Here is a 69,733-nt window from a genome sequence, read left to right as displayed (position 1 = left end):
GTCTTTTCTTGTCGGCGTAGCTCTTCTGCCGGGACTGGGCTGCTTTTAGCTTTTCTCTAATCTCGGCAACTCTTTCTTCTGCTTCCTTTATGAGGGCGGGCCCGACTAGGGCACGTTCTCCAACTTCTGACCACATCAGGGGGGTTCTGCATTTCCTTCCGTAGAGAGCTTCGAATGGCGACATGCCCAAGCTTGCTTGATACCCGTTGTTGTATGAGAACTCGGCATAGGGTAAACTCTGTTCCCAATCTTTGCCGTAAGTGAGGACACAAGCTCTCAACATATCTTCCATAATCTGATTCACCCTTTCTGTCTGTCCATCTGTCTGTGGGTGATAAGCGGAGCTAAAGTCTAGCTTGGTGCCCATGGCTTTATGCAAACTCTTCCAAAATCTAGAGGTGAACTGGGTCCCTCTATCTGAAACAATGCGGCTGGGCACACCATGCAACTTCACAATATTCTCCACATAGAGCTTGGCTAGCTTTTCTCCACCATAGTTGGTCCGTATGGGTATGAAGTGAGCTGCTTTAGTGAGTCGGTCCACTATTACCCATATGGAATCATGTCCTTTCTGGGTTCTGGGCAAACCTACTACAAAATCCATTCCTATTTCATCCCACTTCCAAACCGGGATGGGTAGGGGTTGCAGCAGTCCTGCTGGCTTCTGATGTTCGGCCTTGATCCTTTGACAAGTATCACAACGGGCGACAAACCGTGCAATATCCGCTTTCATCCCATTCCACCAATATTTCTGTTTTAAGTCCATACACATTTTGGTGGATCCTGGGTGAATGGAATATGCCGAGTTGTGAGCTTCATCCATGATTATCTGCCTGAAGTCTCCTTTCTGGGGCACACAAATTCTATCTTTATACCATAGGGTCCCCTTATTATCTACTCTAAAATCTGGTGCCTTATTTTCTCTAGTCTGCCTTCGGATTTCCATTAGCCCCTTATCCGAACTTTGTGCCTTTCGGATTCTGTCTTCTAGCGTGGATTGGACGTACAGCACTTGGCTGGAGCCTCGAGGGACAATGTGCACATTTAATCGTGCCATTTCCTCTCGTAAATGCTCATCTTTGGGCCCATAGGATTTCCGACTTAGGGCATCAGCTACTACATTTGCTTTACCAGGGTGATAATGGATTTCCAAATTATAATCTTTGACTAATTCCAGCCATCTTCTCTGCCTTAAGTTCAAATCCGGCTGGGTGAAAATGTACTTCAGGCTCTTGTGGTCGGTATAGATTTCGCACCTATTTCCAATCAAATAATGCCTCCAAATTTTAAGTGCGTGCACTACGGCTGCAAGTTCCAAATCATGGGTCGGGTAGTTCTGCTCATGAGACCTGAGCTGGCGGGAAGCATATGCAACAACTTTCCCGTCTTGCATCACCACACAACCCAACCCTTGTCGGGATGCATCACAGTAGATGACAAAATCCCGATGAATATCTGGTAGGGTCAGCACTGGGGCGGTCGTCAGTCTTCGCTTTAATTCCTGGAAACTCCTTTCACACGACTCCGTCTAGGTGAATTTCTTCTCCTTCTTGAGTAGCTCTGTCATGGGCCTGGCTATCTTGGAAAATCCCTCAATGAATCTCCGATAATACCCAGCTAATCCGAGAAAACTCCTGATCTCACTGACATTGGTTGGTTGCTGCCAGTTGGAGACTGCTTCGACCTTCTCGGGATCCACTGCTACTCCTTCCGCGGTCAGAATATGACCAATGAAAGCTACTTTCTCCAGCCAGGACTCACACTTGCTGAATTTGGCGTATAGTCTATGCACTCTCAGCTTTTCCAAAACTACTCTCAGGTGCTGCTCGTGCTCCTGAATACTCTTCAAGTAAATAAGTATGTCGTCGATGAAGACTACGAAAAACTTATCTAACTCGTCCATAAACACCTTGTTCATGAGATTCATGAAATACACAGGTGCATTTGTCAGTCCAAAAGACATCACCGTGAACTCAAACTGCCCATATCGGGTGACAAAGGCCGTCTTCGGGATATCGCTTTCCCAAATCTTGAGCTGAAAATACCCGGACCTCAGATCGATTTTGGAGAAGTACTTGGCTCCTTTTAACTGATCAAAAAGATCATCGATCCTGGGAAGGGGGTACTTGTTCTTAATGGTGACTTCGTTTAGGGCCCGGTAATCTACACACAACCTCATACTTCCGTCCTTCTTCTTGACAAATAGAACCGGGGCTCCCCAAGGAAACGAACTTGGTCTGATGAAGCCAATTCGTTGTAGTTCTTCCAGCTGTTTCTTTAATTCTGCTAACTCAGAGGCTGCCATCCTATAGGGTCTCTTGGCTATAGGGGCGGTTCCTGGGACAAGGTCAATAACAAACTCTACATCCCTATCCGGTGGCATACCAGGAAGTTCTTCAGGAAAGACATCTGGGTATTCATTCACTACCGGGACTTCTTCCAAGGACTTGGCTTCCATGCTAAACACCATCGGGTTTGCTCCACTCTCCCGGGTTTGACAGGTCACTCGGACTCCTTCCGGGTTCGTGAGGTGTACCACCTTGTCAGTACATCCTATGAGGCCATTGTGTCGGCTTAGCCAGTCTATTCCAAGGATTACGTCTATTCTCTTGGATTTTAGTACTACTAAGTCTGCTAAAAATTCTACCTCACTTAAATTGATCCTTACCCGTAGACAACCCAGTTGACACCTGATGTCACCTCCAGGCGTCCGGGTCAATAGGGGTGTTTTTAGTAGTACTGTAGGTATTTTGTGCTTTTCCACGAAACTCGAGGATATGAATGAGTGCGATGCTCCAGAATCAAATAATATTGTTGCAAGGGCTGAGCTGACTAGGTACTCACCGAGCACTACGCCCTGAGCGCCTTGAGCCTCCTGTGCGTTGATGTGGTTGACGCGGGCTCATCCAAAGGACTACTAGGGCTGCCTCATCTGCTGACTGTTGTTGTTGGCGTTGCTGTTGTTGCGGATGGGCACTCGGTTGGCACCGGTCAGGACTGGCTTTGGCCCGTTCACCGTGTTGGAGAAGGCTGACGTAGCTGGATTGTTCTTGGCATAGGGGCAGTCGGCGATGAAATGCCCCGTCTCACGGCAGTTGAAGTAGGCCCTCACATTGTTGTTGTTGGTGGTGACCTGGCTTGCATTACTCTGTGGTGCCCTCATGGTGTTCTGGCTTCTGGGCTGGGTGTTAGGGGCCCGTGGTCCTGTCACTTGAGACTGAGTCCTGTACTGCATTGGGGCTTGAAACCTTGGTGCGTTGTAGCTGAAGCTTCTGGGCTTCTGGAAACGATCCTGCTGGCGAGACTTGCTCTCCAGGAACTTGCGCTTGTTATCCTTTCTTTCATCAACCTTGGCCTTCTCTGTGAGGATTGCCTTGTTCATCAAAGTGTTGAAATCAGGATAGATCTGAGGGGTGAGTAGGGTCCTGAGCTCCGGGTTTAGTCCCTTCTTGAACATATCCTGCTTGTTCTCGTCGTCGTTCACTTCTTCTGGTGCATAGCGAGCCAGCTCCATAAACTGATGGGTGTACTCTTCCACTGACATGCTTCCTTGCTGCAGAGTGCGGAACTCATCTGCCTTGCACTTCATGGTGGCTGAGGGGATATGATATCGGTGGAATTCCCTCACAAATTCCCCCCAAGTGATGGTGGAGGCATCCTTGGCAGCAGCGCAGTAATTCTCCCACCAGGCTAAGGTAGACCCGGTGAGTTGGTGGGCTGCTAGAAGAAACTTGTCCCGATCCTGGCACTGGAATGGCTCGAGCTTTCTCTGAATCACACGAAGCCAGTCGTCTGTATCCAAGGGGTTGCTGGATCCAGCAAAGGTGGGCGGCTTGGTCCTCAGAAAAGCTGTCAGCTTGTCATTCAGGGTTTGCTCTCGGGGCTGCCTGTTGACAAGGGCATTGGCCAGTGTCTCTAGGATGAGGGTCTGATTGTGGATTATTTGTGCCAGGTCTCCGAGTGGTGGAGGTGGTGGCAGTGGCATTTCTTGATTTTCTCCTCGGTTCTGGCTCACTTCTTGTTCATCCTGAGGAGGGTTCTGTCCATTCGGCTGCACTCCCACATCAGCGACCGGAGGGTTCCGAATGCGGGAGGCCCTCGTAACGCTTCAGGAAGCCATCTGTAAATTGGGTAGAGTTTTTGTGGGATTTGGGATTAAGTGATGTTTAAGTTGTTTAAATCGTATTTTTGAAAAGGCAGAACCTAACTTCTGCCGAAACACACAACCAACAAGCACACAATCATAGCAAACAACAAGCACACACAACTTCATTGCTGCAAGGGGGTACAACATGGGGCAAGACTAAACAGGTACTACACGTCCGGGTACAGGTTTACACTGAGGGTAAAACATAAGCCAGTAGGGCTGGGAGGTACAACACTAGGGGGCATCGGGCATTCTTCTCGCGGGGCGAGCCTTCTTCTGGGGTGGAGTGTGTGAGCAATCCTTGCTCGCCGTCCTCTAAGTTCCTGTTCTCCTGGGGTTACGTAGCAGCTTCTCCTTCACCGTCGGCAGTAGACCCTTCGGGGTTCTCTGTTGGTGCTGGTGGGGTTATCACGAGTGGCCCCCATCCTATGACGGGTGTCCCGAGTAGAACATGGTCTTCCCCAATTGCCGGGACTGGGGTTCCACTTCTGGTCCATTCTTGCATACGCCAGTCTCGGGCTTGCCGGAGACTCTCCTGAGCAACTGCTTCGCTGCTGACCGCGGCTGCGGCTCTTGCCTCGGCTTGGGCTGCTCGCACCTGTTGCAGTCTCACAGCGAGTTCGGCTTGCTCTGCTCGATGGGTCTGCTCCCTCAGAATGTTGGCTTGCTCATCAAAGAGCTGATCCAAGGCGGCCAGGTAGGTAGCCACTTGGTACAGAGGGTCCACTTCATGGCGGCGCCATTCCAGACTTCTCATGCGTGCTTCCCAAACCGGGGTTCTGATGGCCGGCGGAAAGAATCTCATTGGCGTGAGGGCTAGGTGTTCTTCGAAAATCCGGCTCAGGTAGCGGAGTGTCTTTCTGATGGCCAAGGGATAGGTGTCTTGGTGCCTAAATCCCGTAGCGGTCACTCGCCATGACTGGATGTCGGGGTAGCGGTCACTTCTGGCGATGACTATGATCACCCTACAGCGGAGAGTGCCATGATGCTCGTACTCTCTGCTGTAGTACCTTGGGCATTCCGTGACGCCAAGGTTTTCCAGGGCGTTGATCAACAGGCTGGGGAAACCAGGTGCAGCTTGGCAGTCGCCCTGGGTCCATCCTTCCTCAGCCATCTGAAAACAAAGATAAGGTGAAAAAATTTGCACAATTATTTGGGGTACACAAAGGGGGTAGATGATATTTATTATTGCAACATGGTGGGGTACAACTACATGGTTACACGATTATTAGGGCAGAGGTTCTAGCTTAGGGGGGCTACTCCTATTATGGGGACTCTTCCTCGATCCTAAGAGAGCGCTTTTTCAGTGGAAGGTACTGATCCTTCTCGTCATCTTCGGTCTGAGTACCTTTATCCCAGTGGGTTTCTTCGGGTTCTTCTTCTTCGGTCAGAGTACCAACATCCCAATGGGTTTCCATGGGTTCTTCTTCTTCTTCCTCTATCCATCCACCTATTCCTCTGCGAGCCTCGTACTCTCGCATTCGAGCTTGGAGGGCGGCTAGGGAATTCTCAGCGCGTGTGGCTCTTGCCTGTTGTTCTTCCAGTTCTGCCTCTCTTTCTTGCATTTGGACTTGGAGAGCGGCTAGAGAATATTCGGCGTGCACTGCTCTTGCCCATTGTTCATCCAGCTCTTGGGTTGCCTTCTCTGCTCTGTGGACTTGTTGCTTCAGTTGTGCCGCTTGTTCATGGTAGAGCTCATCCAGGCCGGTGAGATAGATGGATAGGTGAGAGACCGTGTCTTCGAGGTCTTCTTCAACTCTTCCAAGTCCTCTCATCCGGGCAATCCATGTGCGTCCTCTTCCTTCAGTCGGCGGGAAAAATCCCATAGGAGTCCGCTGAAGGTGGTGCCTGTAGATCACGCGTAGACGTCGGAGGGCTTTACGGGCGGCTTTCCGGTAGGTGTCCGGAAAGCGAAAACCAGTCGTGGAGATGAACCCAGGGTCCACATCTGGGTAGCGGGTGCTCCTTGCCACAAAGATCATCAGGTCGCAACGAAGAGTGCCCTTGGAATGGTACTCCCGGTAGAGAAATTCTGGTGGGTCCACAACTCCGATGCGTTCCAGGCTGAGTATAGGGTTTAGGGTTTAGGGTTTAGGGTGTTCCGATGGACGAAGAGGGGACGCTTCAACTCCGATGCGTTCCGGGCTCTGCGTGACAGATTCCGCCAATCCATCCATTGTTAGCCATCTAGAACAGGGCAAGAACCAGTGGTGAGTGTTTGTGTGAAAAAATGATTAAAGAAAGAAAAGTCCTAATGTGAAATGGCCAGAAAAAGGGGCTCGCTCCTAGGGTCACGTCCTACGGCCAACCTACGGCTCTGATACCACTTGAAGCGTCCCCTCATAAGAGAGAACTTAAATGTGATACAAACATCAGTCCCAGGAGGCTGATGCCACATTTATTACATCAGATGGTTCATTACCGTACAAACCTCCGAGGAGGACACTCGATACAGATAATAATAAAAAGTAACCATGCTACGACATAACACCAGACCGCAACCCACATGGGGTCTAGATCGGGCTCAGAGTACTGCGTCAGCGAAAACATCTCGAACAGGGACGGTTCCACACGCAAGGTTGGGTGTAGAATGATAACCCTACTCAGCGTCGTCTGGTACGAAGTCTGGGTCTTCCTCTGTAAATCGTAAGAATGGGGTGAGTACAAACGTACTCAGCAAGTCCAACCACACCCACGGAGGGGGTTATATCAGAATAATATGCACAGGTAAATCAAGGGTAAGGTTACGATTTAATTTGCAGAAAGCTAAATTTTTATGCAGGGGTTTATTTAGCAGAAAACATTTCAGAAGCCAGTTTTTGTATTGAGTAACACAGAGTTCAAGTTTTAAACTGCTACCGGACTCCCCGTCCGTCGTAGCACACGGCACAACTACCGGACACCACTCCAAAACAACTCACGCTAACCCATCCCCAAAGAAACACTAGTTGTGAGACCACACCGTAACTCGCCCAATACCGTGGGCACAGACTATTCGAATAGATTCTTAACTCTGCAGAGGTGTGCACCTTTACCCACAAGTGGGGTACCGCAACTCGATCACCTTAGTGTCGGTGCAGATCCCAACAAAGCCATTACCCACCTTAGCTAAACCTGACTAGCCATCACGGGATGCACCAAGGGGTCATCGACCGTTTACTTAGGTATAACCGGGCATAAGTCACTCGGGGCTTATCCCTTCTCCTTAGTCACCCGTTGCTCTCAGCTCTCCTGATGGCTATCAAATTAACTAGTGGGATTTATGCTAAGCCGTTGCCCATTCAACGGTCGAGTGGTTTGCACGAAAGTGGAGTTAGGTGAGATGTAACACCAACTCGGTCCTTAGTTGTGACAGGATGGATATCTCCCTTCCTTGCCCTGCCACATTGGCACGAGCACACCAAATGGCAAATCCGTAGAAATGCCATCCATCCCATCTAAATTTTCTTTACAAAAACACCACATTTATCCCATCCCACATACGCACGCATTTTCTTTATAACATGAATAGTATTATGAGTAAAATCCTTAAGCGTTCTAATATCGATTAACGTCCAAACAAAATCAGACATTAATCTAGGTGGTCAAGGAATGGTCATCACAAATCAAGGGGTGGCTATCCAACCGTGTTTTCATGCAAGCAAAACATATGCAGTTTTTATAAAGCAGGTCATTGGGTTGTGTTTATAAAAACTAGGACAGAAACATGCATCAAAGGATGGGATTGAACTTGCCGTCTTCGAAGCCTTCGGGGAGATCCTGGTCGAAGCACTGTCCTTCGGGCTTGGGGTCGCGAAGCTGGTCCTCGTTCATGGGCTCGCAGTACTGCTCGATAGCGGGCTCTCCTTCGTTCACACCGTGGTCTACGACGCAAACAAACAAGCACACAATCATGACACAGAAAATAAAGATTTATCGTTGAGCTAGAATCGGAAACACATAAGATATGGAGTACAGAGTAATATTTTCGAGTGGTTTCCTAATGGCATGACCAAAACTTGGTTATGAGAGGCGTGGTAAAGTTTCGGGTTGATCAGAGGTCGTTTGGTACATGAAATGATAGGTTTTGTAAAGGTTCGTGGGTCGGATAAGGGGTTAGGGGCCTAGTTGTAATTAATCTGGAGGAGGTAGGGGCCTTATTGTAATTTTTTTTGGAGATATATGAAGGGTCAAGGATATATTTAGAATTATGTTTGTATGTGGAAGGGGTTTATTTTGAAATAGGGTAAAGGGCAGGGTGTCTTTTGCAAAATAGCAAAGAGTGGGGGGTTTCTTTACTAAATAAAGGGAAGGGGAGGGGCCTTTGGGCTAAATGCCCTGTCCTCTTCCTCCACCCCCGCGCTGGGAAACAGGGGAGTGGGGAGGGCTCGCCGGCGGCGGCCCGACCGGCGGCTCAGGGCGCGGGCCTGGCCTCGGGGTGAGGGGAAAAGGAGGAGTGAGGCGGGAGGACCCGGTCCCCTGTTGCGGCTCGACCCGAGGCGGCCCGGGGTGGCCTAGCCACGGTGGCCGGCGGCAACGGGCGGCGATGGTGCTTGGCTGGTGGCCCTGGGCCATGATAGCGGATGGAGGGAGGGGGAAAACGGAATGGGGAGGTGCGGGGTCCGATCCCCGGCCTCACCTTGAGCTGAGGCGGCGCGCGGAGGCGGGGCGTCGAGAGCGGCGGTGGCGGTCGGAGGGGCTGCTGCGGCGGCGCTGGAGCTTGGGAGGAGGCGCGGCTCGAGGCGGTTGCGGAGCTCGAGGGCGGGGCTGGGTTCTATTTATAGCGGCGGGAAGGCGGTGGGGAGGTCGAGCGCGGTGGTGGCGGGTAGGTGTGGCCAGTGGGCGTCCGGCGAGCGGTGCGGGGCGGAGTTATGGTGCTCCGGCCGCTTGCTGGCGTCGGGACGCGGCGGCGCGGCCGGCGAGGTGGCACAGCGGCGATTTGACCGCTCAGGCAGGTGGCGAGCGGGGCCAGTGGCGCTGTGCAGCATAGGAAGGCGGCAGCAATGGTGGAGGGGCGGCGCACGTGGCTCGGCGGAGCTCGCGTCGCTGCGGCTCGGCGCGCAGCGTGGCCACGCGGAGGTGGCAGCGGCGGGGGTGCGGGCACGCGGTGCATGCCCAAGCGGGGATAGGCGGTGTCGCGGCTCGGTGTACAGCGGCGCGGCGAGCGCGTGCGCACACGCGCGCATGCACGGCCGGGCCGGTGCGGCGCGGTGCTCGGCCTGGGAGGGAGTGGGGCGCGCGTGAGGGGAACGGGGTGGCGTGCGAGTCAGGTGAGCAGAGGGCCGGGGCGTGCGGAGCGGGGTGGGGGTGAGCGGCGTCCGGGGCGCACGCGTGGGAGCGGAGCAGAGAGCGGCCGGGGCGACGCGCGGGAGAGAGAGGGAAGGAAGGAAGGGGAGGGAGAGAAAAGAAAAAGAGAAAGAAGAATAGGAGGAAAAGGAAAAAGGAGGAGGGAAAAAAGAAATGGATAAAAGAGGAGAGAAAAAAAATGGAAAAAGAGGGAAAAGGGAAAGAAATGGAGGGGCGAGTGCGCATCGGCGGCGACCGCGGCCGCGGTCGGCCACGCGCGGCGTCGGTCACGTGTGCGTGGGCCAGGGGGAGGTGAGGATCGCACGGCGCTAGCGGTCAAGCGGCGCCCGGGTGCACGCGGCAGGGAGGGGGAAAGAGAGAAAGAGAAGAGAGATTCGCGGCGACAACCGCGACGAGCGGCGAGGAAAAAGAGAGGGCTCGGTCAGCGTTTGGATGACAGGTCGGCGGAAAAACTGGGTGGGGAATTAGGGTTTAAGATTAAATGAGCTCAACGATGAAATAATTTTGGAAATAAATAAATTAGCGCACGATTTAATTTTTGACGGATTTTCGGGATGTCACACCGCCTGGGGGGTCCGGAGCCGCCGCGTGTCCGCAGACGAAGATACGCGCGCGGCTGCCAAGCTTCCTCGGGAAGACTTGGCCACCTACCGCATTCAATACGGTAGGCGTTAAGAGCGCTCTGACACAGCAGAGCCCGAGGAGACTTTCGCCAGGCTGTACTGTTGACCGTGCGTTACCAAGGTCCACTGTACAGCCGCTGGCGCCACTCACGCCACGCACGTCAGTCTGCTACATCAGTTAGACACGACAACTCGGCGACGGAGTATCATAACGCCTACACGGTAGACCCAACAGTCTACGCCGCAACCTACACTGCCTCAACGGGCGCCTCGCCGATGAGACAGTAGAAGACCCCCCTCGGCCAGAGAGTCTACAGGACGATGAAGTGTATCCGGCAAGAGATTCTCCATCACTGTAGCACCACTACTGTCTAGTAAAATATACATCCTTGTTGGGCCCACCTGTCGGGGTCTGACGCCTGTGTACGCGTCCTCCTTGCTCTATAAAAGGGAGACGCCCGTTAGAGGAAGGCTCAAGTCCAAAGAGAGACTTGGGGGCGGAGGATAGACTCATTCATTCCTAGTGCAATACACCACACAGTGGATGTAGGGTATTACGCTCTGGCGGCCCGAACCACTCTAAATCCGTGTGTTCTTGCGTTCTTGCCCCGAAGCTAGATCGGCCTAATAGCTTAGCACTTCCCCGGGTACTCCCCCTCGGGGAAAAGGCGGGTGCGTTCCACCACCCGGCTGTGGGTACCCCCAAAAGCCCACGACATTTGGCGTCGTCCGTGGGGAAGATGCAGGCGTTGGCTAGATCTCCAGGCTTCTGAGGCTGAGCTCATCCTCTGCAACAACGACGAGAAGATGAAGAGAGGCATGGCGTCACCCACGCCGCACGCCACGGCACCGAGACGACGATGCCCTCGGTGCGGCGGCGCGCGGCAGCGGCGCCTGCTATGCGTCGCCACTGCAACACCTCAAGGCCGGTGCGGCGGCACACAGCAGAGATACCCGCTGTGCGTCACCCTACAACACCTCTGCGTCGGCTCAAGATTTTCTCTCAAGCAACCGCCAGGGTTCCCCCGCGGCGGCATGATGTCGGCTCAAGGCTTTCTCTCAACACGAAGCCTGGAGCCAACCACTGTCACCCGGGGGAAGTTGACCGTCGACTCCTCCCTCCCCAGGACCGAGTCTCTCTCGGTGCTGCTGCAGACAGGACTCCACCACCAGGCGCGGGGGCCCAACGCCAGCACCAAGGTCGAGCTGTCTCCTTGCTCCGGCGAACGACCGCCCTAACTCCGGTGACCTTCTCCCTTCTAATCGTTCTCGTGTCTCCCCCTGCTGGCCGGCGATCCTCCCTTTCTCTCTGCCTTGACTTCCTTGGTTACTTTCTCCTCTGCTCCTTGCTGATGGCTATCCTTTCTTTTTCTTCCCCTGGCTTCCTTTTCACTGCCGACATCCCTGCTTTTCCAAGGCTCGATCTTGCCCTCTCCTCCCCTTCGTCTCGCCCTGGCATTCTTTTCCGTGATTTTGTGCTTTCCAATTTCCTCTCCACTGTCGCCTTCTCCGGCCGAAATGTGGTCTCTCCACCTCCGTCTCTGGTGGTCTGGATCACGGTTCAGCCTCGCCCTCCTAGATCCAGGATCGTCTCTGACTACCTGGACTTCTGGTTGGGTAATCCAGATGATTCCCTCTCCGTTTCGTCTATTTTACCTAGTGTTTTCTGTACTGCTTTCTACTGCTCCTCGGTCCGGAATCTTGTCATTCGAATGCAGGGCATCAATCATCAAGGCTTCCTCTTCCTCTTCCATGACTCGCCTGATGCTGCTTCCGCTGCCGCCATGGCCGATGAATCTTGCTCCTCGACACCTCTGCTTTCCTCGGTTCAAAATTCAAACCCCCCGATAGTTGCTCCGGCCGAGATCAATGCGCCCCGGCCCCACACCCCTCCTCCTATCACGCCTTTGGCTTGTGCCAACGCTTCGGCCTCTGTTCTCCCTGCCGTTAAGGTCTTTACAACCTCTTCTCCCATTAGGCCGCCGCGTCGCCCTTATTGCATTTCCCTGGGAAATCAACCAGGTTTACTCCCCTTGCCTACCTCTCCCCCTCTCATCCACCAGCCATCTGTCCCGCTCCCGCCCCCAATGTTGCCCCCGTCTTCGTTTTCTTCCCCCTGCGCCCATCCCGATGCTGCCCCCCAGGCGTGCGCATCCCCCCTCCCCACCTTAAAACCATACCATCCTTTGCGATAGTGGCGGCTTCTCCCTCCAAACCACCTGTACTCCCATAGAAAACCCTCCCTCCACCGCTTGATCTCTCGGAGAGGTGCTTTCGCTGCTTTGCTCGTGATCACCGGCGCTCTTCCTGCAGGGACCCTGTCCGTTGCTTGAAGTATTGGGGTTCCGGTCACGTCTTGCAGCAGTGTAAGTCCTCTTTGCCTCCGCACTAGAGTTCTAAATAGCCAGCTATAGCTTCCGCTAAAGACGGCTATAGCCTCTAGGAAGGACAACCGCTATGGCATTTAGCCCGCTAAAGCCAGCTATAGCCCGCTAAATGCCGGCTATAGCCCGCTAAACACCGTAACGGTGACCTTGCCGCTAAATGCCTTAGCCGGCGATTTAAAACCACGCCTGCACCCCTCAGCTTCAAACTTTGCGTTTCGACCTAAAACCTTTGTCTCGTCCTCCTCCAGTCGCATGGCGCACTCCGAGTCTCCTTCGACCTTCAACTTGCATGGGGCGTCGGCTGCGAGTTCCGCTACCCCTGGGGCCACTGTGACGCCTGCCCAGGGGCCTGATGCTGCTCCCACTCCCCAGGCTACTTCGTCGACCCGTTCCTTCCTGGAAATCGCTGGGGCTGCTGCTGGTGTTCGTCCCTCCGATCCTGCCGACCCGAACGTGCCTGAACATCATGAGGTCGAGCCATATATTCCCCCAGACGTGGAGGATCTCCAGCAACCTGTTCCCCCCGACTACATCGATGTCTTCATGCCACATGTGGACATGTCTAAGGTGCAGCACCTTGCTTTCGCCTATACTTCCCCTCCCACTGCCGACCCTGCTAAAGTTATCAAAACTCTCTTTCGGAAATATGTGGAAACCCTAGAGTTACCCTTGTCACTGCCCCCCGTGGCATTAAGATCGTTTGTTTTGATGACAAGTTCCACCGTGACAATGCTGTCAATTTGTCTCCAATCTTGGGTAGCTTTCGCACCTTTCTTAGCCTAGAGAAGATTGAAGCTACTGACAACCGCTTCCAGTTTGAACATGAAGCTTTCGCCTCTCTCTGCTATGATGATTACCCCTTAGAACATTGGTTCCGTGAACACATTATGGTCTCCACTGTTCCTTTTGCAAATATCCACCTCATCGACCCAATTTGCATCACGGGGTATGACTACTCCAATGTGTTGGTTACTGTCAAAGCCGAAGATCTTGTGGATATTCCCCATGAGCTGCGTATCAAGAACTATGATGGGCTTGGTGCCATCACCCCTGTCACTGTTCTCAGTACCAACCTGATTCAGCCTCCGGATGATGGGGGCAGCTCGGGTCCTGATGGCGGTTCGGGTGGCCGCAATGGTGACCCTGAAGATGATTCTGAAGAAGACATTCCTCCCCTGGCGCATTGGCCCACGGGCTCCCCGCGCTTTGGGCCTAACTCTGGCCCAGACACCGGTGGTGCTGGTGGGCTGGGTGGAAGCTCCGCCCCTGGCGCCTCTTCTGGGCCGTCTGCGGCCTCGGCGCATTCGGCTGGTGCTTCGGGGGCTGCAGGCGCCATTGGGCCAACCCCCCTGGGCTCGACGGCGAATGGGCCTGGGGTGGGTTTTCTTCATCCTGCACCGGCGGTCAGCTCTTCTACGCCAAGCTTGCTTTCAGGTTACTTTCCTCTTGGTTCGGCCGCTGACTCCCGTTTGGGCCAATCTCTGGCGGCCGCTCTTGGAGGTGGTGGTGATTCTTCCTCTCTGCCTGGAGTTGAGATGCTCCTACCTGCACCTTTTGGTCCGCTTGCTGGTCAGGTTCTGCGACCGGTGGCGCGTGGATCGCCCATCACTTCCCGCCCGTCGAAGGTGGAGTACAATATCTGCCAAGGCTATGTTGAGGTCACTGCCCAAGGGAAGCCTGGGGAGGATGCTTTCTTCAGAGTTCCTCTGCAGCCCTGGCAACACTCAGGCAGTCGTGGGTTAATTGTTATAGATCTTGCCAATTGCTCTGTTGGTGTTATGCAGTACCGCTTCACTGTTGGTCCTCACTCGCTGCCTGCTTTCACTGTTGCAATGGCGGCTGAATCCCTCACTTCAGCTGACCTGAAAATTTCCATGGAGGAAGCGGCCAAGCTGATTTCTGCACCCCCAGTCCTGAAGGTTGGCGCCGAGCAGTCTGCTGCTAGTGTTGGTGTCCCTGCCTCACTGCCCTGCTCGGAGCCTGCCCATTTTGCTGCTTCTGCTGTGGAACATGCCCCCCCCCCCCCCCCACTTGTTCCTCCCGTTCCTGCGCCTACTATCGCTATCCCAGGGCGAAGGCACAGTCCCAGGATTGCGAACAATGAAGAACCCACCTTCGTGTCCATGGTGGATAAGGCTACTGCTCTCAAGCGTCGCAAGCTTGAAGGTGCAGGAAAATTGGCGGCTGCCAAGACTGTTCCGATGAAGGTGAAACGTAATGCTAAAGGTCGCCCCAACCCCAATGGTGCTCTCCCGGCAGAAATAGTTGACCTGGCCAAGGACACTCCGAATCCCATTTCTGAAGAAGATGCTCTGGACCTCGCTGCTGCTTGCGGTGTCAGTGAAGTTGAGCTGCTGTCGGGTGCCCAAGCTGTGGCGCCGATGGAGGACGTGACTGAAGCATGATGCGCTCTCCTATTTGTCGGTGCACCCGTTCCTTGTATCTTCTCTTGCCTGCGGGCAAGTTCTTTTGTTATTCTGTCGGCTTGCTTATGTTTCCTTTAGTCTGCAACTTTGCTAGTCTGTTCCAGGTTTCGAACCTTAATTTGCTTTGCTTAGAGATGATGGTTCTGTTTTATCATGGCTTTTAATTCTCGTACTTTTACTATTGCTTCCTGGAATGTAAGAGGTTTGGGCAGGAAGTGAAAGGATCGGGTGCTCTAGCCTAAGAGAGGAAGGGGGTGAATTAGGTACTAATAAAAACTTAGACCTATGGCTCCAACTAGTTTGCACAAATCTTAAATTAAAACATACTATCTAGATGTGCAATTAGATTGTTCTAATGTGAAACCTCTATCCCAAAAGAGTTTAACAACCTATAGTCTTTCCTATCAAGAAATTATTCTATGAAAGTAAAGGCACACAAATTGCTAGTAAGAAATGCGGAAGGTTAAAGAGCGGGATAGAAGATAGCAAACTCTTGACGCGGTTGTTTATCCCGTGGTTCGGTTAGCCACAAAGGCACACCTACATTCACGTTGTTGTAGCACTCACTAAGAATATTGCTACTCGGCCATCAAGTCTTTTCCGTGAACACAATCACGGACACATTGGCCCCGGATTCCACTAAGGAGCTTCTCCACAAAGGATGGGGGTCTCCACGTCCCCCGCACAAAGATGTCGCCGCTCCACACCAAGTCGGAGGGTCGATGACGTTGCCGGTGAGCCTTCAAAGCTCCAAGGTGCCGGCGCACCAAAATCTTCTTTTGGTTCAGTTAAGAACCACAGCACAAAGGCCCTAGGCCTTGCAAACTCACTCACTAAGAGCTATCCTTTACACAACACTCTCAAAGTGTGCTAAGGGCTAAGGATATGATCACTATGCTCTTGTATGGCTTGGAGGTGTTCTTGAGTATGTGTGGGAAGTCCAGCAACTCCAGCAATCTTCAAATGGCCGGGGGATGCCATATATATAGGCCACCAAGTCATATAGCCGTTGCTACAACGGTCAGCAGAAATCTGCGTATCATCGGATGAACCGATGCCTCTGGTAGGAGTAGCGTCGGTTCATCCGGTCACTCTACGACCCGAAGTAGCCGTTGAGTTTCTGTCAGCTGACACAGTGACCACCGGTTCATCCGATGCGTAGCCGTCGGTTAAACCGGTCACTCACAGCACTCAAACCTTCTGCTGACGTCATTACACCGATGGTATGCACCGATGCATCACCGGTTCAACCGGTGCTGAAGGATCTTCTCCTGGGCGCTTGACATCGTCTCTGGAATAAGGTATGCCCAATGCACCGATGCCTTTCGTGGATCCGTCGGTTCAACCGGTGCCTCACAGACTTGCATCAAAAGCCAGGCCATCGGATCATCCGACAACCATCGGATGCACTGATGCCTATAACATCAGTTCTTCCGGTGCTACTGAAGTATCTCTGTCATGATTTCTTTGACTTCGATTTCTTCACGCTCTCTTCAATCCTTGTCCTTTGGACCGAAGAGCTTTCAGGGCGCTGCCCTGAGACCCGCGAGGGGCGGCTCCCCTCGACCCCGTCCGTTAATCGGTTAGCGGAACCACCATAGGGGCGGCCCTTCGGGCCTAGCTACGCTTCTCTTTGTCATCACTTGAACTTAAAATCCTGAGAATGGTCATCTTAACAATTATATTAGTCTCATTGATTGCATTGTTAATCGATCACCAAAATCACTCGAAATGGCATAAATAGTGCCATGTTCGTTTCAGGAAGGATAAATGTCAGGATGTTAAACGTGTCATCTCCACCTGCAATGCTGATCTGGTAACCCTCCAGGAAACTAAACTACAGACTATTTCTCATTTTAAAGCCTTGTCGTTCTTGCCTCAGACTCTTCTTAATAGCTCTTTTAAACCTCCTTAGGGGCCTCTGGTGGAATCTTAACTGCCTGGAATAATAACAATGTTGAGTTAATTTCATCGGTTAATGGCCCATTTTTTGTTCACTCCTCCTTCTCGCACCTTTTGTTAGATTTTACTTTTAGTATCACAAATGTTTATGGCCCTTGTGACCATGGCAGTAAACAATCTTTTTTAGATTCTCTTAAAAACATTGCTGATTCAGTGCAAGGAGCTTGGCTTATTATAGGTGACTTTAATCTAATACGCTTTGCTCATGAAAAATCTAGTGATAATTTCAATGCGACTGAGGCAGATTGGTTCAATGATTTTATTAATAGTGTTGGCCTTCAGGACATTCCTCTCCTAGATAGGATGTTTACGTGGTCAAACAATCAGAGTTTACCCACCTTATGCAGACTTGATCGTGCTTTGGTCAATTTAGGTTGGAGTACATTTTTTCCTGATACAACCCTCTCCTCTTGTACTCGTGTTACCTCAGATCATGTCCCCATTGTTCTGAGTGCCTCTACCTCTGTTCCCAAACCAGCAGTCTTTAGGTTCGACAATCATTGGCTACTCCCCCCCCCCCCCCCCCCCCCCCTCGCGCTGCAAAGCTGGGAAAGGATCTACCATCTAGAGCATAATGCTGCTGCATCCATTTGCCTCAGACTCAAGAAAGTGAGAGAAGCTGCAAAAAAATGGAATAAGAATAACAGAACGCCTTCTGTCCTAGTAACAAATTGCCAAATTGTCATAAACTTCCTTGACTTATTGGAGGAATTGCGCCCTCTGGCGCCTTTAGAATCTAGGCTGCGAATTCTGGTAAAGAAATCCTTGAGCTTCAACACTGCCCTTCTTGCTGACTACTGGAGACAGCGTGGCAAAATAAAAGATTGTGTTCTTGGTGCTGATAATACAAAGAGAAATTTTACAATGCTTGGAGAGGCATTGGGAGACATTTCATGTGTCTATGATTTGTGGGCCCATAAGAGAGAAAGCATTGGGAGGCGTCAATGAGGAGGCGTTAGTTATGTTTATGGCCAGTGGGCTCATATGTGCCGTAACGCCTCCCGATGCCTCTAAAGTTAAAGAGAAATAAAAATTCATGGCAATTTTTTTCGTAGTTATTTTTTTCAATCAAGGGTATGTAATTTCATTATTATATAAATAATGTTTTCAATATTATAATTAGGTGTATGATTTAAGATTATCATATTCATCTAACCCTTCCTCTCGCCGGCTAGGGTTCGTATCGACGCCTCGCCGGCCGACGGCGAGACGCCCTCCAGGCCCTGGTCGCCGTTCACCTCCGCCCGCACCGCCGCCTCATCCTCCCCCCTCTCCATCCCCTTCCTCTCCAAGATCCTGGACGACGTCGTCTCGTCAGGCCCTGGCCGCGTCGTGCTCGCCGCTGGCCTCTCCTCCGACGCCGCCCTCGCCGTGCTCGCCGTCGGCCCAGTCGCCGCCGCCTCATCCTCCCCCCCTCTCCATCCCCTTCCTCTCCAAGATCCTGGACGACGTCGTCTCTTCAGACCCTGGCCGCGCCGTGCTCGCCGCCGGCCTCTCCTCCGACGCCGCCCTCGCCGTGCTCACCGTCGGCCCAGTCGCCGCCGCCTCATCCTCCCCCCTCTCCATCCCCTTCCTCTCCAAGATCCTGGACGACGTCGTCTCCTCAGACCCTGGCCGCACCGTGCTCGCCGCCGGCCTCTCCTCCGACGCCGCCCGCGTCGTGCTCGCCGTCGGCCCTGTCGCCAGGGCGCCCGTCGACCGCCTCACCGCTGACCGCCTCGACCGCGCCGTCAAGAAGCTCGACGCCCTCAACGCCACGACCCCCGCCGGCCAACGCCACCGCAGCTTCCTCTCCTCCCAACACAAGCCGGTGAGTGCCCAAGAAAACATACAGAAATATAGCGTGTTGCTCTGGTTGGCAATGGTAGCAGCAACCATGAGGTATCTCGGCATATTCAGAAACTTTGCAATGATTTACAATAATTACTCAGGCTCTCTGCATATGAACATAGATAATATCAGAGATGCACTGCAGGTAATCAGGAACTTTGCAATAATTTAGAATAATTACTCAGGCTCTCTGCATATGAACATAGTTAATATAATAGATGCACTGCAGGTAATCTGAAAGTTTGCAATAGTTTTAGAATAATTACTCAGGCTCTTTGCATATGAACATAGATAATATCAGAGATTTACTACAGGTAATCTGAAAGTTTGCAATAGTTTTAGAATAACTATTCAGCCACCACTCTTTTATATTACTGAATAAATTGCTTGATAAGTTCATGAATATATAGATGACTAGAAATGGTCGCGGCGTTGCCGCGTGCGGCCAGTGGACGTGCCGGTGTAGTACGTATGTTTCTTCGCTTTTTTTTATGTCTTTGTGTTTAGCTATCTGTCTGTGCAGGCACCATTCCATTTTATGAAGAATCCAATTAATATTTTTTCGGATCGGGGCAGTGATATGTAGACCTCAGAAAATCACATAGTAGGATCGTCTTAATATTCTTGTTGTCACGTTTTGTAGAAACCTCATTTAATTGGAGACACAATTAATTTCAATTTGGAAATTGTGTAATAAAATATTAAATATTTTTCATGTGAAAATTTTGAGTTATTGTGGGGGTCCAACGTAATTGAATAGTGCTCGAAGAATTGGCCAAGCACTTCAAGTGCACCGTAAATAAATTTATGACATTCTTTTTTGAACAGAATCTGACAGGTTAAATTTATGCACTTCAAATATGCGTCGTCTAATATGTAGCAAATATGCACCCTTTAATCCGTTGCAAAACTTAGGGTATGTTTAGATTCTGTAAAAATTTGGATGAAATTTACTGTAGTATTTTAAACTAAAGATTAGAAGGACTAAACATGATTTAATTATAAAACTAATTACACGGATGGACGGAAAATCGTGAGATGAATCTTTTAAGGCTAATTAATCCGCCGTAGCGTCATTAGAGGTTGTTTACTATAGCATGACATTGTCTATTCATAATCCAATTATGCTTAAAAGTTTTACCTTGCAATTACACCCGGAGGTTATGAAATGGGTTTTGTCAGTTATCCATATTTAGTATTTGTAATTAGTGGTCAAACGTTCGAAGTTACTGTAGCATTGAATTTTTTTTGGATCTAAACATACCCTTAGTACCTAGATAAAATATGCATCATAGATCCTCTAAATCGTAGCAAAAGCTGGAAATTAGGGACAAGGTGCATGGAATTGGATGGTTATTGGATGAAATGAAAGTAGTCTCCCCCTCCCCTAATACCACTATCAAAGCGGCTGTATGTCTGGGCAACAATGTGTACCTAGTTTGGTTGAGATGAAACGTCTCTCCTTCTTTCTCTTAATTCTCTGTCCTCGAGTTTTTATGAACTTGATATTATTTTCTGATATGAGCTTGATATTATTTTCGTAAGAATTGTGAAGTAAAATCATGTAGAAATTACAGCCATGCATCCATCCATTTATCGATAAAACCTCACGTCTATTAAAAAAACCGAACCCACGCAGTAATACACTGGTCACTGCCAGCCCGGGCCCTGACCTAAACACCACGTTAGTGATCCTGGGCTCCAACCGTCCCACCAACCAGTGCCTTCTATTGGATCTCTCGCGGATTGTGTTTGCTCCCGTCGCATCGCGCATCTCCCGTGTCTCGTGCAACCACAGGCAGGCTGCAGACCACGCAGGAAACTTTCTCTCTTCCTGTTTCATCTCCTTGCTCTCTCACAGCTTCTAGCGCCTGGCCGACCACCTGCATCATCCCATGCTGTCGCCGTCCGGTTACCTGTCTCGCCCTGCGCGGCTTCCGCCCAGCCTCCCTGCCTCCCTCTCGACCGCCGCGTGGTGTGGCCTCGTCCGCGTTGACCACCGCCTTCTTTTTTGATGCCGACGGCCTCCGCGGTGTACGGAGATGACGATGACCGCCGGGGCCATTCCACCCGCACGGAGATGGAGATGTGCTTTGGTGGCGGCGGCGACGACGAAGAGGCGGCCCCTTTTCTTCTTGGTGTGATGGACACCGTGGCATGCGGCGATGACGATGAGGCCGGGGCCGCGCCGCCTGCGCGGGGCAGGAGTTGTGCAGCAGCCACGACCAGATCCCCCGCGGCCACCGCGCGGTGAGTGGCCGACGTCGTGGCGGTGGAAGAGGCCCGCCTGCTGCTCCCGCTACTGCTCGTCGAACACCGTATTCGTCGCCACCTCCGAGCCGCCGACCTACACCCCCAGCCTTGCTCCAACGACCGCGCGCAAGGATAAGCTCGCCGCGCCTCCCGCCGGGCAACTCGACGCAGCGGCTCCTCCTCCGTTCTCCGCGGCGTCCCGATGGGTAGCTCGGCGCACCGCGGCAGCGTGGGCGCCCGGCGTGGCGTTGCCCCTCGCGGCGAGGAGGAAGGTGTGGTCATGGGAGACGGCGGGGCTGGCCAGATTCGACGGCCTCGAGCTCGGCCCGTGGCGGTAGCAACCGGATCTGGCGGCCTCGACGTCCGGCTATGGCGGCGGCGGCGCCCTCCTCGAGCTCCGTGGCGGCCCGATTTGGCGCGCCCTCCTCCCCCCTTCCTTGCCGGCGGCCATGGCGGGTGCCCGGCGGGGCCATGGCGGGGAGCAGATTCTCGGCAAGCGGCGCGGTGGCGGCGGCGGCTCCTTCAGGCGCGGCGGCGGAGTAGGAGCGGGGGCGGCCGGCGAGGCGCGTGAGGAGCCGGCCGGGGGGCAGGGGCGAGGGTGGGTCGGCCAGCCGCCGGCCGTTGTTCGCCGGATCGACGGCCGAGATTTTTGTTGATGACGTGGCCTGCTTCCCTGGCCTCGAAATTGGCCCTGAATCGTAGGGTGAGATGTGACTGAGAAATATAAGTTGGTCAATGGTTGATGGCATTGTATTTCAAACTTTTGAGCCTTCTGTACTAGACTGATAAGAAGTTCTGAATCCATTTATAGATATTGCCATTGACTCTGTGAATATTGACAACGAATGTTTTATATCATGAGATATAATTGTAAATAAATATGACAATACTCTGTTGGTACACTGCAACATGTTTATGGGTTTGTCAAAAAAAAAAGCATATCAGGAATTGCTTTAATCAATTTACACTGATCCTGGTCTTAGCTCAAGCAAGCATCCATTTTGCAGTCTCATCCTTTTGGTTTCTCTGGGCTGAATAATCATATATCTATCGAATGGTTTTGGCTCTAAGAGTGTCCGCATGTAGACGCTGGCTGACATTTATATCTAAATGCTTTGCAGGTGACTGATATAGCACAATTCCAAAAGGACGTCTCCAGCGCCGTTTCTGAAGGACGTCCAAGGGCAATTCAGATGCCTTTACTTCTGGCCCTCTGCGTCAAGAACAACTTTATTTTTAATTTTCTTTCTAAACTGTAACGAATTCTAGCTATGTCAGATGCAATCTTTAGTTGTAATTTTGGGATATGCTATTTAACTGTGATGTTCAGTTGAGGATAATATTAGAGGATGGGAATACTTATGAGTTCCGAATTCATCATGTGAGATTTTGGTCTTATTTGAACTTGAAACATCAGAGCACGTTTATTCTTATTAGCCTTTCGGTATTGTATAAGTTGTAACTAGAGCTCCCTGAGTGAAATGTTTTGTCCATCAGAACAGAAATCGACAAAGGCGTACACGGATGCGAGTTAGTATGCTGCTGATGATTTCTTACTGTATGGTTTTGCTCCCTGGAACAGATAATGCTCGGAATTTGTTGTACAGATGAGGTGCCTTCTGTTTTCTTGAGTTCGCCCCAGGGTGATTGTGACTAAAATTCCTGGGTCCTGACAGCAAGGTTAGGGTAGTGACGGAGCTCGGTATGGTTGGTATGCCTTGGGTTCTGATTTGTGGAGATGCGCGGTTATCTGATCTGGGCATGAATTTGTGGCAAGAACATGCAGTGTAGATTGTGCTGACAACAGTGGGGTAGTGTAGACATGTGGTCGATTGTGATCATGCGTGAACTAGAATAGAAGTTTTAAAATCAGCATTTTTTTTGGTTCGCGTTGTCGGCCTTGTGTCTGGAATGAATCTTTTTGCTGTTCTGACACTTTTAGCACTGGGTTTGATTGGTGCCTTCATTCTCCGAACCTCATGTGGGTTTTGTAGTCATAAGCAGCGCATCAGCTGGTGTTTTATGTGCTGCTTACATTGTACATTTGTACTCAGCGCCCAGTTTGAGATGTGATGCACGAAAATGGAGTATCTCGCCATGGCGATAATTAAATGTCACCTTTGAATTGGCGCTATTTAAATTCCGGCGTAGAGCTGGCAGTGTAAATTACATATTTTTTATTCAGAGTCCCGAAACAATGATTTGGTAATTTCAAAAAATAAGCTGTGATTTGCCGGCTATTTCCAGTGAACGATCGGCCAGCCCATTTGAACCAGAACCATACGAGAGGAATGCTGAAACATGCAAGCTTACTCGAATAAAAAAGCAGCAACATTTTGCAAGTGCAGTTACTACAATTGTCACAGCTAACTTTAAGGAGACGTGGAGTTCTTTCTCAAGGACAGGAGACCATGATGAGGATGGAGCGGTGGCTGGCAAAAATGGCTGTTTGAACCAGGAATCTCCAGATAAAGGCACTGGTGAAATGTCGGTTCCAGATGCTGATTTCTTCAACTTCAGTGATCATTCTGTGAACCAGGAAACACAAGAAAGATAAACATTTAATTTAATATGACAAGTAGAACTAATCATTTGAACTTTGATGAATAACGAAAGAGAGCAAACAATCAGTTACTAGATCAAAATTATTGTCTGACAAGTAGAACTAATGATTTGAACTTTGATGAATAATGATAAGTGCAACAACTGAATTTTCTGGAGTGAAGATCAGACTATTGGCAGTTTTTTTTTTTGAAACGAACCAGGCAGGAGAGCTGCCGATTATATTAAAAAGAAGGAACAACACCCAGATTGGGCACAACCAACAAAGAAAAAAGACGCACTTGCCGGTTGGATTGGGACATCAACACGGCCACACAACTCCACTCAAACTCTACTCTACAAGACCACCACTCCACGCGATGACGGGAGCAAAACTGAAGCACTACCACAGCACCCACCCACAACCCACACTCCTGTAGTCGTCGAAAAACCTCAAGCGTGACCACGCTGCAGTAGAAGTCGAAGGAGGCAGACAGCACCACACCAAGAAGGCCACTGTCATGCAGGACCCAACGCCGCGATGCCGCTGCAACATCACACTCCACCCGACGGGGTGAGAAACACAGGATCCGAGCCACTCGCAGGCTGTCTCGCAGTCGCCACCACGACAACACAACACGCGGGGGCCTCGCCGCATCCGCCGTTGGACTCCACCTCTTTCTCGTCGCCTCGAGGAAAACACTGCAGACGGGGGCCTCGCCACGCCCGCCACAGTACTCCACGCGCCGGATCCGTATCTTAAGTCATCGTCGAGGTGGAGAGCAAAGATGCCCCACTCCCTAAGATCTCTAGCAACAACCAAGCCTTCGCCGCAGGTCGACTTCACCTCGTTGCTTCACCCTCACACCTAGCGACCACCGCCAGAGTAGCGAGCCAGAGAAGTCGCTTGCGCTATCATCCGACGTTGTACCGCACCAAGTGGCCCAGCCAAGCTGTGCAACCCGCCGCAGTCCGCTGCGTACCAAGTCGACCCACGATGCCGTTGCCGCAAGCGCCGTCCTTCAACGCAGTCCCACACCACACTGACCGTCGCCAAGCAATGCCAGCCGCCGCGGTCCGCTGCAAGCAGCCAAACAACAACCATGTGCCAACCCCTAGCCGCCACCAAGACCTCGATTGCCGCTGCGCGGGCTCGGCAACACCCTTCGAGCTTGCCACGCGGCGGAATTATCGACACCGGCTCAAGTCCCCATGGACAATGGGTCGGCAACGCCACAAACCGAGCTGGGTCTCTAGAGACGACGCCTCCAAGGAGGGCATGACGCCGAAAGCGCCGCCGTCGCTCGTCCAGGATATGGACAGGGTTTTCACCCAGAGAACCCCGTGCGGCAGAGTTAGAGCTCCAAAATGACGCCCTCAACAGGGAAAACGACGTCCAGAGACGCCGCTGTCATCCCGCCGGCAAGGGCTTTCCCCCGGAGCATCCAATCCTAATGCTGCACGTGCACGGCGCGACATTTGGGCACCACAGCCACGACAGCCCTTCCGGGGCGACGCCGCCGCCGCGCCAACACGCACAATGCCGTCGTAGCTCCACCTTCGCTTCATCAGCCCCGGACAACTTCGGCCGCAGGACCTCCTCCACGCCCCTGCTCTTGGCGCAGCAGGCACGCCCCCTGGGCAGGCCACCGCCAGCCACACCACCATGGCACCGCCGGTGAGGCCACGCGCAAGCCACCCCGGCCACAGCACCACGCCGCCGCGGTCTTCACGCGGTCGCCCCTCACGCCGTTGCCATGCAGACACCGCGACGGGCCGCCGTCGCAGCGCACAGCCAGCTCGCAGACCGCAGCCGCGCCGCAACAGGTTGTTGCCGCACTTTCTCCCAGCTCCGGAGCCGCCCACATGCGCAAATGCGCCCACGGACGCTGGGCCGCTGCCACCTCCAGTGCCGGCGCGCAGCTCGCCGCCGGTGCCGCCCCAGGCCGCGCAATCACCGGATCAGTTTGGCTCGACTGAATTTCTTAACTCAGGATCATGCTAAGAAATGAAAACCCGGCAATTTCTGGAACCAGACCAAATTTAGGATCTGTCAAAGGATTGCTAAATCCCACAAGGCACTCTCAATACTAGACCTGAGATTGTTTCCATTCAAGTGCTTCTGCTTAATTTATATTCTAAAGCATGTTTCTGATTAGCCCAAATCAAAGAACGTAAACAATTTTGTCAAGAATAAATCTGCACGCTTGAGGAAAATAAAAACCCAAGATGAGGACATACTACTACATATAGCAATCATTTATAGAAGTGCAGAAGTACTCTGAATATATTTCAGTGCAAGTTCTCTGTTGTCATCAGTATGCTACATACTACACTACAGAATTACAGTGAGCTTCGAGTGTTGCAAGTTACATTTTTATTCTCATCACTACTTATCCCTTCAACATCATCACAAGACCACTTGCAAGTTACAAGCAGATAACAAGTGCTACACGAACTATCAAGACAACTGTGAAGTCCTCACCTGGTGTCCCGGCGGTATAGGTGACGGTGCAGGGTACAGGGGGGCGAGCAACGTCCTCGGCGTCGGCCGGAGGGAGGCACCCGTGTTGGAGGCCGCCGGGGGCGCGGAGGGAGGCAGCGTCCACGAGGCCGGCCGGAGAAACCCGGAGGGAGCTAGGCACGCGTGCTGGGCGAGGTCGCTGGGAGCGCGGAGGGGAGCGAGGCGATGGGACGCCGTCGGCGGCGGGGTCAGCGCCCGTCACAGGGCGGCGCGGGGCGAGCGTCCAGGGAGGGCAGGCGATGGCACGACGCCGGCGGCAGGGCGAGCGCCCGTCACAGGGCGGCGCGGTGCGAGCGTCCAGGGAGGGCAGGCGATGGCACTCCGTCGGCGGCGGGGCGAGCGCCGCCACAGGTCGGCGCAGGGTGAGCGTTCAGGGAGGGGCGGACCGGCGGAGGGCGAGCGCCGTCACAGGTTGCGCAGGGCGAGCGTCCAGGGAGGGGCCGATCCGATGATGCCCTTTTTTATTTGAGGATGCGCAATGACAACAATGCCCTTTGAACAATAAAATCAACAAAAAAAAATTTCCAGAGGTATTAGGAGGCATTGAAAAGTATTGCAAAGTATTTCCAAGCATTGTAAAAGGCCTCTAATACAAAATTCTTTCAGATGTGTGCCACTGTACGCCTAAGAAAAAACCAAATAAGAGTTTTAGAGGTAGATGATTCTCCTATCCTTTCCCATTCTGGCAAAGAAAAAGTCCTTCATGACTTCTACCATAACCTCCTTGGTATTGCATCTCCAACATGCCCCATGGATCACCTGCCCTCTTTGCTTGCTCCTACTGCTCTCGACTCTTTCCAAAGCTCCTCACTGGTGACTGATTTCTCCTTGACTGAAATTAAGAATGGCCTTTGGAGCATGAGAAACGACTCGAGCCCTGGTCCTGACGGATTTGGACCGGCTTTCTTTAAATTCTTTTGGGATCAAACTGGCCAGTGCCTCCGGGCCCTTTTTGATGAATTCTACAGTAATACTGCTGACCTCCGAAGAATCAACAAATCATATATCGTCCTCATCCCAAAGAAAAACGGTGTAAGTCGTCCCGATCAGTATAGACCAATTTCCCTACAAAACTGGATTCCTGCTGTGGCACTGAAACTGGACTTCAGAAAAGCTTTTGACTCTATTGAATGGCCAGCACTGGATGCTGTATTGCAAGCAAAAAATTTCCCCTCAAGGTGGAGGCAGTGGATTCAGAATATTTTGGCCACTAGTCAGACGGCTGTCCTTCTCAATGGCATCCCCGGTAAATGGATAAACTGCAAAAAAGGATTACGCCAAGGTGACCCCCTCCAGGCCCGTATCTAGGCACGTGCGGGCCGTGCGACCGCACAGGGCCCCCGAATTTGAAGGGCCCCCAAAATATTAGATATACATTAGATATAGTCATGTAAATACTTTAATTTAGTTGATTGTTGATCTAATTTGTGGCAAAATATGACCCAAATTGCTCCTAAAAGATAAATCATTGTAGGCGTATCACTTCCTTTTACATGGATGCTACTCAGGGTCACATGTGTGATCTCGAGTTGACCTATCACAGCACCACAACCTCTCCAGGATTCCATATTTTGAACCTAAAATCGGCCTAATAAACCAGGCCCCTCAATGCTTTGTTGCTAGAACAAACTTTTTTTTGGAAAAATTTTTGTTGCTCAAACAATAACAATTGTTCCAGCAATAAAAGAAATTATTCCGGAACAAAAAAATAGTTATTAGACCTTTTGTGATGATTTAACTGCCAGTCACACGTGTGACTTCTAACATTTGTGCTTTCACACAGCACATCGCGCTTGCCGGCTGCTATCGCTTGGTATTCGCTATCCTGCACTAGACCACTAGGGCCCAGTCCATTGTTTCGCACAGGGCCCTCGAATTTGCCGGTACGGCCCTGCCCCCTCTCACCTTACCTCTTTATACTAGTTCCTGATGTGCTTCAGCAGCTAATCACCAATGCATCGGCTAATGGAGAATTTCAGCATCCTATCTGTCCAACAATGCCTTGTCCCATCTTGCAATATGCTGACGACACTCTTATCATCCTCAAAGCTGATGAGACCCAACTCACTGCACTTAAGAGCACACTACAAGCCTTCTCTGCTGCAACCGGGCTCCATATATCTCGTGGACAGGAAATGAGGGTGCGAGGGAAGGGGCTCAGCTTTTATATTTGGGGGGAGCCTGCCGCCCCCCTGTCGGGCGGGCGGGCTGCCTGCCGCCCCTCCACCGGGCGGCAGGTGCCTGCCGCCCGGCAGAAGGGTGGCAGGCTCCCGCTAGGGGCCTCCGCGCAAAAAAAATGTTTATTTACATAAAGGTCCCTGCCGGGCGGTAGGGGTATAAAACAGTAAATTGTGAAATCGAAAATATATTTCTGTAAAAAATATTTTTAAAAAATATAAAAATAAAAAAGCCGCCGCAGGTGGAGCCATCCGAGTCGCCCAGCTGGAGCGACGCAGTGGTCGGTCTAAAAACTGTACAGTCTACATGTGAGCCCGTTTAGTTTTCAAAATTTTTTGGGTGCTACAGCAACTGATAATGTTTGACTACTAATTAGGTGTATTAAATATGGATAACTGACAAAACTATTCCACAATCCCCGGGTGAAATTGCGAGACGGATCTTTTAAGCCTAATTGGACTATGATTGGACAATGTCGTGCTACAGTAACCAACCTCTAATGACAGATTAATTAGTCTTAATAGATTCATCTCGTGATTTTCCATCCATCCATGTAATTTGTTTTATAATTAACCTATGTTTAATACTTCTAATTAGTGGTCAAACATTGTCCAAAAATTTTCACCTAAAAATTTTTGAGAACTAAACTGCCTCTGAATCTTCCTAGTTGCCGCTTGCGATAAAATGTTCATGGCATCAACACAAGGTGGCATAAGCATAATTTTTTCAGCATCAAACGTGTTGTTTCTAGTCATTCTAAGACCAGTCTTAGTGGGAGTGCCATGGGAGTGCCATGACCATTAAATTTGCTGACATGGCACAAGAGAGAGAAGAGTGAGTGTCATGGGATGTGAGAGTGGTGTCATCACCATGACACTCCTCTAGTTCGGTTACCTAGTTCACCGTCTTGGTAACTGTGCGATGACACTCTCCACTAAGATTGGCCTAAGAGCACATATAATTACAGACTGTAAGCAAGCGGAAGCTGAATGCTGAGGTGTAGGAAACAGGAGAAACATGTTGTAAGCTTCAGCTTCGATACAAGAATCAAGAAATTTTATGAAAGAGACAAATAGACTATATATTAATTATGAAGAGATAACTATTATACAAGTGGGCTGAGAAATAGGCTGAAAGAAGATGCTTACAGCCAGCAGCCCATCGATGGCCCCGAGCCAGTTGGCGACAGCACAGGGCCCTCAAGTAGTTGGGCCAAGACGCAGCTGAGCGCTCTAATCTGGCTGCACGACATTAGGACTACGCAAGCAAATAAGTGAAAATGAGTTCTTTCTAAACTCAAGTTATTTGGAATTCTATTTGCATTCTACTATGACACAAAAAAGATTTAATGGGTTGGCAACAATAGCAATTGAAAATGATATCCTGGAGGAGATCAACTATGACAATATAATTGAAGATTTCATTTCCAAGAATATGAGAAGGATGCTGATCTTTAGTAGAACATGAGGTTAATTGTATTTTTATTGTTTTACCATTATCGTTTGATATATTTCTAAATAGTGTTTGAAATAATACGTACTACAATTACATAATTGCATGAAAAAATATATTAGTTATGTTCAACATTTTATTCTCTTATATTTTAGGGCCTCATTTTGCATTTGCCTTTCGTCCTCGCGCCTCGAATTTCTGGAGACGGTCCTGACCGCTTGTATTATTAACTTTGCTCTAATATATTACATGCACCCAACGGGATTGCACGAACGATCATCATGACGTCTCTTCTCGTCATCATCGTCTAATCACTGCCTATCACAAATTCACAACCTAGTGGTACCACACGACACCAACTTGACCAAGCGCCATGCGATATGTTAGTACTGCAACTCCTGCGTCACCGCGGTAAACTCGTCGTAAGACGCGGCCAGGAGGTCTTGGAAGGAGTACGCGGGTAGCAGAGCCGCTCCGAACGCGTCATCGCCAACAACACCGTGACAAGCGTCGAACAGGCTGCTGCTGCTGGACTCGGACAAGAGCGTTGTGTCATGCACGTCCTTGCTGGTGGGCCACACGGCGGCGCAGCTCCCTGAACTGGTACCCATCGGACTTGTTCCCGACGAGGACGACGGCGTCGCTGCTGACGACGACGGCGGTCCAGTAGTTGTGGTCAGCCATGACGACTGCTGCTCGATGAGGCCCACGAGCTCCGCGTACAGCTGCTCCGACTTGAGGAGGAGCGCGTCGTCGTCGACGGCGGCAGCGCCAGTGTCTGATGCGTCGTCGAGGTTGGCCAGAGCTGGAGGAGTCGGCGCTGCAGGGTGTTCATCATCGTCTTGGGGCTGGCTGTCCGCGGCGGTGGCAGGAGGTGGTGCTGGCGGCCTTCCTTCTCTTGTGGACGCCAGGTACCTCTTCTTGAGCTTGGTGTTCCAGTAATTCTTGACGTCGTTGTCCGTGCGTCCGGGGAGCCTGGACGCGATCACCGACCACCTGTGTACAGGTCGAGAGGCCAAGTCCATCCAAAAGCATGTATCAGTGCTACTCCGTATGAAGCATCGATGCATATATGCTTCGTGCGTGCTTTCGTTGGTCATGTACTGTATATATGAACACGCGTACTTGCTCCCGATCTCGCCGTAGAGGGAGAGGATGAGGTCGTCTTCCTCGTCGGTGAAGCCGCCGTGCCGGAGCTCCGGGCGGAGGTAGTTGAGCCACCGTAGGCGGCAGCTCTTGCCGCATCGCTTCAGCCCTGACGTAAGAGCGAGGCGATGTATAAGAGTATCATTATTACCTGATTATTAGATAGAACTTGCATACGCTAGCGTCAATTATTAAACTACGTCAACCTAGCTAGTTAGTTCAGAGAAGAGAATTATTCCACCAAACCACAGCCAAAAAAGCTCAATCTCAGAAGCCTTTGACCACTGGCGCAATGCAACCAACCACACACGGATGTTAGTTCCACGCACGCACGCGGAAAGCGATCGGATTCTGAAGCAGTCACAGTCGTCGTCACCTACCTGCTTTCTGGGGCAGGGCTATCCAGTTGCCGGCATTGCCGAACCTCTCGACGAAGCTCCGGAGGATGGCGTCCTCCTCCTGCGACCACGGTCCCCGCTTCACCTTCGTCTTGTCGCAGCACGGCGACCGCCCCATCTATCGTTCCCTCTCTCGGCTGTTCGATCGAGTGTGTGGTTGAGGACTCTCTGCAACTATGTATATAATAGAGGAATGATAGGGAGCGGCCGGGTAGGCGACGACGGAATGCAGAGGGAGGAGAAGATGTCGACTCGAGGGAGCAATGCAAGCTCCAGACAGCGGGCCGGGGGATCGATTGCCGGGGTTCGGACGGCCGATCGCCTCTTCTTCCGGGGCCGGGCTTTATAGATATCGCGCGCGCGGCAGCACCTTGGCTCTGAATGATCGAGGGAGCTGACCGAGCATGCATGTATTGTAAACTGCGTCGTCTCGTCCAGTCGTACACGTCGTCCCGTCGACGACTTCTACGTGCCAAAAGAAAACTACAGTAGACGACGGGAAGAGTTCAACCACCAGGCTTGTCGCCGTGCGTTACGTAACGTGCGTACGACTTGGGACCATCAACAATGCCAAGACAAACAACCCCACATTATTCTATGGCGCTGAACATGTACCACCCTGAATTTTTGTATGAACTTGTGGAGAATGCTTCTGAGGGTTCAAAATTAAAACACGGTTTGAGCTAGCTAGAGATGCATAAAACACGTATATGTATGCTCGGTCAAAGGCTCCAGCGAGAGACAATGTCCACAAGCAAGCGTGCATGCTTGCTTGTGCGATCTGATAAGAGCGAACGAATGAAGGTACCCTGCTTTCTGTTCTTATTAAGACTCAGCAAACGTACTTGATGGGTACTGCGCAGCAACCGGGCCGGGGCGGGCATTCTTAAGACTCGGGGGAAACGCATATGCAATGGATATCTAGCGCATCTAGTGAAGATTAGCATGGATTCTTGTGAAGGAGAGTACTCCCGTCTATTATTAGTTAGTGTAGCTTAGAATTTCAGAACAGGGGATGGAAAATATTTCACGAGACAGAGGACCAAGAAATAAAATAGCAGCCCATCTCTTTCTCAACTTTTAAATATACTCTGCCGTTACTTGACTGGCACTTGAAGAGAGCTTACTGACATACTTATGCGTCCTCTAGAAGGAAAAACGAGTAGAAATTCTTGAGATCAACTTCCACGGTGAGAATCGGCACTTCAGTTTCTGCTTCATGACTGAACCAGTCTCTTTCACTTTCTGTTGCACTTAAAAGAGTAAATTGCACCCCAGTACCCCGAACTTGTAGCTACATTTCGCTTAGGTCCCCAAACTCTCAAATCGTCTAATTGGATCCCTAACGTACTTTAAGTGGTTCATCCTAGGTCCCAAATGCGCCACGCGTGCATCCGAAGCCGACGTGGCATGCCACGTGGTGCCACGGTGGCGAACATTTGCAAAAAAGCCCCATAAATTTTTTTATCTTCTCATATTTACTCCTCTCTCCCTCTCTTCCCCTCTCCCTCTCCAATCTCTCACCACCTCATCCACCGGAGCTGGCCGCCGCCGCGCCACCACTCCCGGCCGCGCCTCCTCCTCGCGGCGGAGCGAAGCGGCGGTGGCGCGGCCGGGCAGCAGGTCCGGCGTGGTTCAGTGGCGGCGACGCGACTCGGCTCGGCTCCAGGGCCCTCGAGCTCAGCGGCCATGGCGGGTCAACGGCGCGGCTCCGCGCCGCGCACGCCGAGCCCTCCTCCCTCGGCGCCGTGCACGGCGAGACCCAGCGGCGGCGTCGGACGCCATGGCTAGGCGCACGCCGGGACCGTGGCGCTCGCCGGGCGGAGTAGGGGCGGCGCGGCGACGGGCCCTCGGGATGGCGGCGCGACTGCGCGGCGGAGGCGCCGCACGGCGGGACCCGGCGGCGGCGGTGGGCGGCCGCCATGGCCAGGCGCGCGCCGTGGCTGTGGAGCTCACCGGGCGGAGCAGGGGGCGGCGCGGCGACGGGCCCTCGGGACGGCGGCAAGCACGCGACGCGACGGCGAGCCCGCGGGACGGTGACGCGACCGCCACGGACTGCCCGGAGCACGACGACGACTGCGATGCCGGCCTTCCCCTCTTCTAGCGGTCGTGCGCTCCCTCCTCCCGGTGCTCCCTCTTCCCTGGCCGGCTGGCTTCCTTGCCGCCACCCATTCCCTCGCCGCGCCCTTCCTCCAGGCGCTCCCTCCTCCCTGGCAGGGTGCGACACGAGGGAGGGGGAAGGAGGGTGGCGCGGCGGCGAGGAGCCACGCGGGGCACGGCCCACTGCCATGGCGTGGCGACAAGGGGCGAGGGGCGAAGCGGCGAGGGAGAGAGAGAGAAAGGAGCAAAATGAAGAAGATAAGATGATGTCAGTTTTTTTTTGCAAATGTTCGCCACCATGGCGCCACATGGCATGCCACATCGGCTTCGGATGCACGCGTGGCGCGTTTGGGACCTAGGATGAACCACTTAAAGGACTTTAGGGATCCAATTAGACGATTTGAGAGTTTGGGGACCTAAGCAGAATGTAGCTACAAGTTCGGGGACCTGGGGTGCAATTTACTCCACTTAAAAAGGCATCAAGACAGCTCAGCTATGCAGCCATCACTCATCATCAGTAATTTTGGGTCTACACTCTACAATGATCGGACTATATATAGATACGTAAACGTGAGTGGTAGATTTAGCAATGGTAACGTCGAAAGCAAATTGGTAACTTTAGACCGTATAAACAGTTATGCTGACTCATTGGTCTTGTGCATACACGAACAAAATTTACTGCTGACCTAAGACTAGCTGCAATTGTGTCCATCTGTAAATACTAAATATCATTGTGCAAGTTGGGGATCAACCTGTTCTAGCTAATTTTCAAGGTTTTAAATAGGCGGCTATAGCTGCCGCTATCTTCCGCTATAGTCTTTTCGGAGAGCTATCACTAGTAGAAATAACCCGCTATAATCGGCTATAGTCCGCTATATCTGGCTATAGTTTCCGCTATCAGAATTTTAGGATCCTTGCCGCTAAATGTCATACGCCGATATTTAAAACATTGCTAATTTCTAATGCCTTGTTTGAAAGAAGAGGATTAATAGACACAATAATATATAATCCTTATATTTGAGGGGAAATTAATTAATTTATGAATTAATCCTCAACGGTTTGGTTATATTCACAGTAAATACATACACCTGAATGCATGAAACTGTACGAGAGGGCCGGTTGCACCCAGAGCACCGTGATTTTTTCAGTACACTTCATACTAGCTAGTACTACGCGATATGCATGTCTTATGTACTTACGATTTTGACCATTATACCCTTCTCACTTAACTTGGGCGGCTAAATGACTAAATCTCATGGTACGGGATGTGCGGTTGTCTGTCTCGTGAATAACACTGGCGTTGAAAGAATTGTATTGGTGGACAATAGGTAAGGGTTATTTCTTTCTGGTACTTCAAAGTGATGTGACACTTCAACTGTTTGGGACGACGTGATCTTCTGAAGATAATAGTTTCCAGTTCCAAATCAATGCTTGTTGCAAAATCAAGTCGCCAGTGGCCGTGGCTAGTGATAAGAACACACGCAAAACAAGTCCTAGCTAGCCTATATATACAAGCAAGCCCGCATTTGTTTCTCTGCCGAAAAAATAGAACAAGTTGGACATGTTTAACACACACGTTGATCTTGAAACAAGCAGCAATAATTAAGGCAATATGAAAGAAATCATGTCAAGAAATATGCTAATTCAGTTTGTTTTAGCGAGCATATATTTCTCTCCTTTGTTTAATTTGTTAACGGTTTCAAACCGCAGCTGCCTCTGTTTGGAAGCGTCACACCATGTGTGAATCACGATCGACCTTATGTTAACTTGGTGCACACTATACATGCATCGAAGCAAATGGTGGACAGGATGCATTGATGCATAGTATATTGCTTCTCCAAGGAATTGAATATACATGATGCCAAATTGAATAAGAAAATATGTAGTGCTTCAGGGGGGAAAGGTCAAAATGAAATTAGAAAACATCAAAATTCGAAACATATATAAAACGCGTGCCCTAGGAAATACTGAAAAGGGCATCGTGCATTCGTGCTGTTACATTGTTGGCTCATGTGTCATGCAAACGCTTTGCGACGGCTCATAAAGAGTTGGCCATTTGTTCAGGACTGAACCGCTGATGAAAGCACAAAACTTTCAGAAGATAAGTGCCATAGAAGAAAGAAAGGATAATGCTGAAAGTGGCTCCATTCAATGGGTACCTTTGATCAAGACATCACATGATGTAAGTACAAAGACAGACAACATACGTATTTTAGAAAGATGAGTAGTTCTCAAGCGCATTCTAAAAATCAAGGTGAATAATGCATATGTCGCTTGCCTCCCCAACGGCATGAAAGGCTTCTTGCGTCAACGCAAAAGGAACGAACTTTTTTCCTCTCTTTAAAAGGATGGCTAAAGCTTTTGCTTTGCCTTAATATTATTAGAAGAGAGAATTGGCCCAAAGGGAAGAACTTACAGGGGTAGAAGCAACATCGATCCTTGTCAAGACAAAAAATTGTCCCTTACAGTAGTTGTAAATCATGGCAAATTGGAAAAACCGGCAGAATGGGAGAGTACATATAAAGTTTTAGCCGTGCGATGATTTCATACCTTACCTGTTAAGATTTCAGAAAGAATAAAAGGTGGGGGTTTCTATTCCTCAAAAAATTGAAAAGGAAAAACTTGGCGAGCTGAGTCTAGTTATGTTTGATTTGCTTTGCTTTGCCACTTGCATTGCTAATAATATGTACTATAAGCAGGTGGCTTATATATTTGCTGCTTCTTTTGCTCAAAACCAGAAAAACAAGTAGCTGAAAACTTTCATCGTTTTATATTGGCAGATAAAGAAAGAGATGAAAAACAGGTGGTCGGTTTCATGCAGGTCAGTATCATCACAATCACTGCTAGCTAGGTCAAATGAAGGAGCTGCTTAATGTGGCAGCAAAGGGTGGGCATATACATAGGCGATTTGACATTTAAATTCTGCCCACCAACCAAAATGATATTGCGTGTTGTCGAACAGCTAGTATCTAGGGGCGGTGTGCAAGCATGGCGTGTGTATCTCCTCTTAATGTGACATACTCTTCCACTGAAGAACACTGAAACGAAGAAACTATCGATGTATCGGCCCCGGCGGACTTCTTGCTTTGTTGAGCTGTGGACGCGCAGGTAGGACATGATTCTCCGGGCGAAAGCCTCGCCGGCTTCCTGCTGGTGGTGATGACAACGGCGTCTGAGGGCGTCATTCTCTCTGTTGTGGGTGTCATCTTGGAGCCCATCCTTTCTGCGCGGGTTTCTCCGGGTGAAAACCATGTCCACTTGTTGGACGAGCGAAGGCGGCGCCCTTGGCGTCGTTACCTTCTTGAAAGGGTCGTTGGTGGAGACACTTCTCGGCCAGGCGGTGGAAGGCTTTCCGGTGGTTTTGGTGGGGTGGCTTGGTGCAGATGGCGAGCTCCAAGGGGTTGCCTAGCTCTTGTGGCAGCGACCAAAATCATACTGGCGGCTGGGGGTTGTCACATGGGTGTTGGATCTGGCTGCTTGCAGCGGACTGCGGCGGTTGACATTGCTTGTCAATTGTCAGTGCGGCGTGGGACTGCGTCGGAAGGCGGCGCTTGCGACACCATCATCGAGGGACGGCTTGGCTTGCAGCGGACTGCGGCGGGTTGCTTAGCTTTGCTCGGTAACTCCGGTGTGGTACATCGTCGAAAGATGGCGCAAGCGACAACTTGGCTTGCTAGTATGGTGGCGGAGGCTATTGCGTGTGTGGCGCAACGTGATGCAATCGTTTGGCGGCCGCGGTTCGGCTGTTTGATGGGGATCTTGAAACACGTGGCAACACCATTCATCATCCTGATGGCGACTTAAGTAACGGATACGTGACACGGAGTATTGTGGAGGACGTGGCGAGGCCCCCGCGTGCGGTGTCTTCTGCATGGCGACGAGAGCGAGGAGGTCTAGCGGCGGGTGTGGCGAGGCCCCCGCGTGTTGTGTCATCGCGGTGGTGACGGCGAGACAGCCTGCGAGAGGTCCGAATTCGGCGGTTTTCACTCTGTCAGATGGTGTTTGGTGGGGCAGCGGCACTACAGCGACAGGTCGTGCATAGCGGTGGCCTTCTCGGCGTGGTGCGGTCTGTTTTCCTTGACTTCTTATCGGCGCGGGATCGTGTTTTGACGGGGACTTCCTAGGCAAGAGGGTTTGACTGTCGTGACAATTTGGCTTACTCGGCCGCCGTGACTCTGCAGTTTTGAGTTTATCCGGGTTGATGCCCCACTCCATCCGAGTGAGAGTTGAGGTGTGGAGTTACTCGGGAGAGTCGAGTTGCGCCCGTGTTGACATCCCAATCCAACCGGGTGTATCTTCTTTTTTTTATTTCTTTTCTTTTTTCTGCCTATGGTCTCCCAGGACTGTAGTCTTGTATTTTCTGCTATATCAATAGAAACTCGCACTATCTTGTGCGCTTCGTTCAAAAAAAAATGTAGATGGGATGCAACTTGGAGCATTTTGAGTATAATACAAGAGCAGAGCTCTGAACGAACATCGAGAGAAGGATACAGAGAACAAAATATATAAATGTTGTCTTATGTAAGCATGATATATGTTATCCTATCTATCAATATGATGTTGTTCCAATGAAGAACTAAGAAAAGACGAAACTATCTATCAATATGCTATTGAGGTAGGACGGTAAAGAGTTGAACACTTGACACCCAAAAAAATTGAGAAGTGTACGTATCACAAGGACTAAATTTCGGGACCAAAAAAGAAGTTTTTTTATTCCAAAAAACACGAACATATATACAAAAGGATGTTGCCGCCCAGGATCGAACTGGAGACCTTCAGTGTGTAAGACTGACGTGATAACCACTACACCACGGCAACTGTTTGTGCTTATATGGCAAGTTAATTTATTTATACTATATAAAACACTGAATGAAAAGAAATCACTAAGCATACCTTCATATTGATTCCAGGGCGAAACATTTGGACGCTCAGTTTGGAAATGCTGCTGAAGCACCTGGGAGTTAATCCTTTTGATAATGTGTTCTAAAATTTACCAACACCACGCCTATCTCAAAAGAACACTCATCCCAAATATATAAACATTATGCAAATCTGGTCCCAATTAATGGTGACATTATTCAGATATTACAGATTTGAACCTGGGATCTAGGCCACCATGTACATTCTGAAAAAAAAAATCCAGGATTCCCTGTAAGTTAGCACAACTACATATAGGATGAAAAATTTAATACATCCGGAACAAAATTCTGGCTACAGAGGGCTTCCTGAATGTCCTATACACAAATGCAAAGAACATCTTGTTGATCGACAGGATTGCCTGGTCTAATATACAGGTATGTGCCCACTTGTTCAGGTATGGAAAATCAACAGCATAATCGAATATGCGCCTGCAGAGAGATAACTGCACGTGTTCAGTCTTTGCAGCAAAGTTTTACATGATATGCAAAATACATAACATATTGGCAACTAAGATAGATATGGAAGCTAGATCCATAAAATATGAATACCACACAGTTTCGCAATGATGGAAATGAATTTGTTTCAGCATTTATTAGTGCATTTTCAAAACGATGACGTTGTTCTCAATGCCGCCCTTTGATTTATTTTAAACAGAAATGCTTGAGAGCACCATCTCTGAGGTAAGAACAACAAAACTTATATTACTGCACAAATTACCTAAGTAACGCCTGAGGTAACTGCCAGGTGAACTTAAGAACTGATTAACTTATGAACTGTTCCAACTTCGGAATTTGCAAACCCCTCGACGTCCTTGATCAAACGACATGCGAATCGATTCCACCATGAAGGATACAGCAGGAGTTGCAGACAACTCATTTTCCCGTTCCTGTTGATATGGGTCTAATAAATACATGCATACATGGAGGTAACAACAAAATAATGGGCAAGTATGCTTACCAATTCAGCCAGTCTCTCTTCAAAGCTACTCTCAGTAGTAATAGTTGGCATAAATACTTTCTGATAAGCTTTCCTCAAACTCCGTACCTCGATTTATGAAAATTCCATGTCAGTCTGACAGTCTCACAAGATAGCCAAATGTGCTTAGTTGCAACCTTCTAGGCCCTAGTGTTATTAAGGATGTCCTGTAGTTTTTAAAATGCATTGGAAATTTCGTTTATTGCAAAAGTTTCATTATTCCCAGATGTCTTTCCAATAAAGCACTAAATTACTGAAGCAACAGCCAACTGCTACCCTAGTGTGAACAATCGTTGAATTTGATAACATGCTAAACAAATACTGATACCAATGAATAACATAGTAGACATATGCATATACCCTCACAAAAAACTCTAATTAAAATACCAAAAGTAGCGAATTACTGTGGAAAACTGCATCTTATTAAAAGGATTCCAAATTTTCAGTAATATATGAAAACCTCTTGGTCAGAGAATCCATTGCGCCTAAGACCTTCAAGATTCAGACCACGAAGCTCTGCTCTATCACCTGCAACCATCATGTACCTTGGCACATCTTGTGCAACCTGATTCAAATTGGAAGAATGAATTTTGATAAAATGTAAAGAAAACTTGATACTCAAAAGGTTAAACACTGCAAGTGTCAACACTAGGTGGCTACTACTATATAGTGGCAACTACAATTCCATCAGGATTCAACAAGCCCAGAGGGGAAAGGAAACAAGTATGGAAACAACTATCAAATGCTTGATATCAGACATGAGAGACTCCTTGGTGAGAAAATCCAGCGTAATTGATAATCCCTGAACTCAATACAATCATGTATCTATTCCTCAGAAAACACCGTAACATCAAGTTCATTCTGATTCTCCTCGTTTCTAGTTTCCCATCTTTATTTTGTGAGAGTGCAGTTTTATCATACTTTTCAGACGTGGTTTATACAAAGACATGAACTATCATTTTCTTTACCACAAAAATGATGTTATGATGGTCCACTGCAAGTAATGCAGATCAAATTTCAACATACCACAGAGCCTCCACCAAGAAATGAGTATGACCCAATATGACAAAATTGATGGACAACAACAGCTCCTGCAGTGTGAGTACAGTCCTGGGAAAAAAATCATTTTTAAGACAAAAGTGGCCTATCAACCCAGTTGATGAGAAATAGCTAGCATAGTAAAATTATTACTCACTTCAACAACTACATGGCCAGCAAACAGAGTATTATTAGCAAAGATGTTATTGTTACCAATCTTGCAATCATGAGCTATATGGCACGAACCCATTACAAGATTATTATCACCAATAACCTGCAAAACAGATCCCTCAAAGTCAGACAGGTGACGTAAGCATCGTGAAAACTATTGTAATCAAACAAGAAACCTCAATACCGTGCAGTCACAAGATTTGGAAGAACGATGAATGGAGCAGTACTCTCTGATCTCATTATTTCTACCAATATGTAGAAAGCATTCATCTCCAGTCTAAACAAGAGGAAAAGGGCATTAATAGTTTGCACAGAAAATAGCATTTCAAGTAGCCAAAAAACATAATCATTGTCTACTATGAGAAGTGTGCATGTGTGAGCCTAAATTTTTTCATTCACTGGTCCACAAGAGCCATTGGTTCTAAAGTTCATAATTCACAGATACTTTATAATTTTATGTATAAATGGTAAGTAAACTCTATGTCATGTGGTAATTTTGTCACAGCACCTGCTACTTTGTAGTGACTACAAATTTAAAAAAGCTAACCTTATATTTCAAATCTTGGCATTTTATACCAACAGTAGCATAGTGTCCGATGACGTTGTTTTCCCCAATAACTGTCTGGCCGGGGATATCTGCACCAATAATAGCACCACTGCCAGAAAATTAAATTCCACAGTATGAATTGGGACAGATTTATGTTGTTCACATATCACATTGTGAGATATATTAGTAGATTGCGGTATGATGCACTATCCTTGAATTTTACATATTGAGACATAGAGTGCTGTTAGCTATGGCTAAGCTGTTTAGAAACAAAGATTTCAAAGTAACTCTATGTGGTGAGTTCAATCTGTTAGAACTATTGGATCACTAGAAGCAAATCGAGAGGGGTAAAGGTAGCTTTACGGAGAAGAAAAACTTTCTGGTAGTAGCCGTCGTTGCCTGTCATTGCGCCGCGGTTGTCAGTGGCAACACGGTTGGAGAAGAGGTCGCAAAGGCGTGGCGACAGCTTGGCGGCAATGGTCGTGGCAGTGGTGACGCAGTGAAGACCGGTGATGGCGTCGGTGGGCTTCCCGCCGCGGCAGCGCCCCGCTAGATCGGATTAGGGCAGCGCCCAATGCCCTTTCTTGGCGCGCCCGGCATTGTTGCCCAGCTCGCGGAGGGCCTTCGCGCTCGCGGGCCAACGCACGCTCGCGCGGCCCACCAAGCAGAGCGCCAGTCCGCGGCCCAACTCGCGCGTTGGCAGCCCATTCGGCTCGGCCTGGGCAGCCGCGGCCCAGCAGTGCGTCACCCCCCCGGAGCTCGATCTCGTCCGTCCAAACGAATCCGACGGCCGAGCGTGCATATTGGAGATATAAAGGAGCGCTGGTTTCAGCCGAAACCCTAACCCAAGGGCATTCGCCCCTCTCTCAGTCCGAGCCGCCGGCAGCGCCGGCGCCGGCGGTCACCGGCGCGTCGCGCCTTGGCCTTGCCGTGGCCACGAGCAAGCCCGGGACTTCACTTCGTTTCACTTCCGGCTCGGTGCTCTGCCGCGCCTGTGGCGTCCGGAAGGGACGGTGGCCCTCGTGTGGCTACTCGCCGGCGCGCGCCGGCGCCTTTGTTCTTTCCCGCACGGCGTCGAGCGACCGCCGGCGGAGGTGACCGGCGGCGTGAGGACCATCTAGATACCGCCGGTCCTTTCCTTTAGGGTTAGGGTAGGGTCTTTTCTTTTCTTCTTTCAACTTCGATTCGAGATCGAATTGCATTCTTTTGTTTCTGTTTCTTTCGATTCGCGAACGAATCCTTTTTGCCATCTCGATCTACTCTCTAGATCGGCTCTTGATACCATTGTTAGAATTATTGGATCACTAGAAGCAAATCGAGAGGGGTAAAGGTAGCTTTACAGAGAAGAAAAACTTTCTGGTAGTAGTCGTCGTTGCCTGTCATTGCACCGCGGTTGTCAGTGGCAACGCGGTTGGAGAAGAGGTCGCAGAGGCGTGGCGATAGCTTGGCGGCGATGGTCGTGGCAGTGGTGACGCAGTGAAGACCGGTGATGGCGTCGGTGGGCTTCCCGCCGCGACAGCGCCCCGCTAGATCGGATTAGGGTATTTAGATCGGATTAGGGTATTGAGGTGTGGGAACAGCAGCGAGTGGCGGCAGTGAACCCCATACCCAGTGCTGTAGTCCCCACCTCCTCTGTATACATGGCGCTGCGCGACAGGGGCCCACCAGCCGTCTATTGGGCTGGGCGTCCCGCGAGTCAAGGGCCCAATTGGCCGTTGGGCCAACTGGTGGAGATCAACACTAACACAATCTCCTTGATTATTTTCTCATCAAAAAGTTGTCATGGTCTTTGTTCAGTGCTGCAGAGTCTGGAGGGAGTGATACTCCAACCAAGATAGAGAAGCAACGACACACAAACAATTTCCAATTGCCAACGAGAAACATCCCCAAATCAAAATACTGGTCTTGGAGCTCCATCTCATCTACTGTTATAAAGATATTCAGACTATGGTAACAAACAATCTAAGCTTAATTTGATTGTACTTTTATTCCACAGAAGATGTTCAATACATCTTCATCTTTCTTTGATTCAATTATATTTAAAAATATGGAGTTCCAATGGAGGTCAATGCAAGCATCAACATAGTTACAAAAGGGGTGGAAATCAGGAGAAACAAAATGTGAAAAGATGATATCTCACGTTTGAACAATGCATCCCTCCCCTAGCTCAGTGTCTCCCACGACATGGCTCCCAGCATGTAATTGACAGGCATCACCAACCCTGGCTGAAGGCCCTACCGTGCAAAAGGGCCCTATCGAGACACCCTGCAAATTGGTTCAAGCCACATACAGACACTGAGTTTTGTAAAGTTAAAAAAAGAGGGTATATTACAAAAACACCTAATACACTGTAGATGGAATAAGGATTCCGGAAGTATTATCTTGGATTGTTAGCATTTGTATCAGGCAAGCAGACAGAAATAACTAGCAAGCACGCCCCCTGCATGAGCCTAATAGAACAGCCCAAGCAACGGCAGTCCCATCAGAAGACACATAAGTGCAGGGCTGGCACATGATTTGCGCCACCACTATAACGAATCAAAGCAGCGAGCGATCAGTGAGTGGGAGGCTTTTTATTTGTCGAAAAAGCACGCGGGAGGCTTTTTATTTGTCGAACAAGCACGCGGGAGGATTCACCTGGCCGATGACCGCATCGGGGTGGACGACGGCGGCGGGGTGGATGAAGCTCCCGGACGCTTCCCGCGCCGCTCCCTGCGAAACACCTGCATGCCACGGTGCTCGTGAGAATGAGGAAAGCGATCTGACGCGAGCGGCTGATGCGATTTAGGATTTAGGCTGATGCGATCAGAAGAGATAAGGGGGTGGTGAGAGGGAGCGGGAGCGAGACCGAGCGTACTCGCATGGAGAAGGCGCGTGGCAGTGGTCTGGGGGAGACACGGGAGCAGCAGCCGCGAGGCGCGGGCGGCGGCGGCGGCGGACATGGGAGCAGAGGGTTTGCTTTGGGGCGGAAGGGGAAACGGACCGCCGGGGTTGACGTCAGCCGTGCTTGGGGTTTTCGGGAAGCTGTCGCGTGCATCAGCATATCCTGCGGCGAGGCCGCACGGGCGCAGAGAGAGCCACAGGGACGGACATGTGTTTCTGGGTTAAGGGTGTGTTTAGATCGCTTTGCATTTTATATTTTTGTGTTTTTTAAGAAATTTTTTAATATTTAAAGTATTAAATGTAGACTAATTACAAATCTCATCTGTAAACTACGAGACGAATCTAATGAGCCTAATTAATTTATTATTAGAGTATGTTTACTGTAGTATTACTGCAACAATTTAGTATATAATCCCGTCATAATTAGACTCATTAGATTCGTCTCGCGATTTACAGTCCATTTGTATAATGCGATTTATTTTTTTACTATATTTAATATATCATATAAGTGATTTATAAAAATTTTGTATTTTGTGTTTTGATATCCGGCCAAATTTGCCAGCTGCCAACTGGGCCTCCGCGCTGATTTGATTGCTTCCGTAGCCGCTGCGGCCGGCGGCGAACATTTTTGGTGCTAAAGATGCTAAAAAAAACATTTTTGGTGCTAAACGTGACTGCATATACATGTTATCAGCACCTGCACGCTGGTATTTCATTTCCTTAAGATAAACATTTGATCCACGATTACTATATTAGTATATAGTACAAACTTGAATCATCACATTAGCATTCAGAATTTCTTATAGTTACAGTTTTGCATCGCATAGATAAAATCATACTCTAACAAATGAAAGACACTGCATAAAAGATGAAGGGAGTACTACTAAGTAGAACTAAAAGGTATAGCTCAATAAAATTATGTATAACTCATCTATTGGAAATTTTGAGTTGAAATGAGATAAATACAATATAAGTGCGCTCTCCATTTTTAAAGTTAAAATTCCTATCTCCTTACATCTATAAGTAAGCTAAAAATAGATATGTGTGTACTTGTGGGTGTGTGGGGTGGGTGGGGGTGGGGATAGGGATGGGGGTGGTAGTTGTAAATGAACAAAACGAAAGAAAAATAGAGTGCAGTATACTTAATTGGTTAGGACTATGATCATGTGAGGTAGCATATGCGAAACTAGAGAGTAATGAAGGTATCAAATAGCAGATAAAAGGTGAAAGATACTAATATTCGAATAAAAACTATGGTATAACGAAAGCAAATAATACAAGCTAAAAAGGCCTGCGGCTTTGTCGCGCGAAGTTTGTATCCCATATTGTAGTATTGTAGTTGATGCGAACTTTAGTTGATGCATGTAGTATTTTTTTAAGAAAAGTTAATATAAATCCCTCACTTTGTTATATAGGTGTCATGGTCTACAGCACAAGGTATCGATTGGTATACATTTTGGGCATTCTATTATCATGACGCTATTGTTTAAGTAGCATATTATTTTGGATATTGAAATGGAGTTATGACATTTGTTGTTGTATTTGTTATGATGAAAGAAGAGTAAAATAATTATTAGGGAGGCATGAGCATAATTAGTCGAAAAATTAATGCATTTGCAAAATCATGTTGAATTAATGAACGTGTTATTTTTTAAGTAGTAGTGATTATATTAGAATATGATGCGTTATTGTAGATGTGGTATGAGAAGCTATAAAACAATGGTGGTACAATATTATATTTTTAAGCAAAATAAGATGTTATGTTGAATGAATTACGAGAATGATTTGAATTTATAAAACCTTTGTAGATTTTGAAATTCTAGGCAACTTCTGTTTTGATCACTTGATTTTAAGTTGTGTTCAAATTGTAGGTACAACGGGTTGCATTTAAGCGTTTGTGCAAATGAATTGTGAAAGTATTTTGAATTTTAAAATTTCTCTATAATAAAGTTGTAGTTTTTGGATGGTTGAGAAAGTTTTGAATCTAGCGCATTACGGTGTTCAAATTATACATATAATGTTGCTCGTGTACAAGTAATAGATGGAACGAGATGTGGTTTGATTTAATTAAAATTCGATAGTTTTTGTAAAAATATTCCGAGAGATTATCAGGATGGCGGGTTGATTTTATAAAACTTAAGGTTTTTTCTTGCCAATTTTTCTTGAACCTAAACTTTTGGACTGCGGCTTGATTTCAGAAAAAAGTTGATGACTTTTCTCAAAATTTTGAGAGAGAAGGGCAGACCACGAGTTGTTTGTCCTTATGTTCGAAGGTTTTTTTTAAATAACAAAAAATGCACGAATTGAACTGTTCGTCGGGCCGATCCACAGGGAAATGGCCACGACGTGGCCACGTGGCCATGAAAATAAAAATAAAAGTATGCAGAGAATGGTTATAGTAAGAGCACACGTCCACAACCTTCGCATCATGGTGCATAGAAACGTGACCTTATATGATACTCCCTCCGTTCTAAATTGTTTCGTTTGACTTTTTTTACTCCAAATTTGACCAGTCGTCTTATTCAAAAAATTTATGTAGATATAGTCAAATTTAAGTCATTCTGAAGGACCTTTTGTTAATAAAACATGCCACAACAAAAGAAGTGATATTTTGCATAAATTTTTGAATAAGACGAGTGGTCAAACTTAGGGTTGAAAAAGTCAAACGAACTACAATTTGGAACAGAGGGAGTATAAATTTGTTTACTTTGTTTAGTTCTCAAAATTTTACATGCGTTACAATAATTTTGAATGTGCGACCACTAATTTAGAGTATTAAATATGAATAACTGACAAAATTCATTCCATAACTCCCGATGAAATCACGAGAGGAATCTAATAAACCTAATTATACAATGATTAGACAATGTTGTGCTATAATAAACAACCTCTAATGATGAATTAATTAGATTTAATAGATTCATCTTACGATTTCCGGTCCATCCATATATTTAGTTTTATAATTAATTTATGTTTAATATTTTTAATTAGTGTTGCAAACGTAGCCAAAAAATTTTGCTCAAATTTTCTTTTTTTTTGCTAACTAAACTGGCAGTCGTACTTTGACAGAAATGGATTGGACCCTCCACCTTCGGGGACGTCGATTCGGTTCCACCCCACTCGGCCACTCCAGCAGCCCACCAAACCAACGGTACGCAAAACCAGTGCCGACACGACACGCATTTTTCGATCGGAACATATCATAGCCGTCCATCCGACTCGTTGCCACGGCTCCAGATGCCCCGGATTCCCGACCCCACGAGCGCCTCACTCCCCAGTCCCCCCGAGGGACCGCTGACGGACGAAATTCCAAGCCTACCCCTCCCTTCCCCTCGGCGCCAAGCGGCCCAAATGAACCAAACCGCTACCAAAGAGGTAATTAGCTCGAACGCCCAAGGCTAGCCGTAATTGTGAGCTTCATCGCAGAAATGGTAAAAAAAAAAAAGAACCCAGCAGCCCGACACTGAGGCGAGAGGATATGAGCTCGCGTAGGAGTGCGGCTAGGGTTTCTCACTTTCTCCTTGTCAAACTCTCCCCACCCTTCCCCCCTGTCTCCAACCCCTCGCGCCGCCGCCGCCGCCGCCCAAAACCCTACCCTCCTCTCCCCCCTCCCCAGCTCCTCCTCTTATTCTAATGGCGGCCCAACCCGTCCGGCGAAGCTGCTAGTGCTTGTATCCAGTCCCTTCATCAGGTACCCCGGACCCCACTGCAGCCCCCACTCCCGGCGCCGCCGCTGTCATGGCCACCCTCAACCCGTTCGACCTCCTCGGCGCCGACGACGGCGACGACCCGTCGCAGCTGATTGCCGCCGCGGCGGCGGCGGCGCAGAAGGCCGAGGCGAAGAAGGCCGCCGCGGCGCCTGCTGGGAAGGCGGCCCAGCCCGCGGCGGCCGCCAAGTTCCCGACTAAGCCCGCTCCCCCCTCGCAGGCTGGTGAGTTGTGATTGCTAGGATGCTAGATCTGGGGTTCTGGGCGCCTTGCGATACTCTTGGATTAGTACAAGCTTTTTGAAGATGTTTAGAGCATGTTTTAGCGTTGTTCTTCAAAAAGAGCATGTTTTAGCGTTAAGTTCTGAACTAACTATCCCTCCCTGAGGATGCGTCATGCCAGTTGCATACTCTGATTATATGACTTGTAAAGGTGTTAGCTTTGCACTGCCGGGAAGTGAAGTTTATACCTTTCTTCAGGCCTGATGTTATGCTGGGACTTCAAATAGATTTTATTACCTCCATTTCCTGAAAGCACGAATGCTCAAATAAACTCATGACCCGTACTTGTTTCAGTGAGAGATGCACGCGGTGGTGGTGCACCAGCTCGTGGTGGCTATGTCCGTGGTGAACGTGGCCGTGGCAGAGGTGGACGGGGATATGGCCAGAACCGCGACTTCGGTGGTGAAACTGCCAATGGCTTCCAGGGAGGTTATGGTGGCGGAGGCTTTGGGGATGGTGCTGTAACTGGTGGAGCTGAAGGGGAAAGGGAGAGAGGCCCTCGCCCCCCTTACCGTGGAGGAGGCAGACGTGGTGGCTACAGGAATGGTGAGTTTGGTGATGACTCTGAGAGGCCACCTCGGAGAAACTATGAACGCCACAGTGGAACTGGCCGTGGGTATGAGATGAAGCGTGATGGCGCAGGGCGTGGGAACTGGGGAACTGCCACTGATGAAGTTCTTGCCCAGTAAGGGGAACAAATACTTATTGTTTGTCTCTGCTTTTATGTAGCATTATTTTTTTCTTCTGATATATGCATTTGGGGAGGTGAACTTTACTAATGCAATCATGTGTTTGTAGGGAAACTGAGGAAGCTCTCAAGGTGGAGGAGGGTGCTCCTATTGCTGAGAAACAGGGCGAGCAGAATGACGCCCCGGCTGCTGATGAGAACAAAGATAACAAGGATGCTGCTGCTGAGGAGGAAGAAAAGGAAGAGGACAAGGTAACAACTTATTCAATTTTTAATTCCACTTGATGTTTAATGAGCAGTGCTCGCACAGTTGTGAGCATGTGTAATGTAACAACCTTGATAAGACTGGAAGATCTATTTGCCATTGTAGAAAACATCCTTGATTTCTGAGTCCAGGATATCCAGATCACTCAGTGTAACTGTTAAACTTCGAACTTAGTTAGCCAGTTTAACTTCCAAATACAGTGACAAGTAGCTTGGCCTTTGTTATACTAAATCTTCGAGAAGCCAATTTTCTATTGGTGCTTAATTTCCTTGTCTTGTTATTAATCACATTTTCATCCTGAGGTATCCTGTCAAGAAACATATTCTATATATAACTGTAACATATTTTTCCCCCAAACAATCTAGTGCCCCATTTCCTCTCCTTTTTTGTACAGTAATATTGCTGCTGATCTATCTATTTTCTAATGTTGAATCATACAGGAGATGACTCTGGAGGAGTTTGAGAAAATAAGGGAGGAGAAGAGGAAAGCACTACTTTCATTGAAGACTGAAGAGAGAAAGGTTGAAGTTGATAAGGATCTGCAGTCTCTGCAGCCGCTCTCAAACAAGAAAGAAAATGATGAAGTTTTCATTAAGCTGGTTAGTTTCCTCGATTATGATATCTTGATACCTAAATTCTACTGAGCTTTGCATATGTGCTCATGATTGTAATTTTTGTATTCTTAGGGTTCTGACAAGGATAAGAAGGAAAGTGCTGAGCGTGATGAGCGCGCCAAGAAGGTATGTATAGGTTATCTATGTAGTTGGACAGTTGGTGACATATGGGTTGCACTATACTCGTAGTTGCACATGTTTGGTTTTCTTTGCTGCTATTGTACAATAGGATGTTAATTCCATGTTACATAGATTTTGTTTTAGATTTCTTTATGTTATCTTATTGAATGCTTGAATTGGTTGGATTTTGAACAATCCTCTCGGGATAGGATGTTAATTCTGTGTAAGGTAGATTTTGTTTCAGATTTCTTTAGGTTATCTTCTTATTGAATGCTTAAATTGGATGGATTGTTTATAAGTTACAGAGAATAGAATTTTTAAAGAAATAATCCTGAAGGTGTAAACTTGTGATTGTTTATAACAAGTATTCTGAATCCTTGTGTTACACTAAATCTGATTAAGGGGAAGAAAGAATGGGACAGTCTTAGTGCAATTACCCATAGGATTCTTTCTGGTCCATGGTGTTTCTGATATTTATGTTCTATTTTGTGATTAGTGCTAATGTGGTGGTTATTAAAAATCTGTGATGCAGTCGCTGAGCATCAATGAGTTCCTGAAACCTGCTGAAGGAGAAAGGTACTATGGTGGTCGTGGTCGTGGAAGGGGCCGCGGGGAGCGTGGCGGTTATAGAGGTGGATATGCTGGGGGTTACAATCGTGGCCCAGCTGCTGCCCCATCCATTGAGGATCAAGCTCAGTTCCCAAGCCTTGGTGGGAAGTGAAGGGCGCTTAGTGTCATCATCTCGAGCATTGCATTGTCTACTGGTGTCATCTTTAAATTTTGGCCGACGTTACATTATTGTGCCACGGTTTAACCGGAACAAATAATGGTGTTTCATGTGGCTTTCTTTCACCGTGTGTTACTTGACAATGTATACCGGAGTTGTTTGTCAGAATTAGCCTCTAGTTTTGTTGGCTAGCTTTACCATATTGTTGGAGGTCGGCAATCCTTGAATGTTTCGTTGCCTGCTGCTTTCCTTTCCTTTGTTTTTTTAATCTTTGTGCTTGTGCGATCCGCAATTTGTTTTTTGCTTTTTTAATCTTTAGATGCCGTTTGAGCTGAAACTGCCATCAGCTTTCAGATGGTGGCCACTAGCCTTTGCCTCTGAGGCCTTGTTTAGTTCTTTATGTGTAAACGCAAAAACGTCGTAAACGTATTATTTTGCGAAGGAATCTTATTAATTTGAAGTACTAAATGAAGTCTATTTACAAAACTTTTTGCATGGATGGGTTGTAAATCGCGAGACGATTCTAATGGGTCTACTTAATCCATGATTTGCAATAGTAATGTTACAGTAACCATTTGTTAATTATTAATTAATCATGGATTAATTAGCATCATTAGATTCGTCTCGCGATTTACAATTCATCTATGCAAATTTTTTTACAAATAGACTTCATTTAGTACTTCAAATGACCAAGATTTCTTTGCAAATTTTTTTTGCAAAATGAACTAAACAGGCCCTGAATCTGGTGGGCCTATGTGGAAGTACACTTATCCTGTAAGCCAACAGGCTGATCGAAACAGTACATGATTTTATCTCAAGACTTGTACACTACTAGTACTAGCATTTCATTCAGTAACTATGGGTTATGCCGGCGAATAATAATCTGATCGAAGCTTTAGGGTAACAGCTAAACTCCGTTAGTGTCTATACAGAGTGGTGTTACCTGAAAATGGTCACATCAGTCCATGACGCCCTGGCATGCCGCGGGCACTTCTTGGTGGCCGTAGAGCACCTTGAGGGACCGAAGCCGGCGACCAGAAGGGGGGTGAATATGAGCCGATCAAAATTTCTTCCGAAATTCAAACCGTCGGCCTATATCTCGAAAATCACCCAAGCCCTCAAGCGTTCTGACCAAAGTTTGGAAAAGCTATGCAAAAGCTAAACCAACACAAAAGGCCTCGAATGTGCGAGCGAAACCACGAAGAAAATCGGAAATGAATCGGGAAAACAGCAGACCTCTCTACCTGAACCGGTCTGACCGGTCGTGTGTGTCCAAAGGCGAGCAGACCGGTCTTGCCTACCGGTCTGACCGGTGGCACCCAGAAAATCCCGAAAACTTTGATTCAAACGGTGAATCTCGACCAAACGACCACGAAAATCGATGAAACTTGGGGGATAGCTTCGCCCCTACCCCGTGAACATATCCCCAAGAGATCTCGTCCTAAAGATCAAAGAATCTTGAGAATTCGAGGAGAGATCAAGAAGGATTGGGGTTTTCTCAAAAACTCAAGAACTTCAATTCTGAAAAGCTAGCGATTCCAGAAGGTTGGGCACGAGGCTAGAAGCACGGGAATCACTACAAAGAGCTCGAAGAACCGTCTCGATCATGTGCATCAAAAACGAAACAAAAATCCATCACAAAAGAGCACAAGAGGGACGGAATTGGATTGATTCAAAAGCCCAAAGGACACTAGGAGGATAGGGCATCCTTTCCCAATCAAATCCAACACGAAGTCTCACAAATCCATGGACTAATTCTATTCTAAAGAGAAGAACAGGGGGAGAGAGACACAGGGGCGGCGGCCTGGGAGAAAAAGCAATTCACGGACAAGTTACAAAAGCCACCCGACCTAATACAAGTGAAGGGGTATTTATACCCGCGGAGACCGGTCAGACCGGTTCCATGGACCGGTCAGACCGGTTGGTCTGCAGATTCCCCCTGTACACGATCTCATCTGACGGCTGAGGTTCTTTCTTCGCAACGAAGTCTTCTCCATGATGCCACCATCTTGATGAAGATCTGGTCCACGGTTTTGGAAGGTCCGTGAAACCCGGGTAGATGGCCGGTTTTGAGAAAACCGCAAAAACTCCTCGCGCGAGAAGATTCCCGCCTCCACGCCGTGGCCCTAGACGCCGTTCCCGCTTCGGCCTTTTGACGGCCCTAGACGCCGCTCGACGTCCGTCACCTCCTCGCCCGCAGCGAGGCCCTAGACGCCGTCGACGCCCGTTGACTCCGTCAGTCCCGAGACCGACGCCCGTGCCTCCACGACTTAGCGTCTTCAACCGCCGTCCGCCTCCTTGGTTTTGTGGCGCAAACCAAGAAACCCGCCTTCCGTCGCCGCTTGCGCCCTCGATCCAGGAGTGGACGCCACGGCTGCCGCCCGGCTTGAGCTCATCCACGGCAACTCTCCGTCGACACTCGACGCCCGTGTACCTGCAATCCAAAGACCAAGCGCACGATCACACCGCACGGTTGACAATTCACTCATCACAAGCAAGATAGAGTACTCTCATTCCTCACACCTGACTGTCTGCGAGACTGCGACACGCAGCTTGGCAGCTTGCCAAGAAGGTGTAGTAGGGAGGAACGGTTGATACCCATGGCCCTGCACTCAAATCTCCCTTGCGCGTGGAACGTCCCGATAGAATGTCTTGCACGGTTACCTCCGGGACATCGTCCTGCCCAGATGATGGCTTCTGGTAGATCTTGCTGAATGTTGTGACGACGTCGCGAGTCCCGAACACCCGACCATCCTCCAAGGGTACACGGATTGCCTTTGCTGCAAAAGCTTGTTTTTTTTGAGGGGTCAACCGGGGGGGGGGGGGGGGTGATCCCCCACCTGGGTTTTATATTATCAGTTGGCCCTTAATGACCGGATGAGTGCATACATGGTTGTATGTGTTACATTGTCAAAGAAAAGAGAGAGCACCAATGATCGCCTAAATGCCGATCGGAACTAGGAAGACGGCAGCATCAAGACTGCGCCTCACGTTTACAAGCATACAAAGTTTGCCGCAAAGTCGTCGTCTCCTGCCTGAAGGTGGCACCGTTCCTTCGTTTCCACAACCCCAGCAACAAAGGAGGAGGAAGGTGTCGTAGTGGTTGCGTTCAACGTGCGCCGGCCGAGGGAGCTGACGAATGCTCCTGGCTTCAAGGTCGGCAGGGATCACAAAGCCGAGCGCCCATGCGGCGAAGTCACAGTGGAAGAGCAGGTGCATGGCTGATTCAGGGCATCGACCACACAACTCGCATGTGTCCTCCAGCAAGATCTTCCGGCGGACCAGGTTTGTCTTGCACTGAATCTTCTCATGAACCAGCAGCCAAGCAAAGAATTGGACCCGAGGGGGGGCACAGCTGCTCCAGAATGTACCGAAGGAAGAGTTTGCAGAGGCGCCTATACATTTAAGCTGGGCGTACAAGTCCTTTGTGTGCAGTTTCCCGTCCTCATCGGCAAATGGAGAATGCCTCAAGTCCCTGACATCACAGAGCATTACCTGGGAGAGTTTCCCTTCAAGCACAGCAAGTTCACCAGTGGCCTCAGGTGTTAATCGTGGCACGAGCTGCCCTCGAAGCCCATCAGAAACGGGCAAACGGCCGCAGCAACGGACAGGTCGTCACGTTTGCAATGGCTGTAAAGAGCTGGGAAGCGTTCAGCAAGGCATTCATCTTCCAGCCAGACATCCATCCAAAACGAGGTAGACCGGCCATCTCCAACAGTCACAGACGTGATAGCTTGATACAGTGGCAAGAGGCTGCGCAGGGATTCCCAGTGAGGGCCTTGCAAGTCTCCACTCTCCAGTCATCGAAGCAAGACATGTATGCTGACGGACCCAGGCTGCCAGGATGATTGGCAACTCACATGTAAATTGTGCAGGAGTTTCAGAAGTAGGCAGATGTTTTGGATCGCCAGATCTTTGACTCCAAGCCCGCCCTGAGCACGGCTTTGGCGCACCAAGTCCCAAGCGACCAGACAGTTGGAGCCAGATGCAGTTCCATCACCTGTCCAGAGAAATCCACGGCGCCGTTTATCCATCTTGGAGATTATCCCGGGGGGCAAAGGCACAAACATCATGATGTATGACAACTGACCATCGAGCACAGCGTTGATCAGAACTGTCCTGTCCATTGAGTTAAGAAGAGAGGCTTGCCATCCGGCCAGGTAACGATCTGCCTTGGCGATGTAGGGGTCAAAAGCAGAAAGCTTCAGTTTTTCACATGAGAGTGGTAAGCCAAGGTAGGTCTGAGGGAAACCTTCCTGGCGGCAGCCCAAGATCTCAATGCATTTTGGCACAGTATGAACATCCATGTGCATGGGGACAGCAGTACTCTTATGGTAATTGATGAGGAGGCCTGTCGCAGCTGAGAACTGATCTAGTATGTGTTTGAGGTGCTGAACATCAGAGATTTCCCCCCGTAGTAGAATGAGAGTGTCGTCTGCATACTGAAGAACCGAGCATGGTAGTGTGTGATCCAGAGGGTTGCGCACAGAGTTCTCAAACTTGATGAGGGACTGTAGAACATCGGCCACGAGCAGGAACAAGTATGGTGACATAGGGTCACCTTGGCGTAGTCCTCATTTGCAGGAGAACCAAGGGCCAGGACTTCCGTTTACCAATACTGCAGTGCGAGAGGTGGCGAGGAGCATGTGCACCCAGGACCGCCATTGCTCTGAGAAACCCCTAGCAGCCATGACTTTCATGAGACAGTCCCAATTGACAATATCGAACGCCTTGGCGAAATCCAACTTGAGAACCAGGGTAGGAGCTCGCCTTTTGTGACATAGTTGTAGGATCTCAGCAGCATACACAAAGTTCTCAGCAATGGTTCTCCCTTTCAAGAAGCCCGTTTGATCTTTATCAATCAGCTCAGAGATCTCTTGCTGCATGCGTGTAGTCAGTATCTTGGCCGCAATCTTGACACTGCAGTTCTGTAGGCAAATAGGCCGGAAGGCGTCGACTGACACCGCCCCGGGTTTCTTCGGCAGCAACACCATGTATGATCTGTTGACCCTGTCGAGCTGCACGGAACCATCGAAGAAGCCATGCAGGAGGGCCATGACATCGTCTTTGATTGTGTCCCAGGCAGCCCCATAGAAACTTGGCCCAAAGCCATCCGGACCCGGAGCGCTGTTGCTGTTCATGGAGGGTACAGCAAGCAGCGCCTCCTCGGTAGAGAACTCAGCCGTGAGGCGGTCACTGGCAAGCTTCTGACCCAAGTAGAGCGTGCCGAGGTCAAAGGAGAAGGAGCTGTCCCCAGGTTCACCCAAGATTCCCTTGTAGAACGAAGTGAGCGCAGCAACCTTCCCTTCATGAGCAGTCACCTGTAGACCATCAACTTCAACAACTTTGGTTGTGTTCCGGCGCAAGCGCGGGTGGCATGGGCGTGGAAGAATTGAGTGTTGGAGTCGCCTTCTTTCAGCGCACGTTGCTTCCCACGCTGTTTCCAATAGGCAGCACGCTCCTTGATGGCTTGCGCAAGGCAGGCATGACAGCGATCGCGAACATCCAGTTCCTGAGGGGACAAATCACGGCTTTCTTCCAGGTAATCGAAAAGCATAATTAAGAATTTGCAGTTGTGAATGAGTGTAGGTGGCGCCCTTGTACGCCGAGCCCAAACCTTTGCCGCTGCTCGAGTCATCTTGAGACAGCCGGCCAGACGTCCAGCAGCATCCACATGTGGGGGAGCGTCATGCCATGCAGGGAGTATCGAAGGGAGGAAGGAGGGGTTGCGAAGCCAAGCGTTTTCAAACCGGAAGATGCTCGTTTTCGGGATAGTGGTGGCAACAGTGAGGAGGAGGGGGGGGGGGGGTGTGGTCGGAGGTGGGGCGGATGAGAGTGGTCAATGTGGTATTGGGGAAAGAGCAACATTGTTCAGAGTTAACAAAAACTCGGTCGAGACGTGCGAGCGTGGGGTTTTGGCGCTTGTTACTCCAGGTGTACAGTCAATCGAGTAGCGGGAGCTCGATCACAGCAAGCTAGTCGAGAGTGTCGTTGAAAAGGGAGCACAGGGTGGGGTTTATGCGGCCGGTGTTTTTGTCCGAGACGCCACAGATCAGGTTGAAATCCCCGGCGAGGATACAGGGACCTAGGATATGCGGGCGCAATTCAAGCAGGTCTTCAAGGAAGTGTTTTGAGTCGCGGTGGTCGGACGGGGCGTACTCATTGGTGATGGTGAATTGGTGGGTAGACTCGGTGGAGGAGAAGGTGGTGGTGAGCGTGTGGCGTCTGCTGATGAAACCTTCCAGCGCAAAAGTGGAGGCATTCCAAGCAGTAAGAATCCCGCCGCGGGATCCAGTGGAACTGACAAATTGGATGGTGTTGGCGAAGCTGGGGGAAGAAAGCTGTGAGCTTGGAACTGATCAATGTGGTGTAGCTTAGTCTCTTGTAGACAAATCATAGAGGGTTTAGCAGACACAAAAGCATACTTAACAATAGCACACTTGTCCAGGTAAGGGCGGAGCCAGAATTTGATCATTGGGGGGGCCAAGCAGTGATTGGGGGGCCAACAGTCTTGCCGCAGGCTGCCGCTGGGGTAAGTTCCACTTTTGATAATAGTGTTATAATGATGCTACGGGATCATTAGGGGGGCCAGGCCCCTGCCCGCCCCCCCTTGTCTCCGCCCCTGTGTCCAGGTCGCCTAACCCACGCACATTCCACAACACCACACTGAAATTCTTAAAACGGTTACACATAGCTAACAAACACAGCACCAGGACGCGCTAAGATCTCCGGGAGATCGCCACCAACGATTAGCGAGTTCAGGATAGGCATATTACAAACCAGCCCAAATGGGAGGGCAACGACAGAGATACCAAAGGTACAGCAAGTTCTAGTAAAAAGAGGATACAGTGAGCGAAGCCCACAAGCTGGCAAGGAGTCACCGGCGAGCGCACGTTTGCAGGGCTTGATCATGGGAGCGAAGCAGGCACCACCGGCTTGGCGCTAATCCCGGCAGCAGCAACCATGCGGCGGAGATCGGCAGGCGCGATAGGCAGCTTGGAGCGAGCGAGCATGTTTTTCTTGTCAACAGTTTTCTTCAGCTGCAGGGAGCAAGGGACCAAGGCATTCTTGAGCGCTCTGAGCTGCATCACCTTGTCCGTTGTGTCCACAAAAGTTCCATTGGCCTTCTCAGCAAGGCGACGGCTCTGGCGCGTTTTTTTGGGAGCGCTGAGTTGCGCAGCCCAACGCGAGGGCGCCGGGCACGGGGGGGGGGGGGGGGGGGGGGAGCATGGCGGCTGCGCACCAGGGACGCCGCGGGTGAGGGTGGTGGAGCGAGGGGGGTGTCCATATCAGGTTCCACAGGGGCAGCCACGCTAGTGGGTGGGTTCTGGAGGTGGAGGGTACGTTTGGTGGCGGAGAGGATCGCCACGAGCTGGAGTAGGTTCGCGGCATGGGTGGCAAGACGCGGAGGGGTAGCTTGGGGCGGGGAATCGTGGGGGTTTTGAGCAGCGAGAGGTGCCATAGGGTGTTGAGCTGGGTGTTGAGGGGGGAGTGGTGGAGGCGGCAGCGCCTGGGGAGGCGCTGGGGGCAAGGGTTCGTTGTGGGGTGGCTGGTGGGGGTGGAAGGGGTTCGGTGGCTGTGGGCCAAAGAAGGGCAGCAGATCGCTATTGGGGCCGATCTGCTGGTTGCGTGGCCAGACCCAGATGGGAAGTATCTGCGCAATGCTCCCACCCATGTGTCCGAGCTCGGCGTCCACCCAAAGCTCACTGGGGATGTCCAGGCGATCATTGACAGCAACAACAAGGCGGAGGGGGGAGTAGTCATACCCTGTGAGACAGGCCGGATCAATCTCCACGACTTTGCCAAACCCGCACATATATGCTCCGACGGATGTGGGCGGGCTCCCAGTGTTTCGGGGGGTAGTCGACCACAGCAACATAGGCGAGCCATTCTGCTTCCCTGAAGAAGCGGTTTGAGGTCTCTTGGGGGCGTTCCAGCTCGAGAGTCGCCCCGTTGTGGTGGATGGGGCTTAGCTCATGCACCAGATCTCTGTCAGCTTCCGAGGCGAAACGCAGCAGCATCGCCCCCCTCGAAGAAGGGAGCAGCTCCACCCTAACCATGGGTGCCACAGAGGCCACAACAGCACGAAGGAACGGAGCCACATTGGAACCCACCTCGCCAGGAGAGACGTAGGCGAAGGCGAGGCACGCAGCAACGTCTTCCCTTCCTTGCGGGAGCCAGACCTCCAGGGATTGGGCGTGCCCGTCCCAGTCGTTGTTGTCCTCCGGGTCGGTGTCGAGGTCATCACTCTCCACAGTTTCTTCGTCGTCAACCGACGCATCCGGGTCATCGGTCACTGGCTCAGAATGGGCAGGCTCAGCCAGCCCGCCCGAGGGGGCTTCCACAGAGGCAGCAGAATCCCCCGACGCCGAGCTGCTGCACGAACCAAACCCACAGGCCCGCGAAGCAACCGGTGGCGAGCGACGGCCAGAAGACGGAGGCGATGAACGCGTACCCGGGCAAGGGCCAGCAGGCTCCTTCCCCTTGGCAGAGACGACGTGGAGATCAGTGGATCTAGGGTAGATCCAGGCGCCCTACACACTAGCCGATGCAGAGGCAACTCCGGCAGAGGACCGGGCACTCGGATAGGCAATGCCGAGCCTTAGGGTTTCCACGGCAGTTGCAAGGCCCCTGGGGAGCTCAAAGTCGGGAGCATTGTTGCTGGAGGAGGCGACCAACCCAAGAGGGTCGAAAGCAGCAGAGGCAGCCGGGGCGTGAGTAGGGGTTGGGAGAGGTGGGTCAGTGGGAGGTGGCGGTGGCGAGGCGGAGCGAGGCGAGAACCAAGGTTTTAAATATCCTTAGCGGTTAACTTTTCAAAGGTTAAGAAAAGACTATATCCGGCTATTGCCTTAGCTAACCCATTTAGCTGTTTTGCAAATCAAGTTCACAGTTTCAGAATATTCAGTACATCATCAATTCATCATGTAGAGAAACAACATAGGACTTCAACTTCATGTTTTCACAAATCTAACACAAAGTTAAGATGATGCAACAACCATAAGTCTAACACAAACGACAGACCGACGAATAAATGAGTTCACAGTTTCACACAAACAAACTGAAAGCATAAATATGAAGTTGATACACATCAGTGGCATCTGATCATTTCTACCCGTCTAATCATCACCAGTAGAATCAGAACTTTGCCCATGCATTGAATCGTTACCATCTTCATCAGCTTCTGATTCTGAAGATGAAGTAGAGGCTTCAAGCTGCTCTGTATTACGCATTAAAGACTGAATGCTCCGAATTTTCTTCTTCCTTGTGCACAATCCTCTTCCTTTTGGATTGTGGTTGTGTTTCTGCTGCTGCTCTATCTCCACTTTCTTGATCTTCATTATCTGGTGGTACAACTCCAGTAATGAACTCATTGCCATTATCTAAAAGGACATCATCTATTTCCTTCACTATTGGATCTCTGTCCTTTCTCTCTCTTTTGCTTCAGCCTAGAGTCAGTGCTTGACGATTGAGTGGAGCAATGGAAAGAACACTGCAACAGAGATAACTAGGAGAAGAGGAGAAGAAAACTTGCCTGATTGTTGCTCCGGATTCGACATGACTCAGCAGCAAACATTGTTGCCTTTGCCGGTCACAGACGCGCCGCTGCAGCTGGTTCAGATGCCGCAGCACCACAGCAACAGCAAGATTGTACCCACGGCAGCAGCTTCCCAGCAAAGTCGTCGCCTTCGCTACCGGCCGCCGCCGCCGCCGCCGCCGCCGCTTGCGAGGAGTCGAGAGAAACGAGTGGGACAGACTGAGCAGTGCTTAGGGTTAGAGAGCGTGGCCAGCTATTTATACATGGTTCTATTTTGGGCCTAAATGATGCACTGTGTTTAGCAGGCCGGCCAGCGACAGCGACCCATTCGATCTCCAGTCAAAATTTAGCAGGCTAAGAGATGGTAATTTAGCTGGCTATAGCGGATTATTAGCGGGCTATCCTGCTTAGCGCCAAATGGACCTTCTCCTAGCGTTTATGCTCCCAAAAGGCTAAATCCGGCTATAGCGGCAGCTATAGCCGGTTATTTAAAACCTTGGCGAGAACGGGGCGGCGTGAACCGGGGCACGGTGGGCTGGGGTGGGGATGGTCGGGGGTGCATGGCCGCGGCGAGGCATCGGTGTAAGGTCGCGAGCGATCGGCATCTTGCAGTCCCGGGAGCGGTGGCCACAGCCGCGGTAGTTGCGGCAGCGGAGGGGTCGCGGCAAGCGCTAACTTGGTGGTCGGAGGCCAAGCAACGAAAGCAAGCATTTGGGGTGGTATTGGGGGGGGGGGGGGGGGGTGGGCGTTTCGTGAGGGTTTTGTGTGGCGTCGTCGGGGTGGAGAGGAGAGCATGCTTGTACGAGGCGTGAGGTTGGTGCGGTGCGTTCAGTGAAGAGGCGGGGGGACTGCGGCCAGGCGCGTGCGATGAGCTGTCGGCATGGCGCGGGCACATTTCCCGCCGGGGAGACATGACAGGCGCTGACCCAGAGAGGGGGGCGTATCCGGCAAGATCGTGGGAGTTGAATTTGCGCCAAGCAGAGCACTGCACACCCCCCTTTGAGCCCTGAGCCGCTGAGTATCCTTGCGTTTGGTGTCAGCCGCAGTTACATTTGTGCCAGTAGGTTGGTGTGTCTTGAATGCAGGAACCTGGAGGACGGGGTGCTCATCCCCAACGGCGCCGGCCGCGCGCTCGGCGCACGCCATGGAAGCATGGAGGGGAAGGACCGACGAACCAAGACACAGCGACCCTCGTATGACAAGAACATTCGCAACGTTCTAATTAGACACAGTGAATCAGAACACTTTAGGCTGTTTCCAGCGGCTCTCCTATCTGGCCACGCATGCGGAAAATGGGGAGCCGGGAGCTACTGTGTCCCTTTCCAGCAGGTCCTGCATGCGGATGCGGAGCGCCCGCAACCAGGAAAGAGGATGCGTATTCCTGCGGCTTCTCTCTCCTACCCGCAAAACTCCTGCAAGCATCTTCCGTCGGCTCCCGCGCTGGTGCAATCTTTGTGAGTCGTGTCCTATGAATCACTGGCAGTGGGACCCATGAAGCTCTTTGCTCATGCGACTTCACATTGTGCTGGAAGGAAGCTTTGTTTTTGCGTGCTGCCTGCTCCCAACACCCTGCGCAAAGATGCCCTTTTGCCTATCCACACCCGCACACTGCTAGAAACAGCCTTAGGACGCAAACGCACAACCCTAAGGTGACCCGGACTTACCGTGAGCAGAAAGTTAAGCATGTTCGTGACAAAGGCAATGTTGTAACGCGTATCATTGGACCCAGGGGTGACCCAGAGGGGGGCGGGAAGATTGGGGACGATGGCATCTGGGACAGCGGTGGTGTGGTAGTCGCAGAGAAGAATATCCTGGAAGGAGCTTGAGGAATGAGCAGTACTCACTCCTGACTGTGATGAGTGAATTATCAACCGTGCGGTGTGATCGTGTGCTTGGTCTTTGGTTGCAGGTACACGGGCGTCGAGTGTCGACGGAGAGCTGCCGTGGAGGTACTGTGGCCGATGGACCGTGCGGTGGACGGCGGTGAAGGGCAGCCGGGACCGGAGCTCGGGCCGGGTGGCAGCTGTGGCGTCCACTCCTGGATCGAGGGCGCAAGCACCGGCGGATGGCGGGTTTCTTGGTTTGCGCCACAAAACCAAGCTGGCGGACGGCGGTTGAAGACGCCAAGTCGTGGAGGCACGGGCGTCGGTCTCGGGACTGGCGGAGGAATGGGCGCCGATGACGTCTAGGGCCTCGCTGCGGGCGAGGAGGTGATGGGCGTCGGGCGGCGTCTAGGGCCGTCAGAAGGCCGAGGCAGGAACAGCATCTAGGGCCACGGCGTGGAGGCGGGAATCTTCCCGCGCGTGGAGTTTTGGCGGTTTTCTCAAAACCGGCCACCTACCCGGGTTTCGCGGACCCTCCAAAACCACGGACCGGATCTTCATCGACGTGGCGGCATCGCGGAGAAGGCTTCGAGTCGAAGAAAGAAACTCCGCCGTTGGATGAGATCTTGTACCCTTTCCGGTTTTGCCCCTACGGGCGTTTTAGTGTATGAGTCAAGGTAGAGGTCAAATCTGGGAGGGACCGGTCTGGGAAACTGGTCTGACCGGTCGCCCCCCCGAGGGTGGATATATATATCTCACCTGCCCCTTGGACAGGTGAGCCTCCAAGCCACAAGTCCTTTTCTGTTTTTCCTTGCTCCTCTCTCTGTTCTAGGGTTAGGCCGAGGTCTCCATGGCAATAGTGGTCTAGATTATAGCTATGTCCACAAATTTGAGAGGGTGGATGAATGGGTGGAGGTCTAGCTCTTGTATAGGTGAATTCCTCTGTAAATCACGATGAACTTGAATGAAATCGAGGACCCTTATGAGCAGCTCTCTTGTGTTCCCGTTCATCTTTTGTTCATAGATTGATTTCCTCTCTTTTGGTGGTTTTTGGGATCAAAGCTGGGCAGAGGCGGTCTGACCGGTCGGAGAAACCGGTCTGACTGGTCGGAGCAACTGGTCTGACCGGTCATGAATTTCAAATCCGGCCCAACCGGTCTGACCGGCCAGGGAAAGCGGTCAGACCAGTCTGGTCCTGTGACCCTGCTGTTTGTGGTTTTCTCGCTGTTGTTTCCGCTTAGTTTCCTAGGGCGTTTTGTAAAGAGATAGCTAGTCCATAGCTATTCTCTCATATCCTAGGTTTGAGGGTTTGTGGTGATTTTCGGGATATAGGCCGACGGATCGATTTCGAAAGAAATCTTGATCGGCTCCCATTCACCCCCCTCTGGTCGCCTTTTCGGTCCCTCAGAGCTCCCCGGATGGCATGGCGTTCTAGCCCGCAGTGGCGCGCCGGCGGAGGCACAGGCTTCAAGACGAGACCGAGCAGGCGGCGCTGGCTGAGAGCTGGCGGTGGCGAGAGGGGGTGGGCGGGGGCATGGGTGTGGGCGGAGGGAGGTGGTGGAGTGGCGCCGGCGGCGAGCAAGCCGGGAGGTCCGGCCTCGTCGATGTCGTCGCCAGTGGAGCGCTCACCAGATGTGATACCCCGGCCTACAGATAGTACAGGAGAATTTGAGGATCTCTCGGATGAGGCGGAAGAGTTATGCTATAGATCCCTTTTTCGGATTTATGTATCTGGAGTTAGCAGCAGTGATGCATGGGCAGTGTTGTCTAAATAAGATAGAACCTTACATAGTGGGGTTTTCTCTCTTCTTTGACCTTACCAATCTATGCTTCCTTTTATCCCAGCTCAAATGTCGGCATAACAAAAAGGCCTTGGAGACAGAGCAATGGGTGATGATGTTCATGCAACAATTTCCGTGGAGCAGCCGATAACGGTACAAGATCAGTCGTCGCAAACAACATACCACCCGAAGAATGTTGAGAAAGCTTGTCTGTGTTGCCAATTCTATGGCGTCCCTTGTCGTCAAGTTCGTACGACTGAAGATGAAGCTACAACTAGGAGGAACCAGAGGTTGTTCTCCAGTACAAAGAGAAAGAGGTCTCATCAAGAGCAGCTAGTAGATGATTCCCTTTTTCTTGACTCCCCATCGGTCGATGAGCTACAGACCATCCAGAAGAGAAGGGTCCTGAGTACTCTAGAGATACACAGGTCAAGAACCAAGCACTCTATGATTATGTTGATGGGTTGACTATCACTATGAATGTGATTCAGCCACGCGGTCGCAAGGAGTCCAAAAAGCAAGCAGCAGAGATAATGCAAGATGGGATGTTAAGTTCACAGGGAGGTCAACCAAGTAGCGCCATTCACCCCCGCCGCATGTGCTACCAATGCAAGCAAAACGGTCATTATGCCAAAAGTTGTCCACAGAATCACCTGTCACCGGTAGCACCAGTCCAGGACCTTTCACCAATCCCGCGTACCAGTGGTGACGAGGCCCACCTTATTTTCGGGAACTGCTTCAAGCAGGGTGCCCAGAATGATCAGGATCAGCAGCAGGTGATACCAGTGTGCAGTGATCGTACAAAGCATGAGCAATCCAAGAAGGGACCAAAAGAGTACCTCTAGGGTAGAGTTCACCATGTGTCAGCAGAAACCATTTGGGATGATAGTTCACTCATTCTTGGTATGCTTCTAGCAAACTCATTCCCAGCCTCAGTGTTGATAGATCCTCGTGCTACACATTCATTCATCAGCAAGCAGTTTGCTGCTAAGCATGAGATATTGAAGCTGCCCATGAGGAAGAGAATGGTAGTCAAATCATCAGGAAAAGAACAGATGTCCAGTTACATATGTCCTCGAGTCAGCATGAGGATAGGCGTGGCAACCTTCCCTGAGGACCTTATAGTAATGGAGTCAACAGGAATCGACATCATTCTTGGTCAAAATTGGTCAATTCGAAACAAACTTGTGATGCATCCTACCAAAAGAGTGGTAAAGGTCCAGACCTCGTCAGGAGAGCAAATTGAGCATGAGGTTCAACATACTTCCAACTCACAATATGTGGGTATGAGAATCTGACTCAGGTGTGAGTAGAACTTAATCCCATCCTTGTTTCTCTTTACTAGCCAGCCCAGAATCTCGGGACGAGATTCCTGTAAGGGGTAGGATTTGTAACACCCTAATTTAAATTTCAGCTTTAATAATAAATTTAATTGGCTTTATTTAATTTTTCTAGGATTTAATTTGCTTAGCCTCACATTTATAATTTATTTTTGCTTCATAAAGTAATTAAAATTTATTTTAGGGCTAACTTGTTTGTGCATTCATGCTAGTGCATTGTTTTAATTGTTTGAGTGCTAGGGTTGAATTCTAGGGTTGAATTCAAATTCAAATTTGAATTCAAATAGTTTGAGTGTGGTTGGAAAATAGAAAAGAGGAGAAAGCAAAAGGGGAGAAGAGAAACCAGCCCAAGCTACCAAAGTCAACCCAACCCAGCCCAAAACCCAGTTTCTCAGCCCAACCCTTCCTTGAGCCCAGCCCGCGCTCCCTTTCCCTTCTTTTCCGCGAGGCCCAGCGAACTCGGCCCAGCTCCCTCTCTCCCGCTCGCCGCGTCAGCCCGGCCTGCTCTTTCTCCGCTCGGCCCACCTCCGTTTCCCGCAGCCTAGCGCGCTCGCCCGACCCCCGCAGCACTCCCGCGCGTCGCCCGCGGTCTTCCCCTGTCTCGCTGTCAGCTGGGCCCGTGCAGCAACGGCCCGCCCGAGATCTCCGCCGGGATCACGCTGGGCACGCCTACCCAAGATCCCCGGGCCTCCTATAATTGGCCCCGCGATCCCACTGCACCGCACCTGCCCTCTTTACCCCGCCTAGAACCCTAGCGCACCCACCCCGCTTTGCTCCGCCCGGCGCCGCTCCTCTGCGCCGCCGTGGCCACGCCGCTCCGCCGCGCCCTAGCCCCTGTGAACCGCCGCAGTAGCACCGCCGTGAGCCCAGGAAGCCTCCCGAGCCGGCCTTCGTCGAGATCAGCCCGTGCAACGGCCGGAATCGCGCCCGAGACCCGACGCCGGTGAGTTGCTCCGCCGCTGTGATTCCTCGCTGCCGTTGATGCTCCGGCCTCCCTGACCCCCGTCACACCATCGCCGGTCCTCCCTGAGTCGATCTGTGGGACCCAGAAGCCCGGAGACGCCTTGCAGCCGCCTCATCCTTGAGCTCCGTCGAGCGCCGCCGCCGGTCAACGACGCCAACCCTTCTGCACGACCCCATCGCTTGATTCCCGTACCAGGTGAGCACCACCGTGGCACCCACTACCTCTTACACCGGTTGGTCTGGCCCGTAGCCCTTGCCCGGGGCTGGAACACCGGATTGCCGGTGCTCCGCAGCTGCCAGCCGCGGCGAGCTCGCTGCAGCACAGCCTGGCCCCCGCACGCGTCTCGCCCTGGCTTGTTTTAGCCTTGCGCTTGCTCCCTGGACCCTCTGCACTCGTTTCCCCACACTGGACCGTCGAGCACCGCCGCGCAGACCCGCCGCTGTAGCTGCGCTCGCAGTTGCAGGCCTCCCCATGCCCAGATAATGCCCTAGATCGATCACGCATGCCACGTAGTGCATGGAACGTCGAGAATGATGAACTCCGGCGAGTTCCCAGCGCGCCGCCGCCGCGGGACCTCTGTCCCGGCGAGCCCTGCCGCCGCCGTCGATCGGATCGGCCCTGAGCCGCCCGATCTAAAACGGACGATCCAATTTAGACCATGCTCTGTTTAGATCTGAGCCGCCAGATCTGAATCCAACGGATCAGATCTAAGGATACCCCTTCGCCCTGACATTTTTGCTAAAGAGCCCCCCAATTTCCTTGAAATTAACCCGCGGTCCTATATAGTGTAAAAAATATTTACACTGAGGCCCAGTTTTTAGCACTTAGATCCCTGATCTTTTCCCTTTTAGAACCCACAGTCCAGCCCCTGACTTTTTGTGCGTTAGCCCCTGAGTCTATGGGTTAATTGCGTATAAGTCCCCAGTTTTTGCCCAGAACCCCCCTGTAGCTTAGTTTTTCTCGCAGATTGGTCCCTGGATCTTGTTTTAAGCGTAGTTTTCACGTTCTAGCTCCGTTTTAGGTGTTCTTTATGTCCACGCGATCGTTCAAATACGTAGAATAGTTCTAGCTTTGTTTTGCTTGCTGTTTTTGTGTATTGTTGTACTATTTCTTAGATTTTTCCTTTGTTTGCATGTATGTGTATGTGCTGGACTTGTTTTGGCGTTGCGATCGTGAGTAGACGTTGATCCATCTGAGGAGTACCAGGAGTCACCTTCAGAGCAGTTTGAGCAGCAGAAGAACTTTGAGGAAGGCAAGTATAATATGAACAACACCTATCACCTTTAAATACAATTTCATACTGCATTTTAATACTGTATGCCTATAAGGACTTTCCTAGCCACTTTATATCCTTTATATATATCCTGTGGGTTGCATTTTGGGTTAGATGTGCTAGGTTGCTGCGCTATAACACACTTGGTCCTTTTTAATTAATTTGATTAATGGTATATGCAACTTAATTCTGGGAGTGGCCCGTTTGAGTGGCTCACGTCTCGTTAAAAATTGGTTTTTGTTAGAAACATGATTTAGGGCGCCAGCACGGTGCTTAGTGCTGGGTTGGCCACTCTCCATAAGGACCGGTTCATAGAGCGACAACCTAGGACAACAATGCTACCACAAGACTGGAATGGGACGGTCTTGGCTTACTAATTAGGTCTTTTTGGTTCGGAGTAACTTACCTACGGGGCAAAGGGTGGTAAGCTTCTGTGACACCCCGGCCTACAGGTAGTGCATGGGAATTGGAGAATCTCTCATACGGAGCAGAAGAGTTATGCTATAGTTCCTTTTTCCCGGATTTATGTAACACTTATCTGGAGTTATCAGCAGTAATGCCTGTGCAGTGTTGTCTAAATAGGATAGAACCTTAAATAATGGAGTTTTTCTCTCTTCCTTGACCTTACCAATCTGTATTTCCTTTTATCCCAGCTCAGATGTCGGCAGAACAAAAAGACCTTGGAGACAGTGCAATGGGTGATGGTGAGAAAACTTGCCCGTGTTGCCAATTCTATGGCGTTCCTTGTCGTCAAGTTCGTGCGACTGAAGATGAAGCCGCAACTAGGAGGAACCAGAGGTTGTTCTCCAGTACAAAGAGGAAGAGGTCTCATCAAGAGCAGCTAGCAGAGGATTCCCTTTTCCTCGACAGTCCATCGGTCGATGAGCTATAGACCATCCAGAAGAGAAAGAATCCTGAGTGCTCTAGAGATACACAGGTCGAGAATCAAGCACTCTATGATTATGTTGATGGGTTGACTATCACTATGAAGGTGATTCAGCCACGTGGCCGCAAGGAGCCCAAAAGGCAAGCAGCAGAAGTAATGCAAGATGTGATGTTAAGTTCACAAGTAGGTCAACCAAGTAGCGTCATTCACCTCCACCGCAAGTGCTACAAATGCGGACAAAAAGGTCATTATGCCAAAAGTTGTCCTCAGAATCAGTTTCCACCAGTAGTACCAGTCCAGGACCCTTCACCAATCCCGCATACTAGTGGTGACGAGACCCACCTTATTTCTGGGAACTGCTCCACGCAGGATGCCCAGAATGATTAGGATCAGCAGCAGGTGATACCAGTACCAGGAGCCATCTTCTGAGCAGTTTGAGCAGCAGAAACAGTTTGAGGAAGGCAAGTATAACATGAACAACCTATCACTTTTAAATACACTTTCATGCTGCATTTTAATGCTGTATGCCTATAAGGACTTTCCTAGCCACTTTATATCCTTTATATATATCTCCTTGGGTTGCATTTTGGTTAGTTGTGCTAGGTGCCGCGCTATAACACATAATGGTCCTTTTTAATTAATTTGATTAATGGTTTATGCAACTTAATTCTGAGAGTGGCCCGTTTGAGGGGCTCACGTCTCGTTAAAATTGGTTTTTGTTAGAAACATGGTTTAGAGGGCCAGCACGGTGCTTACTGCCTGGTTGGCCACTCTCCATAAGGACCGGTTCATAGAGCGACAACCTGGGACAACAGCGCTACCACAAGACGGGAATGGGACGGTCTTGGCATAATAATTAGGTCTTTTTGGTTTGGAGTAACTTACCTGCGGGGCAAGGGTGGTAAGCTTCTATGTCCCTCGTACTGAGTGGCCTCGTCTGTGGTATTCTTGACGCCCACTAGACCTGCTACATAGTCGCCGATCCAACCCTCGCGGTTACTCCTTACCAACGAGATTCTTTGTAAAGGCCTCGTAGTGAGTTTGCTAGTCATCTCACCTAAGGAAGTGTGATGAACAACTAGCGTAGCTCACGACTTGTGGGTAAAGATGTGCAACATCTGCAGAGTGTAAAACTGGTATACTAGCCGTGCTCACGGTCATGAGCGGCCCAGATCCTCCTTTTGATTAGTGGGGTTATCTCCTTCCGATGAGGGGGGGTGCCTCTCGGGGTTACCTTGGTAGTTTGGTTTGGTTTGGTTTGGTTCTCAGTAGTAACATGATTAATTTTGATTAATTACTATGTAACTGGGTTTATGGTAATTCATCCACTTATAGTAAATAGCTTTAATAAAATTTTGCCAAGACTTAAAAGCTAATGCAGTCAGTCAGCCAACCTAGAGCCTCATAGTTTGTGTTATACTTGTTGAGTACAAGTTGTGTACTCACTCTTGCCTACTCTACTCTTTTTCCTCTTGCGGATACTCTACTGCTGCTCAGTTCCTGCCGATGCGAGGGAGTTCGCTCAACGCTACCAGGACTACGAGGACTTCTAGGCGTTTTGTCTCCCAGTCAACGTCCCTGTGGCAACCTGCTCAGCTTCCGGCGAGAGTTATCGTTTATGTATTACGCTTCCGCCTACTCTGTATCAGACATTTGTCATTAATGTAATAAATAACTTTCGTACTCGTTTTATTATATCTTTTTACGTGATATGTGCTGTGATATACTGTTCATTCTGTTGTATATACATGTGACTTGATCCTGGCACGTATATGATTGCTCGGTTTATGACCTTTTATAAACCGGGTGTTACAGCTTCAATGGTCCCTGCTCCTCCGGCTTGGTCTGTGCACCTGTGCTTGTACCCCCGTGAGGTGGGCCCCATCGTCGCCGATCCAACTCTTCGCGGTTACGCCTTACCAACGAGATTCTTTGTAATGGC

General features: G+C 50.0%; 3 protein-coding genes, 1 long non-coding RNA gene and 1 other non-coding gene across 8 annotated transcripts; 1 reads left to right on the top strand and 4 right to left on the bottom strand.

Annotated features, from left to right (window-relative positions):
• Positions 1 to 23,203: 23,203 nt before the first annotated feature.
• Positions 23,204 to 26,404, bottom strand: LOC120671992. The gene is made up of 2 exons (XR_005673922.1): positions 25,941 to 26,404; positions 23,204 to 23,442 (listed from the first exon to the last, which is right to left on the bottom strand). It is a non-coding gene; the product is annotated as an uncharacterized LOC120671992 (long non-coding RNA).
• A 3,400-nt stretch (positions 26,405 to 29,804) lies between these two features.
• On the bottom strand, positions 29,805 to 31,449 carry LOC120675651 (transcription factor RAX1-like). Its single transcript, XM_039956854.1, has 3 exons — positions 31,136 to 31,449; positions 30,735 to 30,864; positions 29,805 to 30,605 (listed from the first exon to the last, which is right to left on the bottom strand). Exons 1-3 carry the CDS (start codon positions 31,269 to 31,271, stop codon positions 29,993 to 29,995), a joined length of 879 nt encoding a protein of 292 aa, XP_039812788.1. The 5' UTR covers positions 31,272 to 31,449; the 3' UTR covers positions 29,805 to 29,992.
• Positions 31,450 to 37,998: 6,549 nt separating this feature from the next.
• TRNAV-UAC lies at positions 37,999 to 38,071 on the bottom strand. Its single transcript has one exon. It is a non-coding gene; the product is annotated as a tRNA-Val (tRNA).
• A 188-nt stretch (positions 38,072 to 38,259) lies between these two features.
• LOC120674393 (probable acyl-[acyl-carrier-protein]--UDP-N-acetylglucosamine O-acyltransferase, mitochondrial) lies at positions 38,260 to 43,953 on the bottom strand. 4 transcript variants are annotated; one of them, XM_039955573.1, is made up of 11 exons: positions 43,762 to 43,953; positions 43,542 to 43,627; positions 43,045 to 43,169; positions 40,905 to 41,013; positions 40,542 to 40,634; positions 40,344 to 40,460; positions 40,175 to 40,258; positions 39,609 to 39,713; positions 39,131 to 39,217; positions 38,891 to 39,059; positions 38,260 to 38,601 (listed from the first exon to the last, which is right to left on the bottom strand). In XM_039955573.1, the coding sequence occupies exons 1-10, from the start codon at positions 43,844 to 43,846 to the stop codon at positions 38,940 to 38,942; spliced, it is 1,011 nt and encodes a 336-aa protein (XP_039811507.1). In that variant the 5' UTR covers positions 43,847 to 43,953; the 3' UTR covers positions 38,260 to 38,601; positions 38,891 to 38,939. The 4 variants fall into 4 exon arrangements, 3 of the variants coding, with proteins under 3 accessions (XP_039811507.1, XP_039811506.1, XP_039811505.1); XM_039955572.1 differs by having other exon boundaries at positions 38,260 to 38,615; positions 43,753 to 43,942; XM_039955571.1 differs by having other exon boundaries at positions 43,753 to 43,939.
• Positions 43,954 to 47,299: 3,346 nt separating this feature from the next.
• On the top strand, positions 47,300 to 50,443 carry LOC120673242 (RGG repeats nuclear RNA binding protein C-like). The gene is made up of 6 exons (XM_039954000.1): positions 47,300 to 47,718; positions 48,070 to 48,460; positions 48,574 to 48,715; positions 49,169 to 49,327; positions 49,415 to 49,468; positions 49,995 to 50,443. The coding sequence occupies exons 1-6, from the start codon at positions 47,526 to 47,528 to the stop codon at positions 50,181 to 50,183; spliced, it is 1,128 nt and encodes a 375-aa protein (XP_039809934.1). The 5' UTR covers positions 47,300 to 47,525; the 3' UTR covers positions 50,184 to 50,443.
• Positions 50,444 to 69,733: the final 19,290 nt, after the last annotated feature.

The sequence above is a fragment of the Panicum virgatum genome, chromosome 5N (genome assembly GCF_016808335.1).
Source record: "Panicum virgatum strain AP13 chromosome 5N, P.virgatum_v5, whole genome shotgun sequence".
NCBI lineage: Eukaryota > Viridiplantae > Streptophyta > Magnoliopsida > Poales > Poaceae > Panicum > Panicum virgatum.
This window is presented reverse-complemented; position numbering and strand designations above follow the sequence as displayed.

Excerpts from the sequence above, each read along its gene's own strand:
- LOC120673242 (XM_039954000.1), top strand. The coding sequence starts at position 47,526 with ATGGCCACCCTCAACCCGTTCGACCTCCTCGGCGCCGACGACGGCGAC. Across the intron at positions 48,461-48,573 it reads ACTGATGAAGTTCTTGCCCA|GGAAACTGAGGAAGCTCTCA; the intron begins GTAAGGGGAACA and ends ATGTGTTTGTAG. Across the intron at positions 49,328-49,414 it reads ATGAAGTTTTCATTAAGCTG|GGTTCTGACAAGGATAAGAA; the intron begins GTTAGTTTCCTC and ends TTGTATTCTTAG.
- LOC120675651 (XM_039956854.1), bottom strand. The coding sequence starts at position 31,271 with ATGGGGCGGTCGCCGTGCTGCGACAAGACGAAGGTGAAGCGGGGACCG. Across the intron at positions 30,865-31,135 it reads AGCCCTGCCCCAGAAAGCAG|GGCTGAAGCGATGCGGCAAG; the intron begins GTAGGTGACGAC and ends CTCTTACGTCAG. Across the intron at positions 30,606-30,734 it reads TACGGCGAGATCGGGAGCAA|GTGGTCGGTGATCGCGTCCA; the intron begins GTACGCGTGTTC and ends ACCTGTACACAG.
- LOC120674393 (XM_039955572.1), bottom strand. The coding sequence starts at position 43,846 with ATGTCCGCCGCCGCCGCCGCCCGCGCCTCGCGGCTGCTGCTCCCGTGT. Across the intron at positions 40,259-40,343 it reads CTGGCCATGTAGTTGTTGAA|GACTGTACTCACACTGCAGG; the intron begins GTGAGTAATAAT and ends TTTTTTTCCCAG. Across the intron at positions 39,714-40,174 it reads TTCTTGGTGGAGGCTCTGTG|GTTGCACAAGATGTGCCAAG; the intron begins GTATGTTGAAAT and ends AATTTGAATCAG.